We start from the raw sequence: 71,785 nt of genomic DNA, 5'->3' as shown, positions 1-71,785 counted from the left end.
CACCAGCAACCCCGTGGGAGAAAGATGAGGCTTTCTACTCCCATAAAGAGTTCCAGTCTCGAAAGCCCACAGGGGTCGTTCTATCCTGTCCTATAAGGTCGCTATGAGTCAGCGTTGACGTGTGAGCCTGAGCTATAAAAAATGGCAGTTTTTCATAGTTGGCTGCAAAAAGATGTGACATGAAAATGTTTACAATGAAATGATTTTATAAAAAACAGACCTTAGCCCCTTGAGAGTTGTCTTACTTTTACTGCTCCCAGATTCTCTGTCATACAGATGTTCTGGGTTCTCAATGCTCTGTCATATGAGACAAAGATTTATTTATTTTCAAAGTAATTTGAGCCAGCCTCCTGGTACTCAGCTAAATTGAACTCCAGTGTTCTGAGACAGTATGTGTTGGCACGAATATAGCTGGCATCTCTGGGGAATGGGCAAGTGCACGCAGTGTCAGGATTCCTGAGACTCAAGATGACAGCCCGTTACAAAACACAAGTGTTGGTAAAAAGCATGAGGCCGTCATGTGGGAAGCCAACCCAGGTGGTGTTCTCGTGCCCAGCAAGGGCGGTTACCAAGATGGAGCTGTAGGTTCGCCTTCTCCCCAAGGTCCGCGAGGGAGGCTGGAGGCATGATCTCCGGTCAGATCGGCAACGAGGCTGCATCACTGTTTGCTCTCCTTCCACCTGACATTGAGAAGAGAGCCGGAGGCCAAAGCCACGCTTTGTCCCAGAGGCGAGTCTGATTTTCACCCAATCTGGAAAGCTGGGGATTTCCTTTTGGTCTGCTTCCATCAGCCCGGAGTCGGAAACCCCCTTATGGCTAAATGAACTCACCGAACAATCGAAAGTCTGAAATGTGTGGCTCTGCGTCTTCTTCGGCAACGTTTTCTTTTTCTAAGTAAAGAAGTAATCGGAGGAGGCCCTTCTGCTGAGCGACCAGACTTTGCCACCTCGCCGCAGTGTCAGGTTGCATAGGGCCTTGCAGAGGTCAGGGTAGACGCCATCCACTTCCATATCAAACTTTTTTTTAAGGGAAAAAAGTAGACAAAAAATAAGTTATGCCAAAATAGGGTTATGAAATTTGTGGTTTATTTTAAATGTCAACGTTTTAACAAGTAAATGATTACACAATTTCAACATCTGCAGGCATACACACAAATCCAATTGCATATAACGATAAACCAAACCAAACCAAACTGCTGTCAAGTTCATTGTAGCTCAAAGCAACCGTACTGGGCAGAGTGGAACCACTCCCTGTGGCGTCTCAGGTTAGAACTTTACAGAAGCAGAGAGCTACATCCGTCTCCCTCCTCCTGGGTTCAAACCTTTGAGTCAGCAGCCAAGCATTTCCACTACCGTACCACTAGGACCCCACCAATTTAATGATGCCAGTCCAAAATGATGAAGGCCATTGTTGGAGGATTTATTCAGAAAGATATCGGGTCAGAGTTCATGGCCAATGAGATGAGAGACAGTTGGTGGTCACATGTCTGTCTTCAAACTTGCCAATATATCACTGTAATGACAGGTACAACCTCCACAGTACCAGCCCTTCAGGACAGGGAGGTCAGGGCCAGTGGGCCCCTGGGCCTCCGTAGGCCTATAGCTGAGATCATGTCTGTACTGTATTGCTGCTCCCCTTTTTGGACACGTGTGAAAATACAACACAACATATACCCAGCCAACAGTTTTTGCATGTGCAGCACAATGACCACCATACACACACACAAACAAGCCCACACCTTACTGCCATCCACTTGATGCTCACTCATAGGAGGGAGTAGAACTGCCCCTCTGGGTGTCCAAGACTTGGGGGGAGCAGATGGCCTTGGTGAGTGGGGTTGAACTACTGACGTTGCAGTTAGTGTAGCTCACATTTCACATGGTGTGGCAATTCTCACAATCTCTCCCCAGATTGTCTCCCCACCGATAAGTTCGACTCTGTCAAGGGCTCTTCTGTGCTGTAATGTACTGCTGTCAGTTTGAGCTCATATGAATAATTCTCAAAAAGAGGACAATACTCAAAGCAAGCTTTCTTTATTGACTGCGCTAAACTGTTGTTTTGTTTTAAAATAACGTTATCAGATAGCTTTGGCTGAGGATTTAAAATTGGTTCCAGATTTGTTTCTAGATTATAGGTTTGGAAGTTTGCCTTGTCTCAATGGACCCAATAGTTCTGGTTTCTAAGAGAATCTGAAGTTCTGGCCTTTTCCTTCTTTTAGGTTCTTGATCAAAATGATCAATTATGGTAATTGGGCACCACCCCTGTCTTCTGATCTCCTGGTAATGAAGGCAGTCTTTAATGGATGCCATGAGGCCTGGGGTCCCTTTTCTTTTCAGATTCCTGAGCCTCCTGCCTTTTGTGGATCGTGAGGGGCTGATGACAAACTTTTAAGACCTCAGTCACTATGCAACGAGCCAGACCCCAAAATTTATTGCCATTGAGTCAATTCTCACTCATAATGACCCTCCAGAACAAAGTGGAACTGCCCCTGTGGGTTTCTGTAGTTGTAAGTCTTCCTGGGAGCAGAAATCCCCATTTTTTCCCTGAAGACCTGCTTGTGACTTTGCAGTTAGCAGTTCAAGGCATAATCTGCTACATCACCCAAGCGACTGACAAAATAAATACCCCCTGTCTTTTTATTTGACTTTTTTTGGTCAAGTGAACAGATTGCCTACAAAAATCTGGTGGACTTAAAAAAAAAAAATCTAGACTGAACTGTCAGCCTTACTACTGACATCCTGTTCTTCTTGTCTTAGTTCGGTGTCGTCACTGCTGGTTAGGAGAGGAGGATGAATCTCACATATGCCGAGGTGGAGCTCTTATTTTAAGGTGAATAACCATCAAAGTGCAGCGCAGAGCAGAATAACAAGAGGCTGTTGGCAGTTACGAGGCCATGGTGGGGAGGGGACATGGAGCACTGAGGACTTTAAAAACACATGTGCCTTTAAAGGAAGTCCCCATAAAAGAGCAGCATAAGAAGGGTCTGGAAGCAAACAGAAGCCCTGGCCAAATGCATCGTTCCAGCCAATCCTGGCTGTTATTAGTTGTGACTTGATGAGAAGGCACTGGGCAGAATAACCTGACAGTTCCCACGCCGCCTCAGGGAGACTGTTCACTTACTGGAATCTCCTGTGGAGATATCGGGAAGAGGTTTCTGTTTCTTCTTCCCCATGGGAAAGCCAAGAACTGGAGAATGGGGGGTGGCAAGAGGAGGGAGAGTGAGTGAGCAAGCAAGAGAGAGAGAGAGAGAGAATCTTTGCAGATGGCAGTTGATGCCAGTTGTCCACAGGAGGAAAAACGCCAGCGCGCAGCCAGGGAGTTGATTCAGGCTCACAGCACTCCTCCAGGACAGAGCAGAACTGCCCCTGTGGGTTTCCAAGATTGCAACTGTTTATGGGACTAGAACAGCGGTTCTCAACCTGTGGGTCGCAACCCCTTTGGGGGTCAAACGACCCTTTCACAGGGGTCGCCCAATTCATAACAGTAGAAAAATTACAGTTATCAAGTAGCAATGAAAACAATCTAATGGTTGGGGTCACCCCAACATGAGGAACTGTATTACAGGGTCACGGCCTTAGGGAGTGTGAGAACCGCTGGACTAGAAGATCTTAGCTTTCTCCATCAGAGCAGCTGGTGGTTTTGAACTGTGGCCCTGTGGCTAGCAGCCCAACACTGCACACCAGGGCTCCTTAGGGGAGCCAAGAGGCCCTATAATTTATAAAGACACATTTATTAAGTCATAAATAGGATAAAGCCAGGACAAAGCTGAAGACACATCATCTGGGTGAGAAAGATCGTCAGCATGAGGCCATAATGGTGTCCAAGGATTCACAGAAACCTAGTTACTCCCATGGTTCAGGGAGGACGAAGGCAATTATTACAGAAAGCATGATCGGCGGCGTAACAGCGGCCGGAAAGGAACCATGACCGGAATACATGCACGATTGCAGATAGGAAAGCTTACAAGATTGGTCCAGGCTCCTCCGAACACCTTGGTTGGGATACGACTCAAGACTATGTGGCCCTAGTACCCCAACTTCCATCAAAGGCCCACGTAGGGCTACACTGCTTCCCCCCAGGCTGGCTAGCAATCCACTAACAGTCAGAAAGAATGTAAGGGAGACTGAAGGTGTGCACTCTGACTATAAACTGGAGCCTTCTGAAAAACTGTATGGGGGCAGTTGAGTCAGTTATGAGTTTATAGCGACCCTCTGGGGAGACAGTTCTGGCTTATAGTGACCCGATATAAAACAGAATGAAGTCACAGTCTGCCTCCATCCCCATAGTTGTTCTGATGTTTGAGCCCACCGTTTCAGCCACTCTGTCCATCCATCCTTTTCGCTGCCCTTCTACTTTACCAAGCCGGCTGTCCTTTTCCAGGGACTCATCTCTTCTGACAACATGCCCAAAGGACATTAGATGAAGTCGAGCCTTTCTTACTTCCAAGGAGCTTTTCTGGTTATACTTCGTCCCAGACAGATTTTCTCTTTTGGTCACTCATGGTACTTCCAAAGTTCTTCACCAGCCCCACAACTCAACTGCATCCATTCTTCTTCAGTCTTCCTTATTTAATGTCCAGCCTCCATATGCACATGCGGCATGGAAAAGTTCATTTTTCTGTGGTGGCATTGAGGGGGCTTGTGTGTTGCTATTCCATAGCTTGTTATGATCCACTCAGTTGAATGCCTTGGCATACTCAATAAAACACAAATAAACGCCTGAGTTAGTTAGTTTATTGTGTCAACTTGGCTGATAAACATGTGGGGTTAATTGAAGGGCAGAGGGATAAATGGCTTGGTGAGCCTCACCTTTCTAGTTCTCTGGTCTCTTCCTTTCTGATGGTCGCACCAGGGTGCAGCTGTCTTAGCCAGTTCCCTGCTTCAACTGACAAGGCTCACTTCCTGAAAGACATCCCCAAGGAGAAGCCACATGGACCTACCCTGATGCAGTCCTGGGTGCTGGAGCAGCCATGTGGAGACCCCTGTCAGCGCTGAGATGCTTACACGTTCACTGACTTGGCTTTCCTCCTGCAGTTGGCATCATAGTGTGTGTTTTATGAGATGGAGGAGGACTTTGTGGATTGGTGTTGGACATATGAGTTAATGGTGGACTTGTGGGCTTGGGATGCACTGGGTTGGTATGTTTTCTTGATGTGCACTTACCCTTTATATAAAACTCTCTTTCATACATGAGTTTCTGTGGATTTGTTTCTCTAACGTAGCCAGACTAATACAACGCCTTTCTGGTATTCTCGGCTTTTAGCCAAGATTCATCTGACATCAGCAATGAGAACCCTTGTTCCACGTCCTCTTCTTGATCAAAGCATATGAGACAAAATCTCACCACACTTGATTCTAAGGAGCATTCTGGCTATACTTCTTTGAAGACAACTTTGTTCATTGTGCGTGTGTGTTGGCACTTGCAATATTCTTTACCAACACCATAATTCAAATGAGTCTGTTCTTCCTTGGTCTTCCTCGTTCGCTGTCCGGGTTTTATGTATATATCAGTGAACGTGCCATTGTTTGGGTCAGGCACACCTTAGTCCTTAATCTTTGCTGTGAATCCACATCTTTGCTGTTGCAGCCAATTAAAAGTTATGACAAAAAGATCTATTAAATTTTAAAATGCCTATTGTCTTTTCCTTTTATGAGGGTAATACATATTCACTGTAGAGAAATTAGTTTAATTTGTTAACCAATTTGTAGAAAAATTAATTAATTTGCTTTAAAACAAATGTAATTTGTTAATTTGTAGAGAAATTAATTTGTTTAAAAACAAAAGAGAAATTAAAATTAGACAAAGTTCCACCTTAAAACGTCAGAAAATTTGTATTTACTTACAGATCATCCAAGATTTATTGTAAGGAAGATAAATTACATATGCATGATTTAAAAATGGAATCATGATGTGCCTGTGGTTTTATCATGTTTTCTTCCCTTAACATCTTTCTCTGCTGTTGCTTTTCGACAGTAATTTGTCATGATGATTCCAAAATATGTATTCACCAAGGTGTTTACCCTTTAAACAAAACTCATTGCCATTAAGTGAATTCCCACGAGGCCCAAAAGTCTATGATGGACAGAATCTCCACCATTTCTCTAAAGACACGATCTGGAAGAGTGATGTTTCCTTTGCCCCAAGCTCCGTTTTAGCTCAGCTCCCTTGCCCGGCCTGAAGGTAAGCAACCTTCCATTATCCAAATCATAATTAACTACTACTCTATTACAATGAATTATCCAAGTCCCCTTAGCCCCAAGCTGGCATTGCTCACTGTCTAATCGCCTCACCTTCAGTGGAGGTCTGTAAGGACATCAGCTGGTATGTGTCTGTGTGTGTGTGTGTGTGTGTGTGTGTGTGTGAACTTTTCCTGGCTCTGCTTATTTCTTTCTGCTGCTTCTATACCTCATCTCAACTGCCACCTGACCCCAGCTCTCTTAGCACCCTGCTAATCCTGAGGGGAAGCCTTTTCTCTATTATTATTTCTTTTTCATAGAAACATAAAATGCCAGGAAACCATGATGTCTTCCCAAAAGAGCATTCAGCAGGGTTTGCAGATGCTACCCCATTTCTCCCCTGATACTCCTGGGGAAGGCACTTTGGTAGACCTTATTTCAAAACCAGCTCAAAGCAAACAGAGAGCTGATTCCATCGACTGCCCAGGAAAAGGAGAAGGGGGACGCTCACGTGGCCAGCCAGGCGGGTATTGTCCCACTAGAGGGTGTCTATCCCTGGGGGCTGTCCCACGGCCATTTCCGGGGATTCTGTAGTTGCTGCTTGAGTGCATGTTTGTGGAGCCCTTTCCGGCGCCCGTGCACACGGCAATCGCTAGTTAAGAGTGGCAGTGATCATAACCTTTAGACTCGTGTTTTGGAAATGGTTTCATTGTGCATGGCTTTGCGCATTTGCTGAGACCACACATTCTAGCTGCTCTGTTAAGGGAATCACTAGGAAAATGTGATGCTCTTAGTGTGTCGTCTTTAGGACAATTTCCCTGTTATTCTCCGAAGTTTAATTGAATGTGTGTGTTATTTTCAAAAACACAAGTTGGGTTGTCACAACATGGACTTTTTCAGGGGCACATTTATTTCTGGACAGCCCTGCATAAATCTGTGTCCTTCCTCTAAAAGGATGGTATGTGTGTGTGTGTGCTTGTATGCACGCACTCGTTGGGGAGAGTAGGTATCTGGGTGCCAGGCGGTGCATTGAGATTTAGATTTGGTTACAGTCAGTTTAGCAGAGGCCATTGTAAGGTAATGGCCCAGCTGCACTTCAGAACAGTGGAGAAACTGGTTTTGATTCTTTTTTTAATTGAAGGATTAAATTGTTGCGCATTACCGCCTTCTCCCACCCCCACCATGTGATTCTCACTGCCACCAAGCGGGTTCTGACTCACAGAAACCTGGTTGGACTGAGTAGAACTGCTTCTGTGTGTTTCCTGGTCTGTAAACCTTTACTGGAAGGTAGAGTCTCATCTTTCTCCCACAGAGCTGCTGGCAGGTTCCAACTACTGACCTTTTGGTTAGTAGTCCAATGTGTAACTGTGTTAGTCCAGGTTGACTAGAGAAACAAATTCATAGACACTCATATGTGTGTAAGAAAGAGATTTATATCAAAGAGCAATTGCATATTGAGAAAACATTCTAGCCCAGTCCTGATCAAGTCCATAAGTCCAATATTAGCCCATATGTCTGATCCCAGTTCATAAATTCCTCTTCAGACTCATGCAACACATGAAATGGACTATTACAGGCCAGTGGGTAGAAAGTCTTGTGGATTCAGTGGTGGTGGAAGCATCTCAGCGCTGGCGTGGATCTCCACGAGGCTCCTCCAGCTCCAGGTCTCTGGCTCTGTCAGTGTAGCTCCATGTGGCTTGTCAGCAGGAAAACAAAGCAAAGAGGGTGTGTGCCCTGCCTCCTGGGAGGAAGGCAAGAGTTCCCAGAATCCTCAAGAGAAGGCCATGTCCACACAGAGGCTTCAATGGCTATGACCTGATTGACAGGCTAGACTCCACCCCTTTGCAAGTTGACAGGAGATTTTGTAACTGCCACAGTACCACATTATGCACACCGCACGCCCCCTCGGGGATCCTAACATTTGGTTTGATTGTTTTTTCAAAGCAAACCTATTGCCATCAAGTAGATTCCATCGCGTAGTGACCCTATAGGACAGGGCAGAACTACCCCCTGAGGGGTCCTAGACTGTACATCTTTATGGGAGTAGAAGGATTGCTCTGAGGGAATGGCTGGTGGGTTTGAACTGATGACCTGGCAGTTAGCAGACCCACGCATAACCCACTACACCACCAGGGATCCTGCCATTTGTTTAATGTATTTCCTAGGGACTCTCTAGCTGTGTTCTGTAGGAAGCCTAGTACCTTGAAACCACCATGCGGTGAGGCCATAACAGGCCAGGCACCTGACAAAGAACATTCAGCCTCAGGAGCCTTGACATGGACAAGAATGGAGGAAGCCAGGTGGCCACCGGCACTGAGCCTCCTCCAGGTGCCTGGCCCAGTGAGCCGTCTCAGCCCACCGTTCAGTGGTTAGAATCACGTCCCTGCTGACCCCGTTGCCCAGGAGCAGAGAAGAGCTGACACAGATGCCCACTGGCTATTCTGACTCACAAAATCCTGGACATTCTAATATGGTGGTTGCTTTTAAAAGTGCCTCAGGGGAACAGAAACTCGAAACAGAGGCACAAAAGAAGAACAGCCAATCCTGAGAAGCCGGGACAGTTATAACCGATCTCGCAGGATCGTTTTTGTCAACATTTTCATTCATTTATGGATGCAACAAAGATCATTGCACTGAGATTACACTATGCCAGGCACAACACTTAGGGTTGCTGCTAAAACAAAAATTTTTTAAGAATATAATAATGTTATCCTCAAGGAGTGCCTAGTCCAATGGGAGTGTCAAACAAATAAACAATTCCCACTCACTGTGATCCCTGCTCTGTAATAAAGGCTTGCAGAGTGCATTGGTTGTGCTGACCGTGAGGACCTCCCCGCCTGGAGGGAATTCGTGGAGACCTGCACAAAAGGCTGAGTGTGAGGTAAGCCTCAAAGAATGAGGAGAGGTTTGCTTGATGGTCAAGGTGAGGCAGTTTCCAGATTCCCAACTAGTTGGAGTCCCAAATTAAGGATGTGGCGAAAGAATCGTGTCAGTCAAACTAGGAGATTCTGACTTCAAGTTCTCTGTGATCTAGAGTGCTCTTTCCTTCTGCCGGGCGAAGCAGTGACTCTATTACCAGAAATTTGGTTTTTTAGAGGAATATTCTATTTCACCCGTGTGTTGAGTATGACTGGGAAGAAACAGTGGGTCTTAGGTCTCTAGTGCTGCTAAAACAGAGATAGCACAAGTGGATGACTTCACCGAACAGAAATGTATTTATTTTCGGAGGCCAGAAGACTGTGTTCAGGGCCACGGCTCTAGAGAAGGGCTTTCCCTCTGAGGGAAGGTGTTTGTCGCTCTTCAGCTTCTTGGTGATCTTTATGTACAAGGCACTGCCACCCTGCCTCCCCTCCTCACCTACCCCAGCCCCATCTCTCTTTGCTTCTCTGTGCCTAACCTGCTTGTTTAGGTTCCCTAGGTGATTGTCGCCCTGCACAGATATGGCTCTTTAACATAGCAAAAAAAAAAATACCCTCTTCCCAATTGTGATGGCACCTGTGTCAGTTACATAATCTTCCGTCAACTTGCGAAGGGGTGGAGTCTAGCCTGTCAATCAGGTCGCAGCTTGGTGATCGCATTTGGAGGGATGAAGGAGATACATAGCTCACTGGAGGCCAGATACTCTCCCCACTCCCTGTGGGACATTTCTGTTGACAAACCACATAGCGCTACGCTGATAGGACCTGAGTCCTGGAGCTGGAGGAGCCACATGGAGACCCACACCAGCACTGAATGCTTCCATCACCACTGGATCCACAAGATTTTCCACCCACTGGCGTGTGATATTCCTGCATTCGGCATCATAGCATGGCTGCATGAGTCTAAAGAGGAATTTATGGACTAGTATCAACATATGGGGTAATATTGGACTGCTGGACTTGATCTGGATTGGGTGAGGATGTTCTCTTAATGTACAATCGCTCTTCTCTCTAACACACATGAGTGTCTATGAATTTGTTTCTCTAGTCTACTAACTGACATAGCATCTATGACAAGCTTCTTCAAAGCTCACTGCCATTGAGTCCAGCCCACCTCCAAGTGACCCCACAAGACAGACTAGAATGGCGGCTGTGGGTTTCTGAGACTATAGATCTTTATGGGAGTTGAAAATTTTGTCTTTCTCTGGTCAAACTAGTACCATCTAGAACAGTGGTTCTCAACCTTTCTAACTTCGCGACCCTTTTATACAGTTTCTCATGTTGTGGTGACACACCAACCATAAAATTGTTTTCATTGCTACTTCATAACTGTAATTTCATGACTGGTATGAATTGGGTGAACCCTGTGACCCTCTTGAGGTCACAACCCACAGGTTGAGAACCACTGATCTAGAAGCATGTCAACTGCAATCCGTTCCGCCTGCTAGCAATCGCATGTATGTTAGAGCAGAACTGCGGGCCCCAGTGGGGAATGAAATCCTCCTACTCTTACAGGAGTAGATTGACAGGTCTGTTTTCATGGAGCTGCCAGGTGGGTTTGAATGTGCAACAGAATGAACCACTTCCCGGTCCTTCACACCATCCTCACAATTGTTCTCACTTTAGAAGCCATTGTTGTAGCCTCTGTATCAATCCGTCTTGCTGAGGGTCTTCCCCCTTTTCATGGCCCCTCCCTTTACCAAGCATGAAGTCCTTCTCCAGGGCCTGGTCTCTCCTGAAAACAGAAGCCTTGCCTCTAACGAGTATTCTGGCTGTACTTCTTCCAAGACAGATTTGTTTCTTCTTTTGGCAGTCCATGGTATTGTCAATATTCATCACCAACACCATTGTTCAATGGGTTTATTTTTCTTAGGTCTTCCTTATTCAATATACATGAATATGAATATGAAGCAGTTGAAAATACCATGACTTGGACCAGGTTTGCCTTCGCCCTCAAAGCAATATCCTTGCTTTCCAACACTTTAAACAGGTCTTGTGTTGCAGATTTGCCCAGTGTAATGTGTTCTCAATTAGAAGGTGAGCCCAAACCACCTGAGGCGCCCAGAACCCCTGCGCTTTCTTCTGACCCAGATGATGGCAGGCCATCCCCAGGCACATGCAAGCCCTCAGCATCTTTTACAGAACCAAACCCTCGCCTACTGAAAATCACGTGACTTCTATGTACTTACCCGTTCTCTCTCTCCCAGAGCTGCAATGTATAGAAGCATGCATTCAAAACAAAAGTTTCTCCAATGTTCTCTCCAAGCCAAATGTCTTCACATCTATTTTAATAATAACACTTCCCAATATCATTCTGCTTCATGAGTTAAACATTTGCTAATTTCCCAGCTCATGAAAATCTATTTTCATGTGCCTGTGGTTAAAAATGGGCACTGCTTTTCTGTTTACGTTTTTCATAACTTAATCTTGGGCATTGTCTCAGAGCAACAAGAATCACTCAAATATGGCAGCAAAGGCCATTCGTTCCTAGGACTTGAGACATTATTATTGTCATGGATGCAGTCTGAGGTCCCGAGGATTTACCTAGAAGCTGTTTGCAGATACCTAATTTCAACTTATTCAACCCATCCCAATGTACGTCTTACATTTCAATTGATTGCCTGCTTTTGTCCCCAAATCTTACTGAAGTATTTTAAATAGAATTCAATTAAATATTAACTATCCCTGCTTCCTTGCTTTTTGAAGTGACCTCATAAGAGGATAATACTCTCTCTTGTACTTTTCTTAGATTCCTATATTTAAGGGGTTGGAAATATTCACAGGTTTGCAATTATGTATGTCATTTATTTAGCTTTTTTTTTTTTTTTAAAAAACCTCTTTCCCAAAAGTTGTTGCTATTTCTTGTAACTATTTGGGGGAAAGACTTAGCCCCATCTTCCACTGTGGTGACATACTTACTTTCACTTAAGTTCCTTGTATTTTATATACATTTCTTTTTATTCTGTTTATGCCTCCTTCCCCATGTAGAGGATAGACACATTTTATTTTTGTGAGCTATATCCAGCTTTTCAGGGGTTTTGTACACGTTATCCCTCATTCCCAAAGCAGTTTTCCAAGTAGAAGTCTATTAATGTGGCTGTGGAGGAAAGCTAGGGCTCAGCAGGTGACTTCCTCCTAAGACTTTCCTCAGCAATATCTCTGCAGTCACACAGGTCCTTTCTATGCCTTTTTCCACCCATTCAATGCTAATCTACCCCTGCCCACCCCTGCCATTTTTGCCTTCTTGGCAACCTTAACCTTGCTCTGTCAATTCTCCAATTGTGCAAGTCTAAAGTAAATGTAAACATAAGTAGACATCTTTCTGGTGTTCTCTGATTCGAGCCAAAGTCCATCTGACATCAGCAATGAGATCCCTCGTTCCACATCCTCTTCTGATTCTTGCCTGGACCTTTGGCAGCTCCTTGTTAATATCCTATTGCAACCATCTTTGGATGATCTTCATCAAAATCTTACTTGCATGTGATATCAATCATATTGTTCTATAGTTTGCCCATTTTATTGAGTCACCTTTCTTTTGAATTGGCACAAATATGGAGCTCTTCCAGTCAGTTGGCTAAGTTACTGTCTTCCAAATTTCTTGGCATAGACAGGTGAGTGCTTCCAGTGCTTCATCAGCATGTTGAAACACTTCCGTGGGTATTTCTTCAATTCCTAGACCCTTGTTATTGGCTAACGCTTTCAGTGCAGCTTGAACTCTCTACAGCAACCATTAGATCCTGCTCATGTGCTATGACTATACAAAGACACTAGACTGTGTGGATCATAATAAACTATGGATAAGAATGAACATCCAAAGTAAATTAAGGGGAGAGAGTGAGAGACAGAGAGAGACAGAGAGACAGAGAGAAAGAGTGAATGAACTGAATTCTGGCCTACCAAGCCCTGAGGAGGACATTTCTGCTCAGAGCAGCCAAGACGCAGAGAAGACCATAGGGCCAGCCCTACCATGAGACACAACTTTCCCTCACTGACCCACAGCAGGGCAGGGGATAGCACTGAGACACGGTGTGGGAATTGTGCCCAGTCTGACCCACCCACACCACCCACACAGGTGAAACACAAAGGGAGCTCAACAGAGCAGCAAGGGGAGTTGGAGGGCAGGGTTTCAGCCTCCTCAGACTCAGTCGGAAAATATACATAAGGGTCAGCAGACAGACCTGGAACTATTAATAGGCTCTGCCCTTCCTCCTTCCCCTCTTCTCCTTTTTTTTATGTCTAGCTATATAAGATAGGCAAGATAAACAATCGTGAGGAGGAAAAAATGGTACCATAGGTTCCGGGGGGTACAATGGAGAAGGGGAGGTGAGGAAAGGGTTGGGGGGAAGCCAGCAAACCCAGGGACAAGGGAACAATGAGTGATCTAAAATTGATGATGAAGAGGGCATAGAATGCCTGGTGGGATTTGATCGATGGCAATGTAGCCAGAGGAATTACTGAGAGCTGAATGAAGGTCAAGCATGACAGTGGGAAAGAAGGAAAGTTAAAGGAAATAGAGGGAAGAACTAAGAGGCAAAAGACATTTATAGAGGTATTGATATAGGCATGCATATATGTACATATATTAATGTATAACATATATTAATGTATAACAATAGGGATATAGACCTGTGTACATATATTTATAGGTTTAGTATTAAGGTAGCAGATGGACTTTGGCCTCTACTCAAGTACTCCCTCAATGCAAGAACACTTTGTTCTAATAACCTGGCATTCTGTGATGCTCACCTTTACTACACAATCTCTGAAGATAAGATGGGTGCATAAGCAAATGTGGTGAAGAAAGCTGATGGTGCCCAGCTATAAAAAGATACGCTGTCTGGAGTCTTAAAGGAGGAGAAAAGGGGAGCCAATTGCAAGGATTGCCGTATAAGGCCTCCCCCACCCCCTGGGGGGAAGACCAACAGAAACGTGGGTGAAGGGAGACAGCAGATGGTGTATGTGGCAGTTACATAATCTCCTATCAACTTGTGAATGGGGTAGAGTCTAACCTGTCAATCAGATCATAGCCAATGAGGCCTCCGTGTGGCATGGGTTTCTCCTAAGGATTCTGGGAACTCTTGCCTTCCTCTCCAGAGGCGGGACACACACTCTCTCTGCTTTGTCTCCCTGTGAGACATTCCTGTTGCCAAGCCACTTGGTGCTATTCTGATAACTTCCAGAGCCTTGAACTGGAGGAGCCATGTTGAGACCCATGCCAGTGCTGAGATGCTTCCACTGCCACTGGATCCACCAGACTTTCCTCCCACTGGCCTGTGACCTTCCTGCATTTGGGGTCATTGCATGTGTTGCATGAGTCTGAAGAGGGATTTATAAACTGGTATCAGACATATGGGCTAATATAGGACCTATGGACTTGAACTGGACTGGGCTGGGATGTTGTCTTAATATACAATTACTCTTTGATTTAAAGTTCTTTATTACACACATATGAGTGTCTCTGGATTTGTTTCTCTAGTCTACCCAGACTCACACAGTGTAAGATATGAAAACAATAATAATAATTTATCAAGGGTTCACAAGGTGGGAGAGGAGGAGGGAGGGAAAAATGAGGAGTTGATACCAAAGGTTCAAAGAGAAAGAAAATGATTTGAAAATGATGATGGCAAAATGTGTACAAATGTGCTCAATACATTTGATGTATGGATTGTATAAGAGCTGTAGCAGCCCCCAATAAAGCTATTTTTAATGGGAAATCCAGAACACTATGTTGTTCTCACGATGAACTTGTACATGGATCTAAAGGCAGTTGTGCAAGCAGAATGATGGCATTGTTGTTGTTAGCTGCCATCAGTCAGTTATGTGCAACCGATGCACAACAGAACGTAGCACTATGTGGTCCCAAGTCATCCTCACCATGGGACCTATGCTTCACACCATTATTGCAGCCATGGTGTCAGTCCATCTCCTTGAGGGCTTTCCTATTTCTCTGTCCATGTACTTTAGCAAACATGGTGTCCTTCTCCAGGAAACCGGCCGGACTCACTACACCACCAGGACTCCTGCTGAACAAGGGAATACTGCATGCTTTACCATCAGGAAAGTTGCGCACCGGCGTTGTAGCCTCTCACCATACTTATTCAATCCGTGTGCTGAGGAAATTATCAGAGATGCTGGACTAGATGAATAGGCATGTGGCATCCGGATTGGAGGAAGCTTATCAACAACCCGAGATTGCCAAAGCCCCAGCCTTGCTCTTGCTGAAAGTGGGGTGGACCTGAGCATTAATTGATGAAGGTCAAGGCTTGCAGCCTTTAGTGTGGACCATGGATCAATATAAAGAAAACCCAAGTCCTCACAATCAGACCAGTAGGCAACATGGTGAAATATGGAGAAAGGCTTGACGTTGTCTTGCTTGAATCCGCAATCCATGCTCATGGGGGCAACAGTCAAGAGATCAAAAGACGTGGTGCAACAGGTCAATCAGCTGCAAAAGATCTCTTTAGAGTATTGAAAAACAGGGATGTTACTTCGAGGACTAAGGTGCACCAAGCCATGATATTTTCAATAGCCTCATATGCATATAAAAGTTGGACATTGAATAAGGAAGACTGAGGAAGAATCAATGAATTTGAATTGTGGTGCTGGCGAAGAAGATGGAAAGTTCCACGTACTGGTAAAATGACAGCTTGATCTGTCTTGGAAGGTGTGTGGCCAGGAGAGCAGAGGCAAGTGTGGTGAGATTTATTTTACATACTTTGGACAGGTCAGGAGAGACCAGTCCCTGGAGAAGAACATGATGCTTGGTAAAGCGGAGGAGCAGAGAAAGAGAGGTAGGCCCTCAGTGAGATGAGCTGACACAATGGCTGTAACAATGGAACCAGGCATAGGAACACGGTGAGGATGGTGCAGGACTGGGAGCTGTGCTTATAGTTCCTATTGGTCAGAACCCACTGGGTGCCACCTGACGAGAGCAACAACATGAGTGTTGGGGCCCTGGTGGCATGGGAGAGTTGCATATGGGACTGCTAACTTGAAGATGACCAGTTCTGAACCCACCAGCCCTTTTAAAGGAGACAGATGCAGCTCTCCTGTAAAGAGTTACAGTCTCAGAAACCCACGGGGGCAGTTCTTCTCTGTCCCTTAAGGCCATTATGTGTCAGAACGGATTCGATGGCAGAGAATTTGTTTTCTGGTTTTAAAGCAGGTGTTGAGAGCCTCCAGGTAGCATGTGATCCAAGGAGTTGAACTGGAGTGGGTTGGGACACTTTCTTGATTAAAAACTTCTGTTTTTAAACATTGTGTGTTGGAATCTGTGCACATGTTCTCTTTTGGGAATAGAGTTTTATTTGTGATGTTAATGAAACTACACAGGTATAGGGTGCATTTTAAACCTAAGCACTTCTATGTGATCTGAAAGAGCAGACTAGACACTCATGAAAGCACAAACCAGGAAGGGGGATGGGAGACGTGAACCAAGAACCAAGACAGGCCTGGCCTATCAACGAGGCTAAACTCCCGAGTCTGAGGAACCTTCGTGGCAATAGTGGGTTACAAGTTAAGCAGCTAACCGAAAGGTCAGCAGTGGAAACCGTCAGCTGCTCCTAGGGAACGTGTTTGGGAAGAGAAACCCTGAGTTCCTGTCTCCACTTCTACCCTCCTGTTCACTTTGGAACTCACATCCTACTATTTGGCTCATACACATCCTCATTCACCTGCCAGGCTGTCATAACCAATGGCATCTGAAGGGCTTCTCCAGACAGCATTTTCCTCTGCTTATCAGGGAATTATAGGCAGGCACTACATGCTAGGGGCGGCAGTTACAGAAGTGAAGGGCAGATGTAATCCCTGTCCGCATGGGACTCACCTGATCAGCCATTTCTGATATTCATGTCCCTTGACTTCCACTGTACCTTGCTTTCTTAACACCTTCCACTCACCCAGCAGCCCGGTGGTATAGTGGTTACAAGCCGGGCTGCTATCATAGGCCAGCAGTTCAAAACCACCAGCCACTCTGTTAGAGAAAGACGAGGCTTTCTGCGCCTGTAAAGATTTCCACCCTCAGAAACCCAAAAGGGCCGTTCTACTCTGACCTATAGTGTCTCTAGGAATCCAAACGGATTCAGTTGGTGGTGGTTTGGCTTTTGGTCCACTCACCTTTGCAGGCTCCTCTTAAAAGCAAAAACAAAAACAGAAGAAATAACAATAAAAAATGAGCAATCCCAATGGCTGACTTCAGTTCCTGGCAACCCCATGTGTGTTATAGTGGGATTGTGCTCCACAGCGTTGCCAAGGGCTTATTGTTGGAAGTGGATTTATAAGTAACTTTTAACCACTGGGCTTTATTGATACTCCACTTAAAGGAGCCAGCGCCTTCCTTTCCTTTGGCCCTCTCCTTCCTGTCTGGAGAAAGGCACCACTACATATCCACCCCCGAAGCTAAAACCCTAGCGGCCCCATTTTTGCCTCCTCCTCTCTCACTCACATCCAGGCACTGAGCACTTCTTATTCCAAATAACCTCCAATGTTATAGCCCTTCTCAGTCACTAGCAATGTCGTTAGCATGTGTCCTTACTTCTCTCTTAGATGAATGTCAAAGCCCTCAAAGCCCTCCGTGGGTCTTGTTGCGTCTTCCAATGCCTCTTATTGTTCAGAGTGACCTCACTACAAACGCATGTGATAGGCACTCAAGTTCACCTCTTTCAAGGACTCCCGAGTTTCCAGGATAAAAGCCAAACTCTTTACACCAGCATCTATTTGGGAATTAGGTTAAGTCTAGGTTTGAATCCCAGGCTCACCACTCCCCACCACTCCCTAGGACATATTAAACCTTTCTTTTCGCATCCCTGGGAACTCTCTGAGGCTAGGATTATTTCAAACATCAGAACTGGCACATGCTGTTGCTGTCACTTGCCATTAAATTGAATGGATTCCAAGTGGTGGTGAAACTAGCTATGTGTGCAGAGTAAGAACTCAGTACCATCGAGTTGATGCCGACTCACAGTGACCCTCTAGAACAGGGTAGAACTGCCCCTGTGAGTTTCCAAGACTGTAACTGTTTGCAGGAGTAGAAAGCCTGGTCTTTCTCCTGAGGATCCGCTGGTGGTTTTGAACTGTGAACTCTGCAGTTAGCAGTCAAATGCATAGCCACTACGCCACCGGAGCTTGTTGTGTACAGAGTAGAATGACTTTATAGGGTTCCCAAGGCAGTGACCTTCCAAGCCTATCTTCAAAGGGGCTGTTGTGTGGATTCAAGCATGGACCTTTCTGCTTATGCTGGAGCATCGAACTGTTCAGGGAATAAAGGCAGTTTAAAATTCACATAAAAAATGGCCTTACCTTTAACAACAAAAAATCTGATCTACAATGTCACTCCTACCTATATTTTCTGACCATCAAGAAAGGTTCTTGCGGGGATCCCAACTACCTGATATTTTCAATCACCTTATATGCATGTGAAAGGTGTACACTGAACAAGGAAGACTGAAGAAGAATCGATGCATTTGAATTGTGGTGCTGGAGAATACTGAAGTACGCTGAACTAACTAAAAGGGCAAACAAATCTGTCTTGGAAGAAGTATGACCAGAGTGCTCCTTGCATACTTGGGGCAGTTGTCAGGAGAGAACAGTCTCCGGAGGACATCACGCTTGGTAAAGGAGAAGGGCAGTGAAAAAGAGGCAGGCCTTCAGGGAGATGGATTGACAGAGGCGTCAACAGCGGCTCAAGCATAGTAAGCATTGTGAGGCTGGTACAGGACGGGCTGGGTTTCCTTCTGTTGTGCATAGGGTCAATATGCGCGTTGATGAATTTCAAAGCGCCTAATAACAGCAAGACCACTTCGGATCAAATGCTGGCCCTACTATTGAGCAGTCACGAGACCTTGCTAGTCACTTAACTTCCACACCTCAATGTCTTCTGTAAAATGGAGATCTGTAAAATTTACAAAATGATAAACTGAGTTTATTTTTGAGGGTTCAATGCGTACAGCTCGAGGCAAACATTAAATATTCATTATAGTTTTCATCAAACCAGAACTGTGATTTTCCATTTTGAGTGAGAAAACAGTACTTGATGCATTGCGTGGTCAAGAGGAGGAAACTCTGCAAACTCCAGCCGTGGATGGAGACCCAAGGGTAGTGCGTACATCTAGGGGGGTTCAGTCCCTACTTGATGGAGGAGGAATGACTTGTCCTGGGATCTCAATGAAGACCCACGGCCCTAGCTCTTCATGAGAGTAGGTAGGACCAAGGCTGGGAACTTGTATGGTCGAGGCGCAGGCGTTTGTTTGGAAGGAAGGAGAGGAGGGGCATTTAGTTACCAAAAACTGATTCTTGGGTATCTAAGTTCAGTGAGTGATGCATCCAATGGAAGTCAGCTGTCAGCCCGGGGAAAGCACACTTGTGCAAGACAGCCGACTCTTTACTCCAAAGGATGTTCTCGGGCCTGGAGGATTCTGCACGCGCGCTGCCGCCCGCGGGACCTGAACGCTGCGAGCAGCCCCGGATGAATGGAAACTGGAGTCCAAGACACGCCGCGCTGGGGGCGGAGCAGGCGCGGGGCGGGGGAGCCGCGGTCCGGGGGCGGGGCATTATGAGTCACGTGCCAGGGCCTCGAGGCGGGCACGAGGCGGGAACTCCGGCTGCAGGACACGTTCCGATTGGCCGGCACGGCCGGCGCGGCCGGCGTTCAGTGAGGAGGCGGCGGCGGCGGCGGCGGCAGGAGGCGGAGCTCTGGCCGCTCTCTCTCCCGGCAGTGGCTGCGCCTCTCCGCGCGGGCCGGGTCCCCACCCCTTTTAAATAAGCCGGGCTGGTCGCCGCCCTCGCAGAGTAGTCAGCTTGGTGCAGGCGGTGGCTGCGCGGCGGCTGCGGTACGGCCGGAGCCGAAGCCCTGCCGGGGCCGGACGGCGGGGCGGGCGAGCGGCGGCGAGGCCGTACCTGCATGCGCGACGCAGCCCGGGCATCGCCCGGGGCTGCCCGTGCCGGCCGCGCCATTGTTGGGGGAGGGGGCGCCTGCCGAGCCGGCGGAGTCGGGGGGCGAGCGGCGGTGACCGTGAAGGCGGCGGCGAGGAGCCGAGGCGCCCCATGGGGAACACGCTGACCTGTTGCGTGTCCCCCAATGCCAGCCCCAAGCTGGGCCGGCACACAGGGCCGGCAGAGGCGGACTACGAGTCGGAGATCTACGAGGCGGCGGCCGGGGACACGGTGACGGTGGCAGCGGCTCCGACCCCAGCCCCGGCCCCGGCCCCGACCCCGACCCCGACCCCGGCTCCGGCCCCGGTCCCGGCTGCCGCGGAGCCCGCCGACTTGGATCTGGGAGCGGGCGAGGGCCACCACTTGCAGCACATCAGTGACCGGGAGATGCCCGAAGGTGAGGAGGCGGCGGGCGTCCACCCGCAGACGCTCCTTTTGGCCTCTGCCGCCCCGACGGTCCCCCGGGAGGTGGCCGCCGCCTCGGGCTCCTTCCTGTCCAGATCCGGCTTTCCCGGGCCGGGCACCCTTGGACGCAGGCTGGCCCTGCCAGGCGTCCCCACCCCTTATTCTTTCCCCGCCGCGTCCGGTCGTTGCCTTTCCTCTCCTGTCCCTCCCCGTGGCCGACCGACTGCCCCCTCCGGGGCCCCTCTTCCCCCGGCCCAGCCCGGGGCCCTTTTCCTACGTGGCTCACTTTGATGGCCGCTGGGGCTTTACCGAGACCCTGCAGTCAGGTCATCTCCCTTTCTCCCTGGAAACCCCACTACAACTTGGGAGTACCCATCCCACTCCCCTCTCCTTCCTTAACCAGATGGTTCTAAGTGAAGCAGCCACGTAAGAGCCTCCTTCCTGGCTTTTAGCCTCCCTTCCTGCCGCTTAGGGTAGCGGATCCCTGCCAATTCCGACCCAGACGGTGCAGGATTTATTTAAATTCAAAATAGATGTTGGCAAGGGAGCGTCCAGAGGGAACCTACTTGCGTTCTTTGGGAGACCGGTGTTTTAAGTCCTCTCAGTGGAAGCAGATTTATACTTTCCAGCAATGCTCCGAAGATGAGATTGGGGGGTGGGGGCGGGGGTGTCAGAGGGAGCTGAAAATAACCGTGAACGCCTTGAAACGGAACTGCCAGGGTCCAGGAGGAGTTTCCTACCCCGAGGATAGCTCCTGGGGTTCTGATGGATTTGGCACGTTTATGTCGGCAAGGCGAGTCAACTCTGATGACTGAACCGGACTTCACCGACGTTGCCTGTTCTGAAGAGGCGGTGTGAGTGGGGGCGTGGTTCGTGACATTGTTGGCCAAAAGTTTCAAGTGACAAAACAAGCATTTAAGCGTTAATTTGTAATGTAAGGACTTGGGAGTTAAGATGCCAGGCTCTGCTTGAGTGTGTGTGTGTGTGTGGGGGGTACCTCTGTCTCCCCCTTCCCCTTCCCACCCCTTTGCCCATTACCCTCCCTTCTCTTCCCTCCTCTCTTTAACCTTTATCCCCTCCTCCTTCGAATCCTTTACTACCCAAGAAATGTTGATATAAACGTTCTTTAGACAGAACTGCTGCTCCAGGGAGGAGAGAGGAAACATCAGATTTTTGTCTCTAGGATTTTGGAAGGGTAGGCATCTAGGTAAACTGGGTGGTGACTCTTTGAAGATTGCTCTTTGAAGGTGGCTTTCAGGTAGAAGACATTGTTTCCTGAGATGTTAAATCTCTGGTCCTTTTGCTGAAATGCCAGGGATCCGTCTATTTCTGCAGAGGAAATGACCTTCTGCTGGAAATTTAGGTGGCCTCTTGGTTTCTTTAAAAGTTTATTTATTCTTCTGGGATGTGGCTTTGTAACTGGGAAGCACTTTTTGGAATATTCAAAAATTGTGAGCATAAACAAATAGATTTTTGTGAAGTAGCACATTGTACCTTTAAACACAGAGTGAAAACACATCTCCGCTCAGTACTGTGAAGTGAGGCGCTGGGTAAATTTTGCAATCCAGCTCTAGCGGTAAATGGGTAGTATAGAAGAGGACTTTGATAGAAATCTTTAGGATTTATGGGTCATTTCATGTGTATCTCATTTGGCCTGTCAGCTCAAGTAAAGCTTCTGTGTATTCTCCCTGTATTCCTGATGAGGAGTTCTGAAATGGCTGTGTCACTGCTACTGGAGCCAGGAGCCAAGGAGCTAATGTCTAACTCAAACTAACATGGAAGTGGTAGATTTGCCACCCCAGGAGGCTTGAAAGTGCAGAATGCAACTTGCAGTTTTATATTTCTGCCCATAAGGTAGGCTTATTTCATGCTTTTATCTGAAGGGTAGCTGAATTGAGTAGTTTCAACTTGGGTAGTTGAATTGAAAGTCTCTTTTAAAAAACTTGAAACTAACGTCATTTGCCATTCCATCCTATTTACTGCTTCTGTGTTCACTACACCTACTGAAGTTTATACATCAGCAGTTGTTGGTCAGTAAGTGGGGTTATATGTTTTAAAGCATGTTTGGGTGGTTGAATTGAAGCCCATGATGCCCTAGACAAAGAGGTGTTTGTTGGAAGAAGTAAATGGGCATAGGACTATGTTGTTTATTAAGTCAGAAAAGTTGTGACAGCATTTACATTTAAAATTTTATTAACAGGATAGTTAATTTTCATAAGAATTTGTCTTAAATTTATTTGGCTTTCAAGAAAATGATGAACCTCAACTTGAATAGCAAATTCTTATTGTTTCCATAGAAACATGATCAGAGTACCAAATGTGAAATATAGGCACATTGAAAGTTTGCTTTGAATCTCTTTATTTCAGACGATTTTTTTTTCAGTTTCCCTGGAAACTGAGAAATAACCTTCTTCGATATAGAACATTTTAGCTGAGGTACAATGAAGAATTGGATTATTTCGGTTACTTAAACAAAATGATACATAAATGTTATTTTGCTTTTTCTCTTCAAGGTATTTCAAAGACATGTCCCTAAGAAACTAGTGTCGATTTCATATTAACTCATAGCTTTCAAATAGACTAGTTTCTACTCACTTTTATTTAGCTATATATACGCGCTGTATATACTATACTCGTAGTGTGTAGATAATAGCAGTATCATTAACAAAAGATATCCATGCCACCTTACTCAGCTTTTTTAACAGAGCCCTGGCAGCAGGTTGGGCACTAACCACAGGGTCAGCAGTTTGAACCCACCAGCCACTCCATGGGAGGGAAAAGTGAGGCTGTCCGCTTCCATAAAGATTTACAGCAGGAAACCCCAAGGGACAATTCTTTCTGTGTATACTATAGAGTTCTCTACGAGCCAGAATTCCCTTGATAGCAGTGAGTTTTATTTTCAATCCAGTTTTATTGTTAATCATCTTTTCATATAGCCAAAAGAGCTCTTTCATGTGACCTGGTCTTTCCCCATGAGAGGTTGAGGGTAAGGAAGGAATTAGCAATATGGTATGGAAAACCCTCTGAGCCATAGAAGTTTCCTCTTTCCAGTAACTACTTTATATTCTCCCTCTTTTTTAAAAAAATTTTTACTATGACAATGGTAAATGTAAAAGATTTAGAAAAATATTTATATGTAGAGTTCCCAGAACTAATATAGTATTTTTTGGTGCTGATTTTTCTGGGTCCTTTTGTATGCATATAAAGATGCCATTTTGTGATTTTACAAAAATGAAATTATGTGCTGTTTTGTACCTTTCCCTTATTGTTTTAGTGGTTAAAAACTGTGACGTGAAGGCAGAAAGCTCCAGGGATAATACGTGATGCTTAGAGATGGTTTGGCGATGTCTTCCTGTGCCAGTGCGCAGAGCTGTAGCCTTCTCCCTCTTCGTGTACCAGCTAGTGGTCCAGTGCCTCAGCCCCGGAGCGTCCTCTGTGTGACTCGCCTTTGTATGATTAACAGTACACAGTCCTCTATAGCACTTGATTCTAGGGGTGCAGATAGAAATACATTCTGGTGACTGGTGTTCTGTACCTCCCTGTAGAACTCAGATCTTACATTTTACCTTGCAGCTTAATTAAATTTATGGAATGAGTCATTTGGTAGTTAAGATATTTTAATATTAAATATTCTCATACCAAATTGAAGTTTCTGCTGGTTTTTCATTGTGCACTTAAATTCCCTGTAGGCCTTGCAGTTCGTGGTAGTCTTGTCTCATGTCCTTAGTTCTGAACAATTGCCACTGGAAGAGACCGGAAAGCAGGGCTGGTCATATAAGACCAAATCCAAAGATGGCGACAGAAGAAATTTCATAAGATATGGGATAACTGAGGAAGCAAAACTGGTTTGAGTTCCCAGTGGCCAGACTGTATACCTGCTGCCATATCAAATGGTGGTATCCAAGACAAAGCCCCTACCCTAGTTCGGCTCCTCAAATTTTAGAGGGAACTGGAAGTAGACGACACAGGAACACTCAAGAATTTCACTTAGTGAGGTACAAGGAAGAATGTAAACCAGGACCATGGGTGGGGGAGTGAGGAGATTTTAAGTAACAGCTGTCCTTACGAGACACATGAGCAGTCAGTGCTCAAAGTCAGAGGGAACCCTGAGGATGTGGGGTAAGATGCTTCATTGTCGAAAGGAGTAGGCTTGGTGTGGTCAGAAAAATGCAGGCATGGCTGAAGCAGAGTGGAAGGGATGCCAAGAGATACATGGTCAGTGGAGACTATGTCTGATGGGCGTGGAGACTCTGAAGGATGATAGACAGGGTACTGATACTTACGCTCTAAAAACAAGGCTAGCTCGATGAGAAGGACTCTTACATGTGAGAGGGGAAGCAGAGGGGCTAGTATGAAGCCGAGAGCTGAGAGTTGGTTGGACAAAAACAATGCTTAGTGTTTGTCTTGTCATGCTGTCGAGTCAGTTCTGATTCATAGCAACCCTTTGTGCGGCAGAAGGAAACACTGCCCAGTCATGTCATCCTCATAACTGTCGTGTTTGAGCCTGTTGTGGCCACAGTGACACTCTTGTTGAGGATCTTCCTCTTTTTCATTAGCCTGCTGGACCAAGCACGATGTCCTCCTGAAGTGACTGGTGACCCTGATTACTTGTTAGGAAGTACTTGAGAATGTTGCCATTCTTACATCTAAGGAGCATTCTGGCTGTACTTCCAAGACCAATTCATTTTCTGACCATTGGTGGTATATTGTCTTCTTTGCTAACACTGTACTTGAAAGCCATCGGCCCTGCAGTCTTCCTTCTTCATTGCCCAGCTGCCCTGTGCAGTAGAAGTGGCTGAAGATGCCATGGCGTGTGTCAGGCACATTTTTGCTTTCCAACACTTTAAAGAAGTCTTTGCAGCAGCTTTGTCCAATGTAACACATCATTTGATTCGACTGCTGTTTCCAGGTGTGTTGATTGTGGCTCCAAGTGAAATGAAATCCTAATCAGTTTCAATCTTTTCTCTGCTTCTCGGGATGTTACTGATTAGTCCAGTTATGAGGATTTTTGTTTTCTTTACGTTGAGGCTATAGTTAATCTTCAGGAAGTACTTCGTGTCCTCTTTATTTCGAGTCCTTGAGTACTTTAAGCAAGCAAAATTGTGTCATCTGCATATTGCAGGGCATTAACAAGTCTTCCTCCAATCCTCATGCTACATTCTTGATTACTGCTCAGTACACGAATTAAATACGTGCGATGAAAGGATGCAACCTTAATGGACACCTTTCTTGATTTTAAGACCACACAGTATTTGCTTCCTTGTTCTGTTCAAATGATGACTGCCTTTTGGTTTCCGTATAGGTTCCATATGAGCACAATTCAGTGTCCTGAAATCCTCATTTTTTTCACAATCTTTCATTATTTTCAGCAAAATATTACTTGAGTGTGATTTAATGATACTGTTTGACCATTTCCACATTCTGTTGGACCAACTCTTTTTGTAATGGCCACAAAATAGGAATCTCTTCTATCCGGTTGGCCAGGTCTTCCAAATTTCTTGCACTAGATGAGTGAGCACTTCAGCATTACAACCATTTCTTAAAACATCCCAATGATATTCTACTAGTTACCAGAGCCATGTTTTTCACCGATGCACTTAGTGTTGCTTGTACTGCATTTCAATGACTTTTATTTTTTTATATCATATACTACCTCTTAAAATGGTTGACCATCGATCAGTCCTACTTTTGGTATAATACTTTGTGTATTCTTTCAATCTTCAGATGCTTCGTGCATAACCCAATATTTTTCCCATGGAATCTTTCAATATTGCAACTTGAGGCTTGAAGTTTTTCTCCAGTTCTTTCCTCTTGAGTTAGGCTGAGTCTGTTCTTTATTTTAAGGCCATCGAACTTCCATGTATTCTCACATTTCATTACAATACTTTACATCAGTGGTCCTTAACCTGTAGATCGCAACCCCTTTCGGGTCGAATGAGCCTTTCACAGGGGTCGCCTGATTCAGAACAGTAGCAAAATTATGGTTATGAAGTAGCAACAAATAATTTCATGGTTGAGGGGTCCCCTCAACAGGAGGAACTGTATTAAAGGGCCGTGGCATTAGGAAGGTTGAGAACCATTGCTTTACATTGTCTTCTCCAGAAACCTTTACATTTTTTCTGGTTAACCCTGGTACCTCATCATTTCTTTCATTTGCCGTAGCTGCTCTGCATTCAAAGAAGCCCTGGTGGCGTAGCGCTGGTGGCGTAGCGGTTCCACGCTGGGCTGCCACACACATGGCTGGTAGTTGAGAGGAACCAGGAGCTCCAGGGGAGGAAGCCGCGCTTTCTGCTCCATTCAACACTTACAGTCTCAGAAATCCTCTGAAGGCAGCGAGTTTTGTTTATTTTTTTGCTCTATATTCACAAGCAAGCTCCAGAAGCTTGGTCTTCATTCATTAGTGTTCAGTCTGGCCACTCTGGTTTGGGTTATGGTAGAACACACTGAGCGGTTATACTTTGGCTCACAGGGCGTCATTTTTTTCTTCAGCTTCAATTTGAACATGCGTTTGATCAGTTGGAGATCTCTTCTGTTGGTCTCTGGCCTTGTTCTGGCTGATGGTTTGAACTGCTTTTTTCACAGATACAGTTTGTTTCCTGAGTATAGTCAATGTTTAACTTTTTTTAAATAAAGTACTTCCAGTGTCTAGGTCATTGGTCTTGCATAATTCTGTCATGTGACCTGGGGTATCATTTCCAGCACCAAGGCATTATTTTCCAAGTACAGATCCTTCTTTTTTGTTTCTAACTTTCGAGTTCCAAGCACCAGTTATATCTATACACCTTGATTGCATCTATGATCAGTTTCAGAAAACACCAGTTGGTTAAATCATCAGTTTCCTTATCTTGGGCGCTAGTGATTATTACATTTGAATAATGGTCTTATTAACTGGTCTTCCTTGTAGACTATATGGATATTAGGCTATTCCCGACAGCATTGTACTACAGGATCGAGTTGAGATGCTCTTTTGAAGAAGCTGTTCTTCCTCTATTTTATTGAGTGCCTTCAAACTTGGGACCTCATCTTTCAGCACAACTATACTGACAGTATTCTGCTGCTGTCCATACGGTTTTGACATGGCTGGTTGTTTTAGAAGTAGACCATCATTTCCTTCTTCCTAGTCTTTTATCAGTGCGCTATGGAAGCTCCACTGAAACCTGCCCTCCTGGGTGACCTTGCTGGTATTTGAAATCCCAGTGGCAGAACTTCGAGCTTCGCAGCAGTATGGAAGCCACCATCGTTCGACAAACTGCAGCCAAGTGGTGGAATATTTAATAAGGGCCTAAAATAGACTGATTTGGAATTAAATTATCTAAAAGTAGGTAACAGATATGAATAGAAAAGTCACAGAAAAAGAAATGCAGATGGCCCTTTAATCATATCTTCACACATAAGAAAAATGCAAATTACAATAGTGCTGCAGCTTTCCTCGGGTTGGGAGACAATCCAAAAGCCTGACAGTGCTTGGTTTGGTGAGGCTGCCAACGAAGTTACATTGCTGCTGGAAGTCTAAACTGGATGGACTCCATGCCAGGTGAATGTGGTACCCAAACCTCCCACCTACAGGAATTTACCCTGAATAGATGCATATCACAAACATGGAACAACACTCGCACAAAGTTTTTGTTGCTTTATTTTCACGGGAAAAACACCAGAATTAACACACATGTCTAGCTGTAAGGGATTGGTAAGAGAAGCTGGCGTCACATGGTGGCGAATATTGGAGCTGGAAGCAGAGTGAGATGATTTCTTTCTACAAGTAAGGAGTGATCTCCAGGATCTGTTAGATGAAAACAATCAGGGCAGAACATAACAATGATCTATCTTTGTGTGTTGGAAGCAGGGAAAATAATACATATTTGCTTATTTAAAGCAAAACTAAGCCAAGCCCTGGGGAGGAATTCTCGATGACTGTACACAAACCTTTCTCCCTTCCATGAATAGTGGAAGCACATATTTACTCACGTGTTCCTTGTGTGGGGCAGTTGACATTTCAAGTGCTTTCTACTGCAATGTAAAATGCCCACTTTGTTACTTTTAATTTGTGGGGATTTGTTTTGTCGTCACATGCTTTATATTACTTCTCAGTTGGTCATTACCGTGTTTGGGGTGGTAGGAGGCACTGGTTTACCCATGAAAAGACGGGTTCTAAAGTGCAAACAAAGGAACTCATGGTTTAAAAAGTGATGTGGTAGCTCAGGAATGATACTTTAGAGAAACACATCCACAGAAACTCATGTACCAGAGAGAGTTTTATATAAAGGGTAAGTGCACATCAAGAAAACCTCCCAACCCGGTACTGCCCAAGCCCACAAGTCCAACATTAACCCATATGCCCGAGACCAATCCACAGAGTCCTCCATCTCACAAAACACACACGATGATGCCAACTGCAGGAGGAAAGCCGAGTCAGTGAACATGTAAGCATCTCAGCGCTGGCAGGGGTCTCCACATGGCTGCTCCAGCACCCAGGGCTGCACTGGGGTAGGTCCATGCGACTTCTCCTTGGGGATGTCTTGTAGGAAGTGAGCCTTGCCAGCTGAAGCAGGGAACTGGCTAAGGCAACTGCACCATGGTCTGACCGTCACAAAGCAAGAGACCCAAGAACTCAAAAGGCGAGATTCACCGAACCATTTATCTCTCTGCCCTTCAATTAACCCCACGTGTTTATCGGCCAGGTTAGGCACAATGAACATTGACTATCTCATCATTTAACCATCCGATTTGTAGAATGACTCTTTACCTAGGCATCTGCGGATACTACTTTATAAATATTTTAAACTTTTTACTTTTTTTTTAAAAACAATTTATTAGGGGCTCATACAACTCTTATCACAGTCCATACATATACATACATCAATTGTATAAAGCATATCCATACATTCCCTGCCCCAATCATTCTCAAAGCATTTGCTCTCCACTTATGCCCTTTGCATCAGGTCCTCTTTTTTTTTTTCCCTCCCTCATGTGCCCTTGGTAATTTATACATCGTTATTTTGTCATATCTTGCCCTATCCGGAGTCTCCCTTCCCCCCCTTCTCTGCCATCCCTCTCCCAGGGAGGAGGTCACATGTGGATCCTTGTAATCAGTTCCCACTTTCCAACCCACTCACCCTCCACTCTCCCAGCATCGCCCCTCACACCCTTGGTCCTGAAGCTATCATCCACCCTGGATTCCCTGTGCCTCCAGCCCTCATATGTACCAGTGTGTAACCTCTGCCCTATCCAGCCCTGCAAGGTAGAATTCGGATCATGGTAGTTGGGGGGAGGAAGCATCCAGGATCTGGGGGAAAGCTGTGTTCTTCATTGGTACTACCTCGCACCCTAATTAACCAATCTCCTTTCCTAAAACCCTCTGTGAGGGGCTCTCCAGTGGCCGACACTTGGGCCTTGGGTTTCCACTCTGCACTTCCCCCTTCATTCAATATGGTGTGTATATATATACATAAACATACATATATACACACATATATATGCATATACACATACCTTTTTTTTTTTTTTGCATGATGCCTTATACCTGGTCCCTTTGGCACCTCGTGATCGCACTGGCCGGTGTGCTTCTTCCATGTGGGCTTTTGTGCTTCTGAGCCAGATGGCCGCTTGTTCACCTTCAAGCCTTTAAGACCCCAGACACTATCTCTTTTGATAGCCGGGCACCATCAGTTTTCTTCACCACATTTGCTTATGCACCCATTTGTCTTCAGCGATCCTATCATGGAGGTGTGCAGTCCATGATATGATTTTTTTGTTCTTTGATGCCTGATAACTGATCCCTTTGGGACCACTCGATCACACAGGCTGGTGTGTTCTTCCATGTGGACTTTGTTGCTTCTGAGCTAGATGGCCGCATGTTTATCTTCAAGCCTTTAAGACCCCAGTCACTATCTCTTTTGATAGCCGGGCACCATCAGCTCACTTTTTACTTTTATTAGCATTTGGTTTACAGGATGCGTCATTTTGACACATTTTGATTTCCTCAATGAAAATTACAGAGTGTACATTTCCTTCCTACCATTTATGCTTTTACCCATTTAACAAGACAAATATATACCCAAATTCATTTTTTTCTTACCCTTCTAATCTCAAAATTCTCTGTATGGTATACCTATTGCTATAGATTTGTGTCAATTTGATGGGAACATAAATCTCACTAAATCGGCTTCATTCATGGAAAGCATTATGTCAGTAATATAAATGTCAAAAAGTTCTTAGAAAGTGAACATCAAATATAAAGACAGTGCAGTGGAGATTTGTCATAGTGACCGACCCAAGCGACCCTTATAACAATGGTGAACCTATTATGTCACTGTTGTATGATGTTAAATATTCCACATTTTACATAAATACATAGATAGCATCATGGTTTCACTTATAAGTTAATATTATATAATTTTCTTGTTTTTAAGTAAAATAAATTGTTTTTTAAAGAAAATGTGCGGGTGTGTTCACATGTCAAGTTGTTATGTGTCCTAGAGGTAGGTATATAAGACATGTCCATAAGCCTAGTGTTACGGCATTTTATCTATAGGACTGAAGCAGTTGTATTAGATAATGAGCAAAGAAATGATTGGTAGCTTGCAACTAAGAAATGTTCTGAAAAGTCTAAGAAACTGGACCTAAAACTTGTTATTTGGAAATATGTCAAGAAAAGCATAATTACTCAAATGCCACATTCTGGTCAGTCAAGTGTGGAATGAGGATGGAAACATTAAGGCAACACTGAGACAGGAAGGACAGGTGCAGAAGTGGTTGGAAGTCAAAGCGCAGAAGATGGACCAAGGCTAGGAAACAGAGGCAAGGTGCTGTCCAGGAGACCAGGGAGTGCAGGATCTCAGCCTGGTGGTGTGTGCTCACCTGGTGGTGAGGCCAGCTGGAGACTCCAGAATTATGTTGGGTGTAAGTGTGGAGTCTGAAATGAGATACAGTCACCAGAGTGTACATGGTAATTGTAAGACTGGAAATCTTTTTGTTATAGGCTACAAAGTGTCTATAATGTAGAGTCAAGGAAGGATAGGGCAGTTCAGTAAATGTAGCCCGCCTTTTAGTAAGCAGCTGCCAGGCAGAAACTGCTGACACCTTCTCTTTATTGGAATATATTGAAGTCAGTGTGCATTTTCTAATTAATATAATCTCAGTGATTGGCCTCTCCTAATATTTTGACAAGGTAGTGAAGCCAACCAGAAGCAGGCTCCTGAGGTTTTAATTTGATGTTCACGCAACATCCAAATCCCATAATGTTCTGTTTCACAGCATGTTTTGTGGACACTGAGTGACACATACCTGCATAGGAATAACAACAGACCTATACCAACCAGTACCAGTTGCCATTGAGCCACAGAAAACTCAGGCGTTTCCAAGAACTGTGTAGCCAAGAGTTTTTGTGGCTGTTGGTTCACCTACGTCTTTGAGTTGATTTGAACCGCCAACTTTGCCAACCTCTTGGTTAGTTGTCAAACGCTTAACTGTTAACTCAGGGACTTTGATGGCTTAGTATGTATCCACTAAATAAATATGCTGCAAAGAGGTAGGATCGTTGGTCATTAATGACATTGGATATGAATTGCGTACTGATAGAAGACTTTTTTTAATGACAGAAAAGCAATAAAAGTAATCGAGAGGTTTATTGTGGGTAGTATTTTAAGGTATTATTTTGACCTTGACAGTTTCTGCTCTGGTAACACATACTTTCTGATAAGGTATGTGTTAGAGGAATGAGCAAATGACATTCACCTATCCCTTAGTTTGAGTGGGGCATCAGGAAACCCCACCCCTCCCATTGAGAGTCGACCTGCCCCAGAGGCTTGCCAAGGCTGTAATCTGTACAGGAGCCGACTGCCACATCTTTAACCCTCAGAACAGCTGGTGCGTTCAGACTGCTGACATCAGTACTGCTAATTGACCATCTCATTCAGTTGCAAGTTAAAGGAAGTCTTAGCTTAAAGTAGCTTAAAGACTTTTATACCCAGTGAGTTCACAGCCAGTTAGACCTAGTTAACCTAAGAGCCTGTGATCTCCTCAGAACCTGTCTCAGTTCCCACTCCTCTCCTGAAAAGGCTTGTCCTTCATGCTGGCAGAGGGGCCTCCAGTAGCCTGAGAGCTGGTGATCCCAGAGTGTACTGGGAGCTGTGATTGGCCATGCGAGGGCCATGTGCCCACCCTAGAACCTTGGCTTAGGGGAGAAAGTGCCAGCTTATCTTGTCACTTAAGCTACCTACCCCCACCTCCCCATACACACTACATGTTGTCACTACCTAGTCTTCTTATTTTTGTGTTTAGATTGACAGGAGCACATCTTAATGTGTTTTAGTTCTGGGTTTTTTTAAGCTGGCTCTTTGATTCCCGGAACTTCCATTAAAATATTCTAAACTAAACTTTATTATGTCATAGGCACTGATAAAGAATATATAGCTATTTGTACAAATATTTTATGGCTTTTCCTTTTAGATTAAATGTTACAATTCGTTATTTTGATTGGAAAGAGTCATGAATGCTTGTAAACACTTTAGAGAGCTGTGAAAGTTTCCGCACAACTGATTTTGTTTTTCATTGTCTCATGTGAGAGCAAAAAACTTCAAGAATAATTTTCTGATGGGTTTCTTATGTAAAAATAACGAACAATACAAGAGTTCCTCTAAAGCAGTTTAATAAATGCCCGGATAGATTCAGTGCAAGGATTTTCATAAAGAACAAAGTTGGTTTAGAATGTGAGTTTCTGGTTCAGTATTTAGTATTTGACTGATTTCATTCTACTACTTCATCGTGTGTGTGATTTGCTAAGAACCAGGGATAAAGTGTTCTGTATTTCAGGCAGACCACTGAGGTTCCGACAAGACTAATAGAACATATGGTTTGGGAAGTACTCCCTTACCCTATACTATCTGTGCATGTTGGTCCTGGTTCTCGTTTTGAGATAGACATTGCTGAGAATTACCAGCTTGCTTGTTGTAATGATAACTTTACTCTTCCATCCACGTGATGATTTTGTTAAACATGTTTTATTAAAATCAAAGAACCGATTTTATATTTTTGCCCAGTGGAAGACTCTCCCACTTCAGTGCAGGTAGACCTTTATGTACAAAGAGGTGGGGCAGAGTTTTTACAGGCTGCACTGTGATCTGTTTACAAAGGTACTCTTACTGAAATTATAAAACAAGAGGAGACAGGTCTTGAAAACTGAGAGCGAACCATACACATCTGTCATCGCTATGTTCCTGCAGATAAGAACATGGAACTTTTTTTGCATTCCTCTCAAACCTGTCCACAACTCATAGTGACCCCATGCACAGTGAGCTTGTTGTGATCCATTGGCTGATGGTTTTTACAAGTAGGTTTCCAAGCCTTTCTTCTTGGTCTGTCTTTGCCTAGAAGCATTGCTGAAACCTGTTCAGCAGCATGGCAACACCCAGGTGGCCAGGGGCCCAAGGGGGCTTCAAAAACTCTGGAAAAGCTCCATTCCCTTTTAACTCCCATCTTTTCCACAAATGTTTTGAAGCCCCTTCGTAGATAGGTAATGGCTGTCATTGAGGTGCATTAGCGGGACTCTCACTGAACCAGCAGTTCCCCTCCCACAATCAATAGCCCCTTACCCAGACCCACGGCTAACTAACTGAGTTCTTGTGTGGGATTAGAGTTAGCCACTTGAATGTGTAAGGAATGTTGCCTGTTTGATCTTAGCATATTTGATATTGAGTTGTTACCTGCCATTAACTAGTGATATCCTGAGCTATTATGCCTGGAATATGCTAGAGAGGTCGGTCAGTCTTAAGGAAGGTGACTGCGCATTCCGATCTGCTGGAGCGCGGGCGGCTCTGGACATGGATGGCTTAGCTAAAGCTGCATCACCTCTTTTAGGTGTCTTTTAAATCCAAGAAATAGCCCAATGGTTTTCCACACATAGAGAAATTATGTTTTGTGTTTTCCCAGTTGACTTTTCATATTATTGCCTTTATTTCTTACATATTCGTTATTAATACTTTCCCAAGGACTGTTACAGATTAAATTGTGGATAGCTTTGAAAAAATGCTTTTTGGTTTGTTTTTTTTCTTATTCAACTCAGTGATCCTACCTTGTCCTCTTCTCCCTGTACAGATTTAGCTTTTGAATCCAACCCTTCCGACCATCCACGGGCAAGCACAATTTTCCTGAGCAAATCTCAGACAGATGGTAAGACAATGTCATTCTTTTTGCCTTGAAGGGGACAGGTTGAAAACTCAGTTTTCATTTTGTGACATGCATTGTAGACAGTGTTTATTTAGAAGCCCTCGCTCCTCGGTTGAGAACTCCGCTGCCGCGTATATTCATGTGTCTTCCTTGACCATGTCCTTTACTTGTCACTGCCCCAGTGAGGAGAGCACAGACTTCCTGCTTACACTGGGCCACAGCTCTCTGTGGCCCCAGCGATTGACTGCGCGGTTGTGTAGTGCTCGTGGATTTATACCGACTTTCCCCTTGTCCCCCGAGTTCCCAGCACTCCGTGTTGTAGGGGCGAATGTCTAAATGTGTGTGGCAGTTAGGTTTTCATTTGAACAAATAAAAAAAAAATAACAGGATTGAATGTGTGAGTTTGGTCTTATTTTGCATATTTATCAAAAGAGCCTAGCGGAGAACTGCATTTCTGCTGCTCAGCTCCTTTTTGATGTTCAAACTCTGTCGCTCTCGTATAAGGCTGTGTCTGGGCAACTCTGGTTTTCCCAGAAGGTTGGCCTCAGTGTGTGAAACTAGTGTAAATGTCCTGTGCCCGCCAACAAGAATCCAGGCGAGCTAACCCAATTCAACACACCTAAAAACCCTACCTGCTTCCCTTAATGGCCAACCCTAGTGTGTTTGGTAAAGGGCCATGCATGCCTGCCTTTCCAGGTGATTATTTTTATGACAGCAGGCGACGGGAAGTGCGGAATCCAGAATAATATGGGAAGCGCTGCCGCAATGAAAAGTGACATTTTTAACCTGGGTTTTGATAGCCCATGTCTTCTTGGCCTGTTCTGAATTAATCGTTTCTAGTTAGGATATTGTATTTCTTTCTTTCTTTTTCCAGGCTAAATTTTTTTCTTAATAAATCATTTTATTGGGGATTCTAACAGCTCTTAGAACCGTCTGTACATCCATTGTGTCAAGGACAGGATGTTGTATTTCTTAGGGAGCCATGTGCTGGTGCTCTCTCACACTTATAGAAAGGAAACAGTAAAGCAAAAGCTACCCATCCTCTCCCTCTGCTTGACATCCATTAAAGGTCTCAGCGTGGGAATTGAGGTGGAGCCGACAGTCTTCTTCAGATCTGCCGGTCCTCCTCAGGCCTTTGCTGGAGAAAAACTGATTGTGTGTTGTAGACATCATGTTTGATTCAGTTTGCACATTAATTTTCAAATGTAAGATTGGTTGGGTTACTTTCTGATTGTGTAAAGACCCATTTATCTTTTCTTTAACGTAATATTTTAGTGGAATACCAATAAGTGGTTCAGGATGCTTCCAGGGATTCTAATGCATCCAGAGAAACTAGTGCCTGGCCAGAAATGGGTTCTTTGAGCTGTCATCAGTTGGCTTGTTATAAGAACAAACTGTGAGTAAATGTAGAATGTGAAAATTCCACTGGGAAGTGGTTCTGATGTACAACAAGGTAAACTTGCAATTAGCTAACACCCCACCTGGATATTACCTTTTCTAGGTGGAGATAACTTTCATTTGCACCTAGGATAGCATGTCTGTTCAGTCAAAAAATTAAAAACTTGAGTTTTCAGATTTTAATTTATGGGTCTTATTTTCCTAGATTATCATAAATTTTGTTGGACATTTTAAAAAGAAAGTATAGAATGGAAATTTTCTCTCAGTTTTTGCACATAGGTAATCTGTCAGATCATTAGCTATTACTTTAATTTCCTGTGGCATTGAATCAGAATTGATCCATTAATTTTTTTTTTATTCTTAGTGCGAGAAAAGAGGAAGAGCAACCATTTAAACCATGTAAGTAAACCATTGAAAAGTTAAGAAAAATGCTTTTCTACTTTCCTAATTATCAAATTTATTCAGAAGTGTTTGGGGCTTAATATTACCACCTCTTTTTTTAAAGGGGTTTTAACGTAAGTTTCAATAACATGATTTTGATATAAATGTCTCCCTTAAGTTTGTATTTTCTGTGAACCAGCAGAGTACAAGTGTAATAGGTAAATCAGTTTGCCCTGCAATATGGACTTACTTAGGCATGAGCTTAGCTCCTTCACTCCACCTTGACTACCTTTTCCTCCTCCATTCCCTTCTCTTGTTCACATTTCCTTGTTTGTTTGTTTGAAACTAGCTTGCGTGTCACAAAATATTGTATCACTTTTTCCCCCATTAAATCATTCATTAGCGTTTGTATTACCAGGACCGAGCAAATATTGTTCACTGCTGAGTCAAGTCGTACTCTTGCTTCCTCCTGATGCAGCTCCTCGTTTATTTCACCGCAAGTCCTGCCAATTCTTCTATCGCAAATATCTCTGAAAATGAGCACTTAGCTTTTCTCTAGGATAAACCCCCTTTCCTCAGAGGCATTCTCTCTCCCTCAGCCAAGTGCACTCGCTTCCTGCACCTCTCCCTGCTTTTGCATACAAGTCTTCATTTTTGTGTATTTAGAATTAATTTTCTAATTTTATTCTTCACTTGCCTGTTTTTCATCAGCTATCCCCACCCCACCCCCAATGTTGTAATATTTGTCAGATGCCTTTCAAAGTGATTTTCATCTACTAAATTATATCTGTTTCTTTTTTCCCCCTTGAAGATAACTTTCTCCAGCTTTCTGTCATTCAGTTCTAATCGAGACTGGGTTGGTTGGTTTGGTTGTTTACTTTAGGCCTGCTCTGTGCCTGGTTTCTTGTGATGCCCCTTTGAAGTCATCTGGGATTTCTTATAGCTGTCTTGTTAAAAAACCAAACTCACTGCCAATGGGTCGATTCTGACTCAGGGTGATTCTGTAGGGCAGAGTAGAACTGCCTCATGGGTTTCCAAGACTGACTCTTTATGGGAGTAGAAAGCTTCAACTTTCTCCTGAGGGCCAGCCGGTGGTTTAGAACTATTAACCTCTCAGTTAGTGGCCCAGCAAGGAGCCACTACCCCATCAGGGCTCCTGTAACTATCTGGTTAGGCACCCTCATTTTATCAGAGCACATTTTCCTTGGAAAGTTTACATAGGGTAGAGTTTTTAGAGATATAACTTATCTGAAAAAATCATATTTATAGACTATAGAATTCTAAGTTGAAATTAATTTTCACTTTTTCAGACTTTTCTTTATTGTCTTTTGTCTTTATTACACTTACTCCTCCCTTATCAGCTATGTCATTTGGCATTTGGCATTTTTAACAATAATACAAAAACCCGACCATTTTGTGTATTAACAATGTATACTTGGCTGTGAGGTGAGAAGAACAGTGGCTTTCATGGTTAAGGAACCCTGGTGGCACAGTGGTTATGCATTGGGCTGCTAACCAAAAGGTTGACAGATTGAAACCACTGGCAGCTCCACAGGAGAAGATGGGGCTTTCTACTCTTATAGTTAGTTACAGTCTGGAAACTCACAGGACAGTTGCTATGAGTTGGCATTCATTTGATGGCAGTGAGATGGGTTTGGTTTGTTGATGGTTAAGGTCATGTCAACTTTGCCACAATTCTTAGTGATTTGGCACTTAAGTAATAATGAAGCAATCCTCCATTTTTTGCACAATGCCAATTTTTGCTTAAGGACGCAGTCTTTGGAATCTGACTATGTCAGTAAGGGAGGACTAGTGGATGTATAGTTTCCCCCCAAATCTGTTGCAACTGTGCGCTAGAGTGAAGCTGCCAGTTTGGGTCCGTTTCCCCATTCCTTCTCTGGAAGCATGGAGCCGTCCCTCTCCGGGGCTCTGAAGTGCACGGCTCTAGGGTTTGCTGAAGAGCTTTTCATTTTGTTGAGGCTGTCAGCACACTCTTCCATCGAGCTAGCAGGTATGTTTTCTCCCTGCTCTTCTTCATTTGGTCCTTCTTCTGCAGACATTGAGCCCTGTAGAACAGCCTTGTGCAGACATTGAGCCCTGTAGAACAGCCTTGTGCAGACATTGAGCCCTGTAGAACAGCCTTGTGCAGACATTGAGCCCTGTAGAACAGCCTTGTGCAGACATTGAGCCCTGTAGAACAGCCTTGTGCAGACATTGAGCCCTGTAGAACAGCCTTGTGCAGACATTGAGCCCTGTAGAACAGCCTTCTGCAGACATTGAGCCCTGTAGAACAGCCTTCTGCAGACATTGAGCCCTGTAGAACAGCCTTCTGCAGACATTGAGCCCTGTAGAACAGCCTTGTGCAGAGTTCTTTTATTTTTCCTCCCTGTCTTCTATTTTGTCTCCTGCTTTCTAGATACTTCCTCAACGTGTTACTCTAACCCTTCAATTGAATATGTGTTGTTCTCTGTAATGAATTTACTTCTGCTCTGTCAGTTCTGTTTCATAGCATTTGGTTTTTTCACTGATAAAATTTTTCATCATTCTCAGGGTGTTTAAGAAAAGGTTTCAATGCTTTATGTTTTCTCTTGCTTCTGAATGTTATCACTCCCATCTCATTCTACTTTCCTGTTGGTTTGGTTTCTCTCACTGGAATCTACCCTCCAGTCTTTGTGTCCCTGGCTGTCTCTTAAAATCTGTCTTTTTGGGGGCAAATAATTTGCACACATTAATAACATACACATACATAGGGATGTGTATGCTTACATAATGCCTATAGAGCACGTAGGAAACTAACTCAGTGCGCCCATTTGCACGAAAATCTGCTAATTAGAAACACAATGTGGGACCAGGATTTGGTAGCCAGTTGGCTTCAGTGGAATTGTGGGGCAACAAATGAGCTTTGGGATCCTTAATGTCAGTGGCTGGGGGCTTTACTTGGAGGCAGTTGCTCTTTTTCAGAGAAGAATCTTCCACTCTTCTGCCTGGGGCAGCCAAGCATAACTGCTTGTTTTCCAGACGCAGAGTTGGGGGAGGAGGTAGAGGTTTTTATTTTACACATTTTTGTCCCAAGAGTAGCATCTATACTCTCAGAAGCTTTGCAGTTTTAATATCTCCAGAGAGTAGATATCTGAATTCCTCTGTGGTGGAATCAGTGTGCCTACACCACTCGCCAGGGATTTTCAACAGAACTCTTGTGTTTTGTTTCGTGGTTCTCCCCGTCTTCGGAATACCTTGTGCCCTCAGAGTTCTGGACCACTTTGGGTAGACACGCAGGCTAGGTTCTTCTCATCAGCATCACTCTCTGAGGCATCCAGGTGGTGTTTCCTCTGATAGGCTGAGTCTCTGACCACTCTCTTCCCTAGTCTTTGAGACACTTAGTCATCTCTCTGCTTCTCCTCTCTCCTGACCTTTAGCCTTAGGAAGTTGGTTTTTTTGTTTGTTTTGTTTTGTTTGCTTTACTTTAATTCTAATAAGAGTATAAGGAGATGAGATAGATTTCTGGTTAGCCCAAATTCAAATATAGGATGTATATTTTAAAGTGTAAATCTGAGTTTAAGGCTTTGATTCAATGTGTTTGACGATACTAATGCAGGCACTTTTAAAAGTTATATCTATATACCTAGACCATAATTACAGTTTTCTTTGAAGGCCTTGAAGATTTCTACTCAAACCAGACATCCTTCCATGTGGCTCTACTAGTGTAGTGTTACAAATAGTTTTACTATATAAAGTGTTAGGAAATTTTAAGTTAATTAAAAGTCATTAATTCTTAATACATATCCAAAGCTTGTCTTGTTTTTAAAAAAAAGGAGAGAGAAAAAGGGACCTTCAGTCTTATGTTTGTAATGGATTGCAACAAGAGGCATTTAGCACCCAGGAAAAGCCTGTAGGTGTGGCAGGGTACAACAAATATCTGACGTCCGACAGTAAGGCTGGACTTGTGATTTACTAATCATATTAAACATGATTATTGTTCTGAAGTGAGTGAATGACTGACTAATCACTGAAATTCCTCTGAGTCCCCTAGGGCTGTGTGGCCAACATCTAAAGTTTTTCAGTGTGTTAGCTTTAATATTTTAAAGGATAAATCAATAATGACTTCATAATAGGAAAAAAATTTAGTGCAAGAAAATGAAAGAAAACATGACCTAAATTTCTACTGTAACGAGTCTATATCTTGGGACATTGCCTTTCATTCCCCTGTTTGTAGGTTTATGATCAAAATTGAATTTTGTAATCCAACAGTTATGTATACTGTTTTGACCCCTGTAGTGACCTTATAGGACACCCCCTTCCACTTAGAATAAAATACTTGAATGAATGGATTTTCATTCCAGCATTAGTTGTAAGACTATGCATTAAATAACTAAATAGCTTAAGAAGCATTAGAGTTGAGCTAGAGTGTCAGATTTTCTGGCATGAAGGAGGGAGGGGTTAGTCTTCCAAATAGTAGTGCTTTTCACAGAGTAAGCTCTGGCACTTTTTGCTAATAAGGAATAAATTAGTGGCTTTGCAGAAAAAATCTTGAAACAAAGGAAATGACATTTTATATACTACAGAGATATTTTTTATTGTTGTTACTGACAATTTTTAAATGTTCTTTGCTTTAAAAGGCATCGGTTAGCTCTTCTCCCTGCCTTCTGTGTCCTTGGGAATCCTGCGAGGGGAGTGTGGCAGTGTGTGAAATGGGGTGGGGCTAATAGGAAGAAGGAAGGCTCATCTGAATTATTTAAAACACAGAGACACACACAAACCCACGAGAAGTCATTGCTGCGCTGTTGCTGTGTTTAAACATTTAAAGTAACTGGGTGTGGATATTGGCCATATTTTAAAGACAAGAATTGATATTTTGAACTCTTGGCAAATCAATGGATGCTTCTAAAGTGTTTTAAAGTTAATGTCTCCTGTGGGCTCTGTAAGTTCATTGCCACTTCTATATCATTGGCGAAAGAAAATTCTCACTAATCTGTAGTATGGTTTATTCCCAAATTGTAACTGAGTTTTAAGAACTTGATTGTTACATGTTTGTTGAATGTGCTTGTTGAATCTTTAATGTGCCCCAGATTAGAGTCTGTGCTTGGCAGCCGGAGGGAGGAGAGTCCTCTGCCTTACCCGGTGATGCTTCCTGTCTTGAGAGAGGGGTACCCTGCAAGCAAATGCTGTCATGTAGCCCGTGTTACATTAGAGGCGTGCTGTGTAAAAAGGACCTGTATTTTGTGGTATAGTTGACTGCTGGCAAGTCCTCAGAGCTAGATGGGGCAAGCTTGCTGGGACAGGAGGAAGGAAGCGCATTGCAGGCAGAGCGCGTGCAGCATGAGCAGAAACTTTCTCGATGTGTCAAATTACTTGTAGAATAAAATTAATAAAAATTCAAATGAGTGGAAAGCATTCTCTGAGGCTTTCACTTGAGTAATATACTGGCACTTTTGTGTACACATGAAGCAAAAGTTAGATTCCCAGGGTTGCCTTTTTTTCTTGTGTTTGGAAATGAGAAAATCTAGCACAATATTCTTTGTCCTCCAGACCAGAAAACTGAGGCCCAGAGAGCCCTTTGGCTTATAGCTTGTTAATGGCAAGGTAGCCTAGCACAGAGAATGTCTGACTTTCAGACACGATGAAATATTAGTTCATCACACCGTCTCCTGAACATTTATTAGTTTCTGGCTTTTATTCATTACAATAAGGTTCTCTCCTGTCAGTATTACTTAAGGCATGGCATTTTACTGCAGTCACTAAGGGTAGAGACAACAGAAAGTCTCATCTGCTTTTCATGACTTAAAAAGAAAAAAAATCACTGGAATTTCCTCGTAAACTTCTGTACATTTTCATTTTGTGTGCTGTATTTGCTCTTGAAATTATAAAAGTGAATTACACATTAACTGAAGAGCTTAAGAAGTATATGAGCATAGATTCTTTTTTAATGCTTTGAAGGAGAATTTTGTTCTCCGAATAATTAATGATAGATTTTGAAATAGATGCTTGTCAAATGTGACCATCGTGGGCCCCATAGGAGGGAGAAGCTTTCACACCACATTCCTCTACTGCTCTCTGTTCGCCTCCTATCACACCCAGGCAGTCTTCATGAAGTGCAAGAAATTATGTAATGCTTTCTCTCTGACATTTTAACTAAGGGAGGAAAAACACAGTGTTGTAGGTTTAACTTACTGTGACATTTTCTTCTATTTCCCTCCCCTTCAGGTATCTCCAGGGCAGCTTACTAAAAAGTATAGCTCATGCTCAACAATATTTCTAGATGACAGCACAGTCAGCCAACCTAACCTTAGAACCACAATAAAATGGTGAGTATAACTAGGTTGTCAAGGCTGAGTGACAGACCCTCCCCTCCCGCCCCCGTCCTTTTCAAAGTAGCCAAGCTATTCTTGATTATTTTAGACATTTGATTTCCCCTATTAGTGATATATTTAAGAACTGGGTGTCAACTATATATTGATTTCTAGGACCTAAAAATGAATTTCCATTTCCATCCCAATCCCGCAGTGCATGGTAGACGGGGAAGCCAAGTTAGCAACTAAGGACGCTCAGGAAAATTGTGCTTTTCTCTTTTGATGGATCTGTGTTGTCAAAACATTGACTGAACACAATGAGAACAAGGAGGTGCTTTTTATTGGGTATTTCCAGGGGGAGAAATTAGTTATTTGTGAGTTACCATTAAGACTGTTGTACTGCTTTGGAAGCTACTCTTGGAAGAAGGGACAGCTTGTCCCCTGCTGGCACCAGAGTGTACCTGCACTTAAATTTAACTGGATTTTGTCAGACTTTACCCATTATGCTTTTTTCCCACTTTGCAATGTTACTGTACAAAAATTCAGTTCTCCTTCCAAACCAGCCTTACAAGAACAAATTATGAGGTTTTAATTTCCTTATGATGAAATTTGTTCAGCCAAGAACAAGGAGAGAAATGGAACCTAGCTATATGGTCAGGTTCGTACTTAACCAAACATGAACAGTCTCAGGATGATGGAAACTATTCTTGAATTTACGGGGAGAAATCAAGAAGCATTTTTAAAACATCCCAAGAGTCATCGCTCAAGCTTAGCTAAAAACCAGGGTACAGATCCTCCTGACTGCATCTGCGTTGTTCAGGAAACATTACCATCTCCTGGCATGGGAGCACTAATTTTCAGAAGACAGTTTGGTAAATACTACTCTAGAGTATTAGTATCCCCAGTTTCATTTTCCCTTAAAATATAATTAGGTTATAAACTTGTTTTTTAAAGGCTGATACATTAAAAACAAAATAAGTTTATATTTTAATTAAAAATAGCAAGTTCACAGCCATAATGATGTTTTTTCTTACTGATAATAGTAGTAAAGGTCAAATTGTGTATATTTAAAAACTGAGTTCTGAACTGTAAGCTGTAATCCCTGAATGTTCATATTTAGCTAAGGCCTTAAATCCGAGAGTGAAACAGACTCTAATCTGCAGCTTTGTTTGAATTTAAAATATTCTGGTATTTCAGTATAGTTTTTCTTTTGTTTGTTTAAGAATAACTTTTTCTAACAATAGGTTCTATATTTATTTCTAGTTCAAATAGCCTCCATTTTAGAAGTCTGCTTTTGGAAGTCTAGTGTTTGCTGTCATCATATTTTAAAATGATCATTGTGAACATTCTTGAGTTTACTAAGGAGGCATAGAGTCAGTAATACATTGTTTTACGTGGAGTTGGTGAACCATATTAGAACTACTTGTGGAACTTTTCTTTGCAAACAACTCAAGCCCACCCCCAACCCCACGCACATATCCATCCTCACAGGCCTGTTGGTAGGTTGGGGAAGAGGTGGGGCATAATTATATAGACAAAAGTATCCCAAGTGATTCTGGTCCTAACCCTTAACTCAGTGGTTCCTGAACTTTGCCAGCATGCTGGAATCACCTGGGAGATACTGAAAAGAAATCATGATGTCCTAGCTAAACCTAGTGCCAAGAAAACCAATCAACGATGGGGGGGGGGAGGTCTCTGTTAAAGCTCTGCTGCTGATGCCAGTAATAGAGAGCAGTTTCTGACCATCGATGAAGCCTTGGGCAAGTCTGTTTGAAACCTTAGTACGCTTAAAATAAGTCTGTTGGATTAAGTGGAATCCAAAATTCTGTGGTCCTTTTCAACATACAACTTCAAATTCTGTGATTTTACAATTATTTTGGAGATGAAATTGAAGCACTATAGAAGTATCCATCTTTGGTCCTACTGATGTTACTTGTTCATTACAAAGGTCTCTGAAAGGTTACTTGTTCATTACAAAGGCCTACTGATGTTACTTGTTCATTACAAAGGTCTCATAAGCACATTTATAAAGAAGGGGCAGCTTCTTTTCTAAGTGCTAGTGTTCTGTGGATGGAGTTTTAAAATTCAGATTTGCCTTCCCTCAGTTATTTTGAGCTTCAATTTAGACACTGGTGACAAATGGACGCATGAAAGTTACCCAGGAGAAACCCATTTGCTCTTCAGTGCACAACAGCTGGGGGCACTTTTGGACCGCAGGAGCGGAGGGTGTCTAAGGAGCTGTTTGTTCATTACCGCTTGATTGACAGTGGTTTCGGAATACTCAGAGCAGTATTATCCTGTGTAGTAGTGTTATACTGCAGTGCAGTGGTTTGATACGATTAGCTAGACCCATCATTGATTTTATGGTTATTAGCCTCCTTGCATTCATCTGCTAATAAACTTTCTACTAGTAATTTTGCAAAGATGATTTTAAATGGTATTTTCTGGCATAAAGTACTGATGCTTACTTTTGGGGAAATAATGGGAAACAGGTGAAGCAAGTCACTGGGGGACTAAATCAATTGAAATGCAATGTCTATCAACTTTTTAAAAGGAGAGAAAAATAAAAACTGCATAACTGTAACCGTGTGTCAAGTAGATATAACTTGAGCAGGCTGGAAACGTCTCAGGGTAGAAGGGCCAATGGCAGGGGATACATGTAATGATTTGTCAACAGTGTCCAACAGAAACTGGCTCCTCACCCCATGTTGTCTGCAAAGGAATGTTGGGGTGCTGTTGGCTGGGCTGTTTCAAGCCCAGGAGCCCCTGTGGGAGAAAGACCAGGCTCTCCCCACCCTGAGAACTGTCTCAGAGACCCTGTGAATCACTCCCTCGGAATCCACTCAGTGCCAGTGGCTTGGTGTTTTGTTTTGTTTTCCTTTTGGGCTTTTTTTGGCCCAAAGTCAAAGGATTAACCATTTTTTTTTCCCTCCACAGTGTGACCTTAGCAATATATTACCACATAAAGAACAGGTGAGCTCTTTTAAGACCTTCTTGCTATCCTTACTGTTTACTTTGCATCATACCATTTCAATGCAGAGTAATATTTGTTGGTATTATTTGTGTAAGATGTGGAATACTTGTATTAACAGTATTAGAGTGAATAATATATATATTTTTAATCTCATTATTCTTTTCTCACGTTACTGAGGATTCCAAAGAGCATGTGTTTATGTTGGTTAGATACATATTTACTGTTGGAGATATTAAAATTGAGAAATTTTTAAATGTGTTGCATATCAGCATAGGGTTTTTCAACCTGGGCGCTGTTGTTAACTGTTGTTACTTTTTGTTGTGGGAGACTGGGCTCCTGCGCACTCCAAGATGTTGAGCATCATCCTCGCCCTCTACCTAAGGAGCCCCGTGGGTGCGATGGCTCTCACCATGGAGGGTGGTTAAGCACATAGAACCCACAGCCTTTCTGCAGAAGAAAAGACCCGGTGGTCTGCTCCCACGACAATGGCAGCCTTGGGAGCCCTGTCGGACATTTCTGCTTGGTCACGTAGGGTCAGTTTGAGTTGGAATTGACTTGATGGCACGTTGGGCCGACTAGACGCCGGTATCACTCCCTAGCCCCTGCTGTGGCAGTCAAGTCACTAGACATAGTGTTCCGTCTCCCCCAGCACTCTCTACTTCTCATGTAGGCTCAGTACTTCCTTGCAGTAGCCACACAACACCCATAGCCAGTACTCAGAATGATGAGGTTGATTAAGAAGTTGACAGGTTGCAATGCAGGTGAGAAAAGTTCAGGATCTAGTTTTATCAGGACATGCTACATAGATGTTTTAAGGCTGTGAATAAATGCTCACTCTGCTATAAGCCTCAGCTTGAATGCACTCAGCTTCCGCTCCATGATTGGGCAAACCCAACTCCCCTAATTAAGTGCCCAGAGGCACCTCACTTCACAAGCCAGCCTCCTGTCCCAAAGCACCCCCTCTAATTGCTCTGTCCTATGCTAGTTCTTGGTACTGCGCCTGTCACTCCACTGGTGTCAAAGGTGTCTTCCCGGATCAAGGAGGGTCACTGAAGAGGGAGCTCGGGCTCCAGAAGGTTCACTCCACTCCTCGTTCTCGATGGTAGTCAGATTCTTCCTCCTACTTCCGAACTGGCTCGCTTCACACATAGCCGCTGGCAATCACAGTGAAGCCTGCTAACCGGCACTCATGACCTGTCACTATCTTCCCCACCTCTCACCCAGACCCATCAGGAAAAAGTCATTTAGGTAGGAGGTATGGAGACTGTGACTGGAAAAGCCACCTCAATAATTCACGGCCCTGTGTGCATAGTTCAGTTGTTCACTGGAGGGCAGGGGCAAAAGGCAGGTTGATAAGAACTTCTCTGAATACGTTTTTTTAATGAAAATTGACTATTTTCCATAATAAAATCAATGAATGTTGTGTCATAGATTGACATGTTTAGAAATCTTGCTTGTGTCAGAGAAGACAGCTGGGTGGTGGTTGTCCTGCCTTCAAGCTTGTGCAGTTTGTTGTTTTGAAGAGACTGAGCAAGCCCAGCCTTGTGTGTATGTATAGTTGGGAAAGGGTCTATTTTAAAGGCCTGGTATTTGTGGATATTCTTTGATACCACACATGGTAATTTCTTATATTAGTTATAGTGGACTTTTAAACTCCATCAAACTTTTAATATTCTGTTAAATCCCATAGATTTGTCCAGCATGTTGAATCAATCTTTTACCTGTACATATTTTAAAATGTGCATTCATTGGTCATTTGGAAACTATGCATTCATATTTCATTTTAGTGTCAGACCCACTTTTGTTAGTATCACCACTTACTTGATGAGAAAAGTCCCATAAGTACTGTGGGGTCAAAGTTTTCAAAAATCCTCTTTTTTTTTTGCTTGAAAGCTTGAATTTTATCATTAGCAACAAATGCCTCATTGTTTTCTTTGAAGTGACAGTTTGTCGGTCAAACTTTCCAATAGAAATGGCATCTTGTGAACCAGTCTGCTGGCTGAGCTCGGATCTGTCCCACAAGCGCTTGTACATCAGGTGCAGAAGTGGGAGTGAGTCCTCTCCAGACAACCACTTCCGGCATTACAAAGATTGGACTGGAGTAGAAAGAACGCTATTTCTTAAGCATCCCATCAGGGAGCAAAAGTAACATTATTTATTACTATGATGAGGATGAGGATGATGGTGGTATAGTAGTTACACAGTAGCCTGCGATCCACAAGGTCAGCAGTTCTAAACCACCAGTCATCCCTCAGGAGAAAGACAGGGCTTTCTATTCCCTTTAGCAGTTACAGCCTGGAAAAGTTACAAAGGCATTTCTACCCTGTCCCATAGGGTCACTGTGAGTTGACTTCTACTCGGTGGCATTGAGTGTGGCTTTATTAACTGGTGTGTGGGCAGTGAAGGACAGGGGGACGGAGTGTACTTGGGTTCTAGTACCTCAACTGTGTTCTGGAGTGGACAGCTTGACCAGCTTCCCACGGTCAGTGCAAATACGGAAAATCGTTATTTATCTATTTTTTAATTTTTTGGCCTCAGGGCCGCCTGTGAAAAGGTTGAGGACATCCCTGGGGGTCCACCGACCACTCTTTGAAAACTATTGCTTTGAACGAGCACCAGATTTTAGTGTGGTGTGTGTTATAAGTTCAAAGTCTTCTGTCGTAAAAGCTTAAGAATTGGAGTTTCTTTTTTTTTAACTTCATTTTATTTTTTATTACTCATTTTATTGGTGGCTCTTACAAATCTTATAACAACAATCTCTCATTCAGTTGCATTAAGCACACTTGTAAGAGCCCTGTTGGTGGTGGGTTACAGGGTTTGGGCTGCTAACCTCAAGGTCAGCAATATAAACCCCCTAGCAGCTCCTCAGGAGAAAGACATGGCATCCTGCCCCCTGACAAGATTGACAGCCTTGATGGAGGGAGGGAGGGGGCCAAAAAATGAGCTGATACCAAGGACTCAAGTAGAAAGAAAATGTTTTGAAAATGATGATGGCAACAAATGTACAAATGTCCTTGACACAATGGATGTATGTATGGATTGTGATTAGAGCTGTACAAGCCCCCAATAAAATGATTTTATAAAAGCATTTTATAGCCTTGGAAACACAGGTGCGGTTCCACTCTGTCCCTTTGGGTCGCTGTGAGTTAGGATCAACTCAATGTGGGTGTGTATAAAGAGGAGAAATACAGAAACCCTGGGAGACGGGACCCCTGCCCAGGTTCCCCCGTGGAGTACAGCATGCCGTGCTCCAGAGGGAGGCTCGGGGTGACGGGTTCTGCTGGTGAGGGAGGCTCACTGTCTGAAGGCAGCTCTGGCGAGTCCCGGACTTTGACAGTACTTGCGTGGAGGCTCCACATGTGCTGGGGAAGACTTTTTAAACACTGCTTGATTGAAGTTTAGGCCTCTCCCTTCAACAGGTGTATCACAAAGATTTTTAACAGTTCTTGAATTCATTCATTTTTAATGTGTGTTATTTTATAGAGATGCAAATAGATCCTTGGATATTTTTGATGAGAGATCACATCCGCTCACAGTAAGTGTCAGCTTTATTGAGTTTTACTTTTCAATCATAAAGTTGTGTTCATGTCATGCTGATCTGCTTTGACATGGCTAGAAGAAAACAGTCGTCCAGTGTGAAACCAAAACCATCTTCCTGTAAGCCTTTGTCCGCCTTACCTTGTGGGCTGTCTGTAAGAGGGAGCACACGGTGGGGACTAACGCTCTGTATACCAGGAAGACCAGCTGAATCCCCAGGTTCCGGCAGCAGATGGATAGTTTTAGAAGATACATTTCCATGGTATCAGGTACAAAGGGGCTTCAAAACGTGTGGGCAGAAACGGAACTAACAGACAATGGCATTTTCCATGAATTTTTTTTGAAGCCTCCTTGTACAGAGTGCTTGAAATCAGCCTCCCAGCTCTGCAGGATCTCTGTGAAGAAAATTAGGAACCTCCCAGTTTAAATCAGTGAAAAGTACCCAAAGTACATTCACTTCCTCGGCTGCACTAGACGCATTTCAAGTGCATCATCGTAGCCACGTATGGTTCCTGTGCCGGACAGCGCCGTGCGGTTACTGGGAACTAAACGCTCATTGAAAGTCCATTGCAAAGAAGTATGATCCAGGGTGATCATTGAGACTTGTAAGCCTGAAAATACTTTACATTTGGATAGAATTCTGCTGGGGGGAAGTGGCAAGGAGCAATATTAGTTTCTAAGCTTTGTATCTGTGTTTTTCTTTAATGGGGGTTGGTAGATACTGAACCACTCTTTCAAGATTCCACTAATTTTATTTAAAGGGCTAAAAAGACTTAAACGCTCTAACCAAATTAGGTTAAGGGGCATGTGGGCACACATTTGAACACTGCTGTCTTAAGTTTATTGAAGAAGTTTCCTCAGTGGACACTAACAATGTATGTCTTCTTCTTTCAGCGAGAAAAGGTTCCAGAGGAATATTTTAAGCATGACCCTGAACACAAATTTATTTACAGATTTGTTCGCACTCTTTTCAGCGCCGCACAGCTAACAGCTGAATGTGCAATAGTGACTCTGGTAAGACATTGGTTCTTCCCTACAAGGGCCTTTAGACACGTGTCTGGCTTGTTCACTGTGCTTTTGAAGAGAGCATTAGGAAGAGAGGTCTGCCCACAGAAACCAGGGGAAGTTAGAGCGCATGCATCCCCGGGCACGCAGCCCTGATGGTTCACACCCTGTGTCAGGGCTTCCCCCATCGCCAAGCCGGTGCTCTGGGGGATTTCTGCCCGTTCTCTCCCGTTCCCCCAGCTCAGGTGTACACGTGCAGTGTGCACACATGCATACACATATGTGTGCTTTGGGGAGCAATAAGACCACCTGGTCAGCAGACAGGGATGATTAGCTCAGTGTAGGTCCAAAACGAATCCCACATGACAGGCTACAGGCAGTTTGATGTGTGGACTGGCTGAGAACAACGGCCCCAAGTCCTCTGCGCCTTAAATGATGGCTGTTGACCATCCCTGCGGGCCTGTGTCTGCTCTGCAAGTTGTCCAGGGCTGTAGTGCCAGTGATGCTTGGCCAGACTTTGCTAGTTACCCTGCTGAGCTACCAGAGTCATCTGTACAAGTAAGTACAGGCTAAGGTTTTAACATTTTGAGTAATATATCTGACTCAGGTGAGCGATGCGGGGACTTAACTCCTCAGAACAGTAAACCTGGAGAGCAGAGTTCTCTGCATGGTGTCGGGGAAGCATTCTTACCCAACTCCCTTAGCATCCACTTAAACTTGAAAGGGAGGGCCTGTCCATGGGCCCTCCATCAGATGCAGGGGCTGCTTAGCGCATGCTAAGAGAACAAGAATGCTAGTGGCTTACCTAGAAAGAGGTCGGTAACGCAGGAGGAAGAACATACGGAAGAGGGAGCATTCCCGTAGACTTGCTCAGGTGTAGTGTACCTGGGAGTCAGTGGAGCAGCGGCAGTTTGGTTCTCACTGGGAGCATGTCTGTCCTCGCAGTTGCTCATTGTTTATCACTGAATGCCTAAACCGTGCCAAAACAGCAAGTCCTGCAGATCGAGAAGGGAGCAGACTCTTGCCTTCCGAGCACATACTTCTGTTCCAGGGAGGAAAATGTCAGTGTTTCTTTTTCATGAGTATGTGTTTAAAGGTGACTATTTCAGGCGATTGTAATAGCAGGATGATCAAGCAAGGTAAAAGAGAGTGATTATAGGTGCTTCCAGTTTTAGGGAGAATGAACAGAAAGAATGTTTCTAAAGAGTTAACATTGGAACGCGACCTGAATGAAGTCAAGACAAAACAAGCAAAGATAAGCAGATGCCTGGTTTCATAGACAGCAGAGGGAACAAGTGCAAAGCCCCAGTGGTGGGGGCCTGCTTTAGTGTATTCAAGACACAGCAAGAAAGCCAGCATTCTCAAAGTGAGGAATGGCAGCCAGAGGGTAGGAGGATTGGGTTTGGAGAAGGACATTGCCCATCTTCTCTGGGCTTATAGCTGGTAAGTTGTGGAAAGAAGTTAACTTTTTATTCCAACATGATAGTGAAACCTTGGGAATGGGAGCCCCAGGGTCCTACGTTAAGAGGTGGTGTCTGGGTGCTCTGCTGAGAACAGACTGCTGCTGGAGGCAGAGAGGAAGCAGCTGCAGTGATACCGTGAGGGGTGGTAGACGGTGACGTAGAATGAGTAGTAGTCATGTTCTCGTTGACGGTAAGTTAACGGGCAGTTCGAGCAGAATGGGAAAGAGTTGACTCATGTAGGGCTAGGGCTCCAGCAGCTAGGGTGTGGCTTATCGGGTTGGGGTGGGGTGGAGAGCAGTGCTTTGTCTGTGTGGAGGCACGAGGACCTGGGTGGAGGAGGCTCAGTGGTGATGGTGCAGCTGGTGGGTGGACTAACGGAAATGAAGGCAAGCATGGGAGAGGAGAAACTGGTTTGGGGACATGGTATTGTGAACAAAATGTGAGGACCATTCTAGGGGTACAACTTGACACATAACAGAAAATCTGACAGATTCTTACACAATTCAGTACAGGTGAGCGTGGGTGGGATCAACTAGCTTTTAAAAAAAGACTGCTTCTCTGACAGGAGGGCACGTGGTGGAAATGAGTGAGCACATCACAAGCTGGCCATTGAAGGGAGGGAGGGGCAGAAAGTTGAGGGGGTCCCGCCTGACCTGCTTCTGAGGATACTTGAAAGGAGAGCACTGAGTCTACAGTGTGTCATGTCCAAACAACTGTCCATCTGACAGCCTTCAGGTAGTAAACATACGTTACAGTCTAGCCTGGTCTCTTCTGTCTGGTTATGAAGAGGTCAAATAGCATATATATTCTTTGGCAGACCCCTCTTTGAGGTTAAAAAAACCAACCCACAGTTTACCTCTGTAATCTTAGCTGTGACCTTCTGCCCCCACCCCCAGCTCTCTGTAAGAATAGAAGTTTGATAACAGGAAGTCCCAGGAGCAGCTTGGTGGGTTTGTCATGGTGTTTTAATCAACAGATTGATGTCAACAAGGAAACACATTATCTCGAAGTAGTAATAGAGGTGTATAAAGTAGGGGGCCTATAGAGCATTCTGGGTGCTGTGCTGCACAGTGACCACTGGGAGGCGCTCCTGACTGATAGTTTGTATCCTCAAGGTAGTGCCGCTGAGGCGTGGGTCACAGACACTGTGAAAGTGTGCTGACAGGAGCAGAGTTGGAAATTGGAGCTTGACTTTCAGTGGGGATCCAGCCTCCTGTTCTGGCTGGGTAAGCAATGTCTCTGTAGAACGTATGAATCAAAGGCATTTTCTAGTCCAAAACCAGATACTATCATAATAGTTCTTATCATGGCACTTAAACTGAACTAAAATCAAAGACCAGTGCTCTACTTTTGCAGGTTTACTTAGAAAGGCTTTTAACTTATGCTGAGATCGACATTTGTCCCACTAACTGGAAAAGAATTGTTTTGGGAGCCATTCTTCTTGCCTCCAAGGTTTGGGACGATCAGGCTGTGTGGAATGTGGACTACTGCCAGATCCTCAAGGACATTACAGTAGAGGACATGTGAGTGTGTAAGGTTTTGGTGAACTTTCTAATCATTGTCCAGTATCTCATTTGTTCCCGTAATGTTTACGTCTTGATAAATATTTTTAAAGATAACGTTGTGCAGAGGAATGGAAAGGCATATAACAAGAGCGCCCTTTGTCCCCTCCAGCCAGGGTGGAACACTCCTTATTTTCTACCATGAACTGGTTCCTGAGGTGTTATTGTTGCACTACTCTGCTTGTGATAAATGAAAATGTCTCTCCTGGTAGTTGCTAGCAAACATTTTATAAACGTAACTACCCGAGCAACTCCCGTGATTGTGGTGGTTCTAATGCTGTCCAGCAGTCTCCGTCCATGTTCAGGAGGCGCCCCTCTGGCCTTTGAACTACGTGTCTGACCGCTGTTAGGAATGTGTTGGCCCTGGACTGCTGAGAGCTTACAGTTTTGACCCAAGTCACACAGGGAGAATTTGCTTTTGCCGTTCCCGCCCCTACCCTTTCCCCGTTTTTTTCTGCCAGAAGATCTGTTATGGTAGAAACCATGGTGTAAGTGGATGTTCTGTGGTGCCACACAGAAGAGCTTCAGATCCCTCTTGCCTTGAGCCCTCCCCTCAGCAGTGTTGTGTGTGTTAGAAATCACTGATGGCTTGGAAACTCTTTCCTCTGGGACTGTCTGAGAAGTACCATGGGGCCATTACCTGGGCCTGATCCCGTGAGAGAGTCTGCTGGGACACTTGGGGATGGTGTGTGAAGAAAGGGTGGTCTTGAACTGACTGTGAGAATGCAGGGGTCTGGATTACTAAGGGACCAACTTAGCTGTATGGCAACCAGAGTCCTTCCCTGAGGGCTGCTGTCCTGGCCACCTGAGGCTCTAGGGGGTCTGATGGGGGTTGGTAGGGCGAACCAGAGAGAGATTGCCAGCAAAGACTGTCAGTTGCCTCCTTGAGAGTGAAAATAACTTTGTGGGTGGCATTTAAGAAAATATGAAAGGACACCTTTGATTATATTGAGCAACATATGATCAAGATCATGATAGGCAGTGGCAAGACCCTCATTCTAGATAAGACTGTTATTTGGAATAGCAAACAGTATTCACCAGGGAACTGGGAATGCTTCTCACTCAGCACAGAGCAGAAGGTGGCAGTTGGAAGGGGGGGGGGGGTGTCGAGGAACACACGTTGATAAGGTGTGCACACCATGGTCCAGGGTCCTGTTGCTGGCAGCCATCATGGAGAAGGGTTTGGTGGCAAAGGTGAGCTCCTTAATGGATTTGCAGCAAATGGACTAGGAAATTGCAGAAGCTCAAGTAGCTGATACTGATCTTGTCATCAGTCTTCCAACACTGGTCCCTTGAAAGGAGTGCCAGGTCTGCTTCGATGGGCCCTAGTGTTTCTCAAAACCTCCAGCTAACCTGGCTAGAATCTTTAGCTCAAGGCTACAGCATCAGGGCATGCAGGGCAAGCTGCAGGTGTTCACAGACAGGAACTCTAGGAGTTCGGTACTAATGACAAGTAGTAGTAGTTCGAAACAGTTTGCGTATAAACTTCCATCAGGAGCTGTGCTTAAAACCGGTTGCTCTAGTTATGATCTTTGAGAACGAGAGACCTTTATAGCAGAGTGCTTACTGTGCATTTGTTTTGTCGCATCTTGCTGATTACTATTTGTAATCAGCTAATGATCTAAGTCTAAACTGAAAATTTTTGAAAATCAAGGTACAATTTTATTTAAAAGTTTACACATGCTGTGGTAGAATGTATTTCCCTTCAAAAGGGTTGCGTAAAATTAGGCAGAACTGCAACTCAGAAAATACGCTGTGGCTGGGACTGGTTCGTGTTCGGGCCGGCTCTGGCCCATGGAAACACCCAGGCAGGCAGCAGTCCAGCCTGAGGCCTCGGGCCCGAGCTGGTGGTGGTTGAGCCTCTGTGAGCGGGCCTGTACACAGCTTGAATGGATTCAGTGGAGACACTAGAAAAGGGTGAGTGGAGTGCATTTATTTCTGAAGTATATTAGGTGCTAATTAGCTGGTTATCAAAACCTCATCTGATTTACATTTCTATAGGCACATGGCTGATATGAACAGGAAATTAATCTCAGAAGTAAGCTAGTTGAATGTTAAGTTCACCACCATGTTCATCTCCTGACTGCCCTGTTCAGGAGGACGTTCCGCATCGGTTAGCCTTTTCAGTGAATGGGATTTTAAAACTTCAAGACCAAGAAACTCAATAAGTTGTCAAATAAGCCTCTCATGTTGGCTTAGGTATCTCTCATTTTTAATCAGTAAGTCTCTAATGTGATTACTGTGAAAAGGGGTGAGATTCGCTCCAATATCTTTCTTTAATTTAAACATTTGCCAAGTGTATGTACCAAAAGCCTGCGCCCAACAGTGTCCTGTCCCATTTTATTCATGTAGGCCCTGCACGCGTGTGCACGTGTGTGTCCACCTTGGATGTGGGAGGGGCGGTGGGTACACAGCTTCTCTGGGTTTCCTCAGGCGAGGTCCACCATCACTCCGAGAGAGACTATACTGTCAAATGGGTTTAGTCGGGCTGATTTCTCTCTCCCTTCCAAAAGCGTCTCTCTCAGGGGCAGTGTCTCACCTTAGGAACAGTGAGGTGAGCAGGAAGGTGTGTTCTGCCCTCTGATAGCCCTTGAACTGAGGATGGGGGAGGGGACTCCTTTCCCAGTGAATGCCTCTGTCTTATTTATTTATTTATTTATTGGAGATGAATCCTTGTTGCCTCAAGAGTTTTTCTCCTGGGAGATAATGGCACTGGCTCTCCAAGGATCCATTTGTTGCCGTGGTGATATGCCCACTCCTTTTGTTGGCGAGTCTCCACTTCAATAAGCCCCTTCCTGTTATCAGCCCAGGAAAAATGTCTGCAAGTTCTTCAGAGCTAATAAACAGCACCCACCACTCCTTTCATCTGCTCACTGCAGTGGGGCTGCGAGGGAGACTGAGCGAGGGAGGCCTCGCCTGACTAATGGCTCTCTGAAGAGAGGGCCCGAGAAGAGGAGGCCTCACCTTTACTGCTCGCCCCAGCCTCCTGCCACTGGAATTGCAGCCAGGCCTTGTTGGAACATTAGTGTGTTCATCTAGCAAAGTCACCTGATTTCTTCCAAACCAGAATTTAGAGCCAACCTATTAGCTCAGAATGATTTTTTTGAAGAGAGTCCAATTGACTAAAATTGTTCCCTGGTTTTGTTGTGTCCTCCCTCCAGGAATGAGATGGAAAGGCATTTCTTGGAGCTACTTCAGTTTAATATTAATGTACCTGCTAGTGTTTATGCCAAATACTACTTTGACCTTCGCTCCTTAGCCGATGACAACAACCTGAATTTTCTTTTTGCTCCTCTTAGCAAAGAAAGAGCACAGAACCTAGAGGTAAGTGTGTGAAATCACTGCGCGAGGTTTTGTGTCAGCCACCGGCACCAACATCTGAGGCTAAGTCATATTAAGCAGTGATTTGGCAAACAGAGAACTTTCCACTTAATATCAAAGAGCTTATTAACCCTTTAGCCTATTTCCTGGGTTTTTAAAGGTCCACTTCCCCCCCCCCCCAAAGTACAGCTACTGCCTTATGGTCATAATTCAAAATATTTTTAATCAAATTCAGTTTGTTTTTTAATGGTTTCTCTCTTGAGCCTTCACATAACTGCACATCTTAGGATTATGTCCCTGATTACACCTACATCCATATTTACTTACTGCCTTGTATTAGCTCACTTGGTTTGCACATTCGTGTCCGTGTTCATTCACTCTGTATAGCACGATTCAGTCCTGTGAGCCCATTAGACACAGCGCTGGTGGCTAAGCAGGGAGGGCACATGGTGGGGTGTTTTGCGCACTAGGTGTAGGCAGTCTGGGGGGTTTTAATGGAAATACTGATTTATCATAAGAAAAAGTAGGAGTTATGACTTCTGGTTGTAGGTAAATATACAGCTGAAATGTATACATTACAGGATAGCTTCAAAAGGTTAATAGACAAGTGGATTAAAAGACAATAGAATCTTTCGAGAACTTTGTGAAGTTCCCCTTATACTTACACTTGACCTTTTGATGATGCTTTGGTTGGACTGTAGAGTAACGTTTTCCCAATATGATTATGTATCAAGTATAATAGCACCTTCTGAAGCTTGAGCCATTCGACTTCTCAGACCCTCCCGCAGAGCTTAAAGAGGGCCTGATGGCCCATGGCTAATGTGCTCTGTTGCTAACCAGAAGGTTGTCTGTCTGAACCCACCGGGAGCTCCTTGAGGGCAAGCTGTGCCGTTCTGCTTCTGCTCCGATGTACAGCCTTGCGAACCCTGTGCACATTTCAATTCTGCCTGACGGTGCTGTGAGTTCACATAACCCACACAGGGCAGTGGCTTTGGAAGACGACTTCTGCATATACCTGCTTCACTAAAATGTCCTGGGCGGGTATAATAACAAGTGAAGAATTGGATGGAATAATCACGGAATAAACACTGATTTGGCACAAGTACATACATTATGCTCACTGAAACAGGTGCCTGGGTCGTGGATGCTGCTACTTGCAGCAGCAGCTACATCTTTAGAAGCCTAATGTTAAAATAATAGAGCAAGGACCCTCCTAGTCCGGAAATCTGATCACAGGCCTCAAAGGGTATTACTCTTTGTACTTTAGCTAATTGGCAGGAAGTAGCATCTCAGCAACATGGCAGCAGTGACCTCAGGTACCCAAGGAAGTGGTATCTGAACCAAGGGACACAGTCTGGACACATGACTGTGTGTTTAAGGTTGAAATTGCCCTTCTTCTTTTTCTTTTTTTTAATTCTTGTACCTCTGTTCTGTTTGGCGCCTTCCTAGGCCATTTCCAGATTGTGTGAAGACAAATACAGAGACTTGTGCAGAGGTGCTATTCGAAGGTCTTTCAGTGCCGACAATTTCATTGGCATTCAGCGCTCTAACGCCATCCTCTCTTAATGAACTGCTTTTATGCAAGGACTGGAGACATGTCATCGCTCTGCTCGAAAACCAGCAAGGACAGAATTTTCATCTAACGGGAAGACAGCGAATCTGAGAGACGCCAGGACAGCGAGGACTACAAGTCATAGGAAGGACGGGACCTTGCCAGTTCAACACTCTCTCCCGTCCTTTTCAGTGTCAACGGAGTGACAAAACCCGGTCCAAAGTGAAAATCCACTCCCCACCCACACAGATATTTGCTTACTGTGTAGGCCGATAGCTGTGGAGAGTGCGAGTTTTTAATTAATGGTTAAATTTTTAGGCTTTAAAGACACTAATGATACAACTTTTATGTTTATCCTATTTTTATTGTACCCTTTGGCCCCACCCCAAAGATTGCTGCATATGCCTTTAAAACTAATGCAGTATTACTCTTAAAACATGGGACTCCTAACAACTCAAAAGCCACGGAGAAGGCCGACTGTCACAGTGTTAGAGTGAAGGGCTCTTCTCCTACTGTATCCGGTAAGCTGCTCGGCACCACTGGCTCTCCACCCAAACCAAACAGCTGCAAGGGGCCGACCCACCAGCCACTCAGGTTCTTTGCACACCCCACTTCTTAACATTTCCACGTGTGTCGGATCATAAACATGCAAAGTATTAATTACTGATGATCTATCTTGTTTGGTTCGGAGCTGCCTTTCTTGTGCACTCTAATGGTGCTTCTTCTTTCCTGATCATTTTACTCATACCTGTCAAACTGTTAAAAAGATATTTCAGTAATTCCAGTCAACATGGTATGGTAGTCGAGGGATAAAAAGCAGACCATGAAATACGAGGTGTCCTGAAAGTGCATTTTCAAACTTGAATCAAGTCAGCCGAAGAGCTCCAAGCAGAAGTACCATCCTTTTACACAAATAACACTCAGCTTTTACGCTGGTTTGCCACCCAGAGGTGTTCTTGTAAAGGTGCTTTGCTGGTTTGTCGTCCTTGGCTCTCAACAGGAACATGTTTTAAAACATGGCAGAGTCGTGCTTCCCTCAAATACCTTTTGGAGGGAACAAGCCATCAGCAAACTAAGAGAAGACAGGACCTGTGTTATTTGTAACAGTGCAGTATAAATGCCATCACCTCTTTAAAATCGTGTTTAAAAGCTTATGTTTCTTTTGTACTTACATGAATTCTTGGTTTCAGTCCCCTTTGAAACGTGGCAAACAATAACTGAAGCAAAAGTAAAAGCTTAAATTTTCAAAATACCAAAGTGCTAACTTGAAACTTAAATTTCCAATGACGTTTGGCGAGTGCGCGGCATTTACTCTGCCCAGATGTGGAGCACAGCGGCACTGGGGTGGGGAGGGTCCTGGGGCCCCACAGACGTGCCCCTGTGCACTGTTCATCGGCTTTGATGTGGGAAGTTTCTCTGCCTCAACATTGAGTCAAGAGTGATCATGAAGAACATCCTAATTGACATGTACAAAAAGAAACTGCCCTAACAGTTGTAGATGTAGGAAACAGCTTTTTTACTTTAACACGTGAAACTGTGTGTTCTTCTCCTGCTACAAATCTTAGGAACCCGATATTCAGGCCTGACAGGCCAGAGAATAAGGAATTTTAGGAAATCAGGACCAATTTGTCACCTAAATTTAAAGTATTAAAAAACAATTACTGGGCTCTATAAAATCTGTTACTCCTACCTTCTCCAGGGTACATCCTAGGAGTGTTGCTTGTATGCATAGCCGGAATATGTTCTTGGTAATGAAACTTCACATTATCCTGAGTGCTGCAGGTTCCACCACTTTGAAAGGACAGAGGCATAAGTGAAAATGGTGTATACAATATTACAATCTACCACCTCAACATTGTCTATGGATTTGGAGCTTAGAGACTCGAGTACTGACTGACGTTTTATTTGGAAAGAATGCTACAACTTTACGTGGTTTTTCTTCTCATGTTTATATCAAAAGAGAAGCTAATAAAACTCTATTTTAATTAAAATGTGGGTATGTGTAATGTCTCCCTGGGTGTACATAGTATTCCATCACTGCCTAACTCAGTTGTTTGAAATCAGCTCTAACAGGTATGAAAGCATTTTAAGCTCTGATCACAAGTTGATTAAAATACCATTTTGTTTATTTTTGCACCTTTCTATTTGATAATTTATAGCAATCGTCTGGCCACTGTGCTGTATAAAGTGCTGGGAAGCAGCCAGAATAATGCTTATGTTTTTGTGTTAAGTCCAGCTTTTGTAAATCGATGTACTGTGCTTTTATGAGCCTTTTATGGATCAGCATGACACTCATGGCATGGTACGTTAACATGTTTGAATTGTGCCTGCGAAGGGAAAACTTCAGAAGATAGAATTGGGCACAATGAACCAACCAGAACTAAAGCAGACCGAAAAACCCACTGGTGACAAATCTCTTCTGACACCCAGGGACCCTGGAGGAGAGAGTGGAATGGTCCCGGGGGCTTTCCGAGGCTCTAAATGCTAATAGCAGCCAGCCTCATCTTCCTCTCGAAGAACTGCTGGTGAGTTCTAACTGGGTCGTGGGTTGACAGCTATGCGCTTCAACCACGGTGCCATCTGGGTTCCTGCACTGTACCAGAGTGGAAGCAGTTACAGGACGACCCAGAGCGTGCAGCACCGGGGGCTGCTCAGCGGTTCGAGTTAAGAAGATGGACAAGCAGGCACTAGAACTGTGTTGGCTCTAGTCAGGGTGACTATGTCAGCCGCCTCCTCCTCTGACTTTAAAATGCCATTTTGAAGCAAAAGGGGCACAGGGAAAAAGTTACTGTATACAAACACTCCAGGGGTGAGGTCCAGGTAGTATGGCAGGGGCCAGACCAAATCCAAGGGTACATGTAGCAGCCAACTGAAGGGTGGGAATGGAAAGGGAAAAAAAAATGAGTGGAGGGGAAATTAGGGGCACTGACCCACCCAAGGGGTGGGTATTGTTTGTGTCTCCACAGGGAAAGAGGGACCAGACTTAAATCCAGTGTTCTGGGATGCTAATGCAGCACACCGCATGGAGAGGGGAGCCAGTGGAGGGGCCTGAGGGCCCAGCCCCCATACCAGCTTTGTGGACAACTGGCCCTCCCCTCAGAAGATTGAGAGGACAGCACTGAAGCTGCAGCTCAGGGAGAGGGACGTAGACATCAGAGCACATGGGAGCGAATGAATGGGAAGAGAGTGGAGCACATCCTGGCCCAGCAGGCCTGCAGGACAATATCCCCGCTCCGAACAGCCAATGCACAGAATGAACCATATGGTTGATCCCATTATGACACACTGTCCCTTGCTGACCCATGGCCCTACGGGGACAACACTGGAGACTCAGTGTCAGGATTGGTCCAGTCTGACCCCACTACACCGAGGCAAAACACTAAAGGTGTGTGTGCGGTGGAGCGGTGGAGTAGAGCAGGGAGTATAAAGGATGGACTTTGGGGCCAGAATGTGGCACCCCATTGGACTTGATGAGGACACGCCTAGAGGTCAAATATCAGACCTTGATCTATTTTTAGGTTTTATTTTTAATATTTTTCTTTTAAAATTTATTCTTTGCTGGGTCATTGGTTTTCTTTGTTGTCATCGTTGTGTTCTCTTTTGTCGCTTTGTCTTGCTATGCCTTGTTTTTTGGTGCATATTATTATCTCTGCAGATCCAGCTAGATAAGATGGGCTGGATGAACAGTCTGGGAGGAGAAAACAGGGCTGATGGTTCGGGGGGGTGGCATGGGAGAAGGGGAGGCAGGGGAAAGGAGGTGGTGTTGACCAACCCAGGGACAGGGGAGCAACAAGTGATCTAAAATTAGTGGCAAGGAGGGTGTGAGAGGCCTGGTAATGAGTCATCAAGGGCAATGTAACCAAGAGAAATTACTGAAACCCAAATGAAGGCTGAGCATGATAGTGGGACAAGAGGAAAGTAAAAGGAAGCAGAGGAAGGAACTAGGAGGCCAAGGGTATTTATAGAGGTCTAAATACAGGCATGTACACGTGTAAATATATAGGATGGTGGAGAAATAGAACTATGTACATATATTTACAGGTTTAGCATTAAGGCAGCAGATGAACATTGAACCTCCACTCAGGTACTTAATGCAAAAACAGTTCTATGAAATTGGCATCCCATGATGCACACCTTCCTAACAAAATCGCTGAAGACATATGTGTGCATAAGCAATGTGGTAAAGAAAGCTGATGGTTCCCAGCTATCAAAAGATATAGCATCTGGGGTCTTAAAGGCTTGAAGATAAACAGCCATCTAGCTGAGAAGCAACAAAACCCACATGGAAGAAGCACACCAGCCTGTGTGACCACGAGGTGTTGAAAGGTTCAGGTATCAGGCATCAGAGAACAAAAAAAACATACCATTGGAAATGAGGGTGAGTGCAGAGTGGAGACCCAAAGCCTATCTGTAGACAACTGGACACCCCCTTACAGAAGGGTCGTGGGGAGAAGATGAGTCAGTCGGGGTACAGGGTAGCAACAATGAAATACAACTTTCCTCTAGTTTTTAAATCCTCCCCACACACATGATCCCAATTCTACCTTACAAATCTGGCTAGACCAGAGGATGTACGCTGGTACAGATAGAAACTGAAAACACAGGGAATCCAGGACAGGTGACCCCTTCAGGGTCTCACCAGTGGTGAGAGTGGCAATACTTGGAGGGTAAAGAGAAGGTGGGTTGGAAAGGGGAACTGATTACAAAGATCTACATATAACCTCCTAGGGGATGGACAACAGAAAAGTGGGTGAAGGGAGACGTCAGACAGTGAAAGATATGACAAAATAATTTATAAATTATCAAGGGTTCATGAGGGAGCAGGGAGGGTGGGGGGAAATGAACTGATATCAAGGGCTCAAGTAGAAAGCAAATGTTTTGAGAATGATGATGGCAACAAATGTGCTAGACAATGGATTGTGATAAAAGGCCAACAAACGATCCTTGAACCAACTACAAGTTTTTTTTTCTTGTGTTTTGTTCTTTGTCAGTGGTTTGTTGTTGTTTTGTTGTATACTGTTGCTTGGTTTTGCTCTGTCTTGTTTTCATGTATGTTATCTCCGCAGGTCCGTCTAAATAAGGCTGGATGAACAATCTGGAGGAGAAAACAACAGGACCAACAGTTCGTGGGGAGAGGTGGAGGTGAGGGGGAAGGAAGTGGTGTTAACAAACCCAGGGACAAGGGAACAACAAGTGATCCAAATTGGTGGTGAGGTGGGTGTGGGAGGCCTGGTAGAGCATGATCAAGGGTAATGTAACCAAGAGGAGTTGCTGAAACCCAGGTGGGGACAGAGCATGATAGTGGGACAGAAGGAAAGTCCAAGGGAAATAGAGGAAAGAGCTGGGAGGCAAAGGGCATTTATATAGGTCTAGATAAAGATATGCATATATGCAAATACATATGAGGAGGGGGAAGTAGATCTATGTGCCTATATTTATAGGTTTAGTATTAAGGTAGCAGACGGACATTGGACCTCTACTCAAGTACTTCCTCAATGCAAGAATACTTTCTTCTATTAAATTGACATTCTATGATGCTCACCTTCCCGACACAACCGCTGAAGACAAAGTGGGTGAATAAGCAAATGTGGTGAAGAAAGTTGATGGTGCCCAGCAATAAAAAGATAATCACGTCTGGGGTCTTAAAAGTTTGAAGATAAACAAGCGTCCATCTAGTCAGAAGCAACAAAGCCCACATGAAAGACCACACGAGCTTGTGTGATCACGAGGTGCCAAAGGGATCAGTTATCAGGCATCAAAGAACAAAAAATATCATTGTGTGCTCACTTCCATGATACGATCGCTGAAGACAAATGGGTGTATAAGCAAATGTGGCTAAGAAAGCTGATGGTGCCCGGCTATCAAAAGGTATAGCATCTGTAGTCTTAAAGGCTTGAAGGTAAACAAGCAGCCATCTAGCTCAAAAGCAACAAAGCCCACATGGAAGAAGCACACCAGCCTGTGTGATCACGAGGTGTCAAAGGAATCAGGTATCAGGAATCATCAGAACAAAATAAAATCTTACCATAGTGAATGAGCACGGGAGTGGAGTGGAGACCCAAAGCCCATTTGCCACTGGAGATCCCCTTGCCAGCCAACCAATGTGCGATGTAGCAACAATGAAAAATAAAACTTTCCTCTAGTCCCTAAATGCTTCCTCCCCTCCCACTCCCCAGCCCCCCACTATCATGATCCAAATTCTACCTTGTAAGTCTGGATAGACCAGAGGATGTACACTGGTACAGATAGGAACTAGAAACACAGGGAATCCAGGGCGGATGATCCCTTCAGGACAAGTGGTGTGATTGGTGATACTGGGAGGGTAGAGCGAAAGTGGGTTGGAAAGAAGGAACCAATTACAAGGATCTACATGTGACCTCCTCCCTGGGGGACGGACAACAGCAAAGTGGGTGAAGGGAGACATCGGACAGGACAAGCTATGACAAAATATAAATTATCAAGGGTTCAGGAGGGAGGGGGGAGCAGGGAGGTAGGGGAAAAATGAGTACCTGATGCCAGGGGCTTAAGTGGAGAGCAAATATTTTGAGAATGATGAGGGCAATAAATGTACAAATGTGCTTTACACAATTGATGTATGTATGGATTGTGATGAGTTGTATGAGCCCCTAATAAAACGATTAAAAATTATACGAGCCCCAATAAAATTATTTAAAAAAGAAAAAATAATAAGCCACTTTGAAGCTTACTTACATTTCAAGTGGACTCACACTAAATCACCATGGGGCTTCTACTCTGGCCAGCGTAGCAGTTCTGGCCACGTCCTGACGGCATTGCTGCCTTTTAAGCCCCCTGATGCTTCTGTGGACAAGGCCATGTTTTTAACACCACACTGATACAGTACTAGAGGATAAGTCCTCTGATTTCCTTGAGAAGGGTGGAGAAAGGCCATTTAAGATAGTTACACCCCGTTATTAACTACTATGTTGGTAAGCGAGATGGAAAGGCAAGTGCGGAGGAGGGAGGTGTGGCATGAATCTGTAGCTTAGGGACAAACAATAAGTATGTTTCTGAAAACAGTTCTCACGGGCTTTAAGTTTGGGCTTTGAGAAATGGGATTGGGAGCACAATCACATGTAGAGCAAGACTATAAACACTGGAGAATGGGTGTAGCTTCCGTGACAAATGTTAGTGGGCACAGGAAGAGTTCATAGTAAGGTGGTACCTGGCAGTTTTCTCTGGGTTTATCCTTCCGATGGGGTCCCTAAAATACAGCTGCAGAAAAGGAGTAGCTGCCTGCACTCAAAGGAGCCCTGGCTGTCTGTGACTACGAGTGGAGCCGCGATCCGCAAGGTCGGCAGTTCAAGACAGCCGCTCCATGGGAGAAGGCTGGCCCTTGTCCTCTGTGTCCGTGTAGCTCCCACAAACAGTTCTACGTGTCCTACGGAGTTAAGAGTCAGCTTCGACTCATGGTTGGTTTTCCGGACCTGGACTCGAACTTATGTGTATTCTAATTCTGATTACTGTAACCTTTTAAAGCCATTGTTCACACAGAAGAGACAGCTGAACTCTGAGAATCCAATGAAATCTCCGTTTGTAGGCTGCAGTTTATTCCTCCTAACAGCCCAGGGCCCAGGGTTTCCCGTAAAAGGAAAAAGAAATTCCCTGCCGATCAGGTTCCACCAGGGCCCTTACTTTTGTGTTTCCTCTTCCGCCACCCTAGCTACCCCGATGCAAGGAGACTTCAAAAAGGTCATGGGGAAATGCCATTTTCTTGTGATTCTCTTTCCGTAGCCTTTTTGAAGCCCCGTCATCATGATTATCCAGCAGAGCATGGCATTCTGGTTTCATACCTGCTCGACATTCGTGTTTGTCTTTTTTCCTATTTATTATTTGTTTAATGGTTCTTTGAATTACTTAACTCATCTATAAGATCTGGTAATACTGAGAGGAAGAAAAATGACCTATAATTGTTGGGTACCTCTTTGGTAATATTTTTATTGGGAGCTCTTTTTAACAATCCGTACATCCATTGTGTCAAGCATATTTGTACATATGTTGCCATCATCATTTCCAAAACGTTCTTTCTCCTTGAGTCCTTAGTATAGGCTCTTCATTTTCCCCCTCCCTCTCCGACCCTCCCACCTTTGTGAACCCTTGATAATTTTTACATTATTTTGATTTTCGTGTTTTACACCGTCTGCTGTCTCCTTTCACCCACATTTCTGTTGTTCATCCCCAGGGATGCACTGGAGGGGGGGTGTTTTACATCGATCACTGATTGGTTCCCCCTTTCTTTGCCACCACCCCCCCACACACACACCTTCCCCCTACCCTCCTGGTATAGCTACTCTCATTATTGGCCCTGAGGGGTTTATCTGTCCTGGATTCTGTGTTGAGAGCTCTTACCTGTACCAGTGTACATCCTCTGGTCTAGCTGGATTTATAAGGCAGAACTGAGGTCATGATAGTGTCAGGGAGGAAGCATTAAAGAACTAGAGGAATGTTGCATGTTTCCTCGGTGCTATACTGCACCCTGGCTGACTCGTCCTTGTGGCACTTCTGTGAGGGGATGCCCAATTTTCTAAACCTGGGCATTTGGTCACCATTCTGACTCGACTCATTCACATCCATACGATTGTTTGTTTTGGGTCTTCTGGTGCCTGACACTTGATCCTGTTGACACCTCATGGTCACACAGGCTGGTGTGCTTCTTCCATGTGGGCTTTGGTGCTTCTCAGCTTGATGGCTGCTTGCTTACCTTCAAGCCTTTAAGACCCCAGATGCTATATCTTTTGATAGTTGGCCATCATCAGCTTTCTTCACCACATTTGCTTATGCACCTGCTTTGTCTTCAGTGATCGTGTTGGGAAGGTGAGTATCACAGAATACCAGATTATGAGAACAAAGTATTCTTGTGTAGAGGGAGGACTTGAGTAGAGGCACAATATCCACCAGCTACTTTAATATTTAACCGATAGACATGTGTACATAGACCTGTATCCCTAGCATTATGAATATTAATATATTTACAAATGTACATGCCTATGTTTATACCTCTATAAATGTCTTGTGACTCCTAGTTCTTTCCTCTATTTTTCACTTTCCTCCTGTTCCACTATCATGTTCAACCTTCATTCAGCTCTCTGTACTTCCTCTCAGCTACATTGCACTTGATTGAACCCCACCAGGCATTCTATGCCCTCCTCCCCATCTATTTTAGATCTATTGTTCCCTTGTCCCTGAGTCTGTTGGCTCCCCTCTCCCTTTCCCCCACCTCCTCCTCTCCCTTGCTCTGCCCCACAACCATCTGTCCTGTTGTTTTCTCCTTAGGTTGTTTGTCCTGCCTGTGGTAGTAACATAATCTGGTGTCGATGTGCAAAAGGGTGGAGTCTAGCCTGTCAATCAGGTCGCAGCTTGGCGACTTCATTTGGAGGCACCATGAGAGAAATGGCTCGCTGGAGGCCAGATACACACAGACACTCTGATTGTCTTCCTGCTGACAAGCCACATAGAGATCCCTGATGGAACCAGAGCCCTGGAGCTGGAGGAGCCACGTGAAGACCCACACCAGCGCTGAGATGCTTCCACTGCCACTGGATCCACGAGATTTTCCACCCACTGGCCTGTGATCTTCATGCATTCAACATCATTGCATGACCGTGAGTCTAAAGAATTCATGAACTGGTATCGGACATATGGGCTACTATCGGACTTATGGACTTGATCTGAACTGGGCTGGGATGTCTTCTTAATATACAATTGCTCCATTATATAAAGGTCTTATACACGAGTCTCCCTGGATTTGTTTCTCTAGTCTACCCAGACTAACACAGTGCGATAGACATGAAAAAAAACAAAAACAAAAACTAGCCTATGAATAGTTCCAGGTCTGCTGACCCTTATGAATGTATTCCGATTAGGGCTGATGAGGTGCCAAGCCCTGCCCCCTGAGTCTGAAGTCTGTTTTCAGAATTCCTCAGGGACTTTGTTGCTTTGTTCCCTTGCTGTTCTGTTGCGCTCCTTCTGTGTTATGCCATGGTGTGGTGGGGAAAGACTGGGCACATTTTCCACACTGTCTCCAGTGCTGCCCCCGTAGCACACTGGGTCAGTAAAGGGACATCATGTCTCGTGGTGAGGCTGACCTTACGGTCCTCTCTGTGCATTGGCTGCTCTGAGCGGGAATGTTGTTCTCAAAGCTTGATGGATCAGGATGCTGTCCTCTCCTCTTCTCTCTCTCTCTCTGTTTGCTCCTGTGTGGTCTGGGCACATTAGTTTCTTGGTTTAAATTTCTTACATCTCTACACAAATTTAGATACTGTTCATGCTTAAGCCATTATTAAAATTTAAAAATGTAATTCAGTCTACTCTGTACTCGGGTTATACAGTGTTTTGTGAAGCAAATTTAGCCATAGCCTCTCTCGGTTAGATAGAATCTTCTATCACTCAATCCTGCCTTCTCTTCCTCCAGAAAACCAAAACAAAACTTACTGCCAGCCAGTAGATTCAGACTCACAGCTGCCATACAGGGAAGGTAGAGCTGCCCCCAGGGGTTTCCAAGTCTGTAAATCTTTAGGGGAGTAGAAAGCCTCATCTTTCTCCTGTGGAGCAGCTGACCTTGTGGTTCTTGGCCCTGTGTGTAGTCCACTCCACTACCAGGGCTGCTTCTCCCTAACCACAGACTGAATCAACTGTGACCACTCCCTTGCCCAGAAACTCATTGCTTGAAAATGGACCAGTTAGTACAGTACTTGACAACCAGCAGAATAGTGTCCCAGGCTAAGTGCTAGTTTCTGAGCAGAATCTGTAACACCCAGCATCAATCAACAGGTTTAAGGATTAGATCACCAAAAGTTTAACACTGCAAATTACCAACCTGGATGGAGTCCGGCCTGACACTGCCAGCAAGCCATACAAGAGACCTGGGAGCCCTTCTGAACCCTGGACTCAGGAACAATCAGTTTGGTGTCTCAGGTAATTTCCATTCAACTATTTAAAATGGGCTTCGCAGGTCAGAGAACATGTACTAACTGTGATTTTCTTTTTAACTGTTTGTGACTTAGCGTCTTGAGGGTACCAGATGAACCAATGGGAATGTGAAATAGAACTAAGGAGAAATCAAGGTCAAATGGGTGGACGGGGTGTGGAGACCGGGGGTAATTATTGGAACTGTTGGGGTGGGAGCTAGGGGATTCAAATGTGACTCAGGAAATCAGTGATAACCCCAAAACCTATGATCCTCAATAAAACACCAAGATATGTAATGTAAAAGAATTCCCAAATGATTTACTAGTAACCTTTCTAGTTCATCTCCCTAAGTCTAGCCTTCACTGCTGGCTCTTATCACCCACTGATCACAATGCCTGGTCTTTGAGTCAACACCTATTTGAGCTGCTTCAGAGAACTGGTGGTAATAGTGGAATGCACATTGGGTGCTAACTATGAAATCAGAGAACCGAAACCACCATCTGCTCCGTGGGATAAAGTGGAGGCTTTTGAAGAGGTACAGCCTCGGAAACCCACGGGAGCAGTCTGCACTGTCTTATGGGGTCACTGTGAGTCAGACTGGGCTAGATGGCAGGGAGTGCAGTTTGGTGTCAGAGCCCTGCCTGGTGGCATTGTGGGGTAAACGTAGGACTGCTAACAGGTCAGCCGGTCCTTGAGAAAAGGCTAAAGCTAACAGTGGCCCCTCTAGAGAGTTACAGCCTCGGAAAGCCTCCACAGGGTCACTAGGAGTTGGAATCGCTTGGATTACGATAGGTTTTGTTTTGATAGGGGGCTGGGGCGGGGGCCCTGAGACATGGCTGGTGGTATTATTGGGTAAGCATTGGGCTGCTCACAGGAAGCTCGGCCACCCAGACCCACCTGCCTCGCTGAGGGAGAAAGGGGAGGCCTTCTGCTTTGGGAAAGATGCGTAGCCTTGGGAAACTTGTGTAGGGCCAGTCCAGTTGACCTGATGGTCGTGGGTGGTGGTAGCTCTTTCCAACTTCCTACACTTAACTGACACCCCTGACTTGGCCACAGCCTGAACATTCAGACCGCAGCTCGCTGCCATGAAGTGGGTTCTGGCTCATGCAGGACAACGTGGAACTGCCCCTGGGGGTTTCTGAGGTTAATTTTGTGCATCAGCAGAAAGCCTTCTCTTTCTCCTGTGAGGCACTCGCGGTTTCAAATGGCTTACCTTGAGCTGTTGACCTGCTGTTAGCAGTCCAACCGGTACCCCGCTCTGCTACCCTAGATGTGTACCAAGTAAGTAACAGTGACCGCCTCAAAACCACAGGTCGCTTAACATAATAAGAACACGGGAAGTTATGATTTCTGAACCTATCCTCCATCTAATTGTAGACATTTCTGAAGGTGGTATTTCCATCTCTCCAACCCTTCCCTAGAGAGTTCCGTGCTCTTCCATGTACACATCAAACAGCAGGGCAGGCGTCCTCAGCGGACTCAGACATGGCTTTTCCCAATGCTTTTTGAGTTTGGGGAGTCTGACAGGGCAAGACCAGGGTGAGTGGCATACAGTTTCCCAACCCAACGCTCGTAGGACAGTCCTGGCTGCTCTTGAAGAAGGAACAGGTACATTGTCATGATGGAAATACATTTCCTTGGTGCAAACTGTCTAGCCTTTTCCTCATCAATGCAAGTTTTTCCCCTGAAAGCTTCTTTCTAATGAGCTCCGGTGATCATCCTGTGTCCTTCAACAGATCTATCAAGATTCTCCCTGGGGGATCCCTAAGCACCGAACAGTTGTCATTACCTTCTCAGTTGATCTGTCTGCCTTGAATGTAACTGGCCCAGCAGATGCCCTGGGAAACCAGTTTTGATTAGACCCGGTTTGCTTGATATGCCCTATTGGCACAGTGGGTTACATATTGAGCCGCAAGGTCAGCAGTTCAAAACCACCCGTTATTTCTCAGGAGAACGATTAGGCTTTCTACTCCAAGGGTGACACTTGGAAACTGGGCAATTCTGCCCCGTTCCAGAATCACTATGAGTCACAAGCAACCTGATGGCAATGAGTTGAGGGTTTTTTTTAAGGCACCCTTTGGCCACCCCCTGATGGTAGTCATGTTTAAAGCATTTTGTGGGGGATAAAGGCATGCGTGCCTGAACCGGAACCCTGGTAGCAGTACTGTGTGACAGTCTCCCATTTAGAGCCCAGCTTGAGCACGGAACTTCGGCACACCATGGGACTGTCATCACCTGGGAAAGTAGAAAGTCGGCAAAAAAGACGAAGTCTGTCGACAAGATGGAGCAACACAGTGGTTGCAACAATGGGCTCAAACATAACGAAAAATTGCAAGGATGATGCAGGACCGGGCGGTGTTTCAGTCTGTTGTCCCTAGTCAGAACCGGCTCGATGGCACCCAGCAACACGAGAATGGACTCTTCCAGGGCTGGGTTTCTTCCACTTAGACCCCTTCATTGTTCCCCCAAGTCTGCTAGGGGCCTTCACTCGGCAAGATCCTCCCTTGCGCCGGCTCCTGTCCAGCTTGGCCAAGCTTGATGTCGCTCACTGTGAGCCACTCCACACTTGCCCAAGCTTCAGGCAGCATGTGTTTGCCTGGCTCACAGGCTTAAGCGAGCCAACGAGCCCCTTGCAAACTCCTCTGGCCCTGTTTGAGCCCTTCCTTCCGTGTTTCCCAAAGAAGTCCCCAGAACTGCTGCTACCTAAGAGTGGGTGCTAACACTGCACCTTCAGCTGCTCTGCGGGGAAAGACGCGCGGTCGGCTCCCACAAAGCCGACAGCCGGCGA

General features: G+C 44.6%; 1 protein-coding gene across 3 annotated transcripts; it reads left to right on the top strand.

Moving 5' to 3' along the window:
• The first annotated feature begins 19,875 nt into the window (after positions 1 to 19,875).
• Positions 19,876 to 60,199, top strand: CCNYL1 (cyclin Y like 1). Of its 3 annotated transcripts, none has more exons than XM_075528919.1 (10): positions 19,876 to 20,420; positions 34,520 to 34,594; positions 36,354 to 36,388; positions 42,572 to 42,672; positions 45,595 to 45,630; positions 49,115 to 49,166; positions 50,063 to 50,182; positions 53,089 to 53,159; positions 56,360 to 56,522; positions 57,969 to 60,199. In XM_075528919.1, exons 1-10 carry the CDS (start codon positions 20,135 to 20,137, stop codon positions 58,083 to 58,085), a joined length of 1,056 nt encoding a protein of 351 aa, XP_075385034.1. In that variant the 5' UTR covers positions 19,876 to 20,134; the 3' UTR covers positions 58,086 to 60,199. The 3 variants fall into 3 exon arrangements, with proteins under 3 accessions (XP_075385034.1, XP_075385035.1, XP_075385033.1); XM_075528918.1 differs by having other exon boundaries at positions 19,880 to 20,420; positions 52,993 to 53,159; XM_075528920.1 differs by lacking the exons at positions 42,572 to 42,672; positions 49,115 to 49,166 and having other exon boundaries at positions 19,877 to 20,420; positions 52,993 to 53,159.
• The last annotated feature ends 11,586 nt before the right edge of the window (positions 60,200 to 71,785 follow it).

This window comes from Tenrec ecaudatus, chromosome 13 (genome assembly GCF_050624435.1).
Source record: "Tenrec ecaudatus isolate mTenEca1 chromosome 13, mTenEca1.hap1, whole genome shotgun sequence".
Classification (NCBI taxonomy): Eukaryota; Metazoa; Chordata; class Mammalia; order Afrosoricida; family Tenrecidae; genus Tenrec; species Tenrec ecaudatus.
The sequence above is the reverse complement of the archived record's forward strand: the minus strand, read 5'-3'. Positions and strand labels throughout refer to the sequence as shown.

What these genes read in the sequence shown, in the direction of transcription:
- CCNYL1 (XM_075528918.1), top strand. Translation starts at nt 20,135, where the DNA reads ATGGGGAACACGCTGACCTGTTGCGTGTCCCCCAATGCCAGCCCCAAG. An exon ending in GAGCAAATCTCAGACAGATG is followed by an intron (nt 34,595 to 36,353) that starts GTAAGACAATGT and finishes TTTTATTCTTAG; the next exon opens with TGCGAGAAAAGAGGAAGAGC. An exon ending in CTTAGAACCACAATAAAATG is followed by an intron (nt 42,673 to 45,594) that starts GTGAGTATAACT and finishes TTCCCTCCACAG; the next exon opens with TGTGACCTTAGCAATATATT.